At 35.7% G+C, this 72089-nt stretch overlaps 1 protein-coding gene and 3 long non-coding RNA genes across 4 annotated transcripts; 2 read left to right on the forward strand and 2 right to left on the reverse strand.

The window, feature by feature from the left end:
* Nucleotides 1-16173: 16173 nt before the first annotated feature.
* Nucleotides 16174-19013, forward strand: LOC113276525. The gene is made up of 3 exons (XR_003324446.1): nt 16174-18153; nt 18621-18690; nt 18811-19013. It is a non-coding gene; the product is annotated as an uncharacterized LOC113276525 (long non-coding RNA).
* A 5313-nt stretch (nt 19014-24326) lies between these two features.
* Nucleotides 24327-27345, reverse strand: LOC113274247. The gene is made up of 2 exons (XR_003322894.1): nt 27284-27345; nt 24327-25395 (listed from the first exon to the last, which is right to left on the reverse strand). It is a non-coding gene; the product is annotated as an uncharacterized LOC113274247 (long non-coding RNA).
* A 17926-nt stretch (nt 27346-45271) lies between these two features.
* On the reverse strand, nt 45272-46546 carry LOC113273096. Its single transcript, XM_026522865.1, has one exon. The coding sequence runs from the start codon at nt 46544-46546 to the stop codon at nt 45272-45274; it is 1275 nt and encodes a 424-aa protein (XP_026378650.1).
* An 18759-nt stretch (nt 46547-65305) lies between these two features.
* Nucleotides 65306-68111, forward strand: LOC113274248. Its single transcript, XR_003322895.1, has 3 exons — nt 65306-66592; nt 67206-67287; nt 67929-68111. It is a non-coding gene; the product is annotated as an uncharacterized LOC113274248 (long non-coding RNA).
* The last annotated feature ends 3978 nt before the right edge of the window (nt 68112-72089 follow it).

The following is a 72089-nucleotide window of genomic DNA, read 5'->3' on the forward strand; positions in this document are numbered from 1 at the left end:
CTCATGTCTCTCATTGAAGCATGAAAGCTCATGAATACTAAATATTGTCTCTCAGAGTATATGTAGATGTGTATTCTCTCAGTTGAGGCAACGGCACATCTCATGAATACTGAGCAATTTCAGTAATTACTTTTATATAGAATCGAAAGATTGGACGGCTCCTAGACAGCTTGCCTGCTAGTATAGCGCAATAACGTCTTCAGGATGCAACAAGGTTTTCCCTGACCATGTAAAGGAAATATGACGCTTCAACAAGCTCATGTTACTCAACTCTAATATAATTAATTCTCCTAGATAGCATGCCTGCTAGTATAGAGCCATCAATTAATTATCTCTAATCGTTAACTGAATATTCAGCAATATTCTACGATTCTTTGTAATATTTCGTCACTTCAATTCGTGGTTCTTTCGAGCAGAATTCCACGGTTTAGTGATAAATGTTCAACGTACAGGCATCTGAGCTGCTATCGAGTAAGCCCCAACCAAAATGGAGCAAGTGTACTCAGCAATAATGCACAAACGAGCACCTGAATGCACGAACGAGCATTTCAAAACACGAAGGAACGATGAACCTATGCAAAATAGGAAGAAAATAATAAATAATAAAATATTAATTAAGGCGCCAGGGGACTGGGTCCACCGGCCGGTCGTGCCATGGCCATTCCCACGCCCAATTTTATATTTTATCATATTTTTATTATTTTCCTTGGTCTCATGAAAATCTCTTCATTTGAGCAAATATCCTTTGTTTCATGAAAACTCCTTAAATTCATGAAATTTCCTTCAAGCCATGAAAAATAATATAAAATTAGGGAAACTCGTGGGACCGGGCCCTAACCGGCCGGTCATGCCCTAGCTCCCACACACCCCTTATTTTATTATTATTATTTTTTGTGTTTCCCCCATCTCATGGAAACTCCTTGATTTCAACAAATTCCTTGGTTTCAACAAACTCCTTGGTTTCAGGATATTTCCCTAAAATCATGAAAAATATTATAAAATTAGGAAAAGTGCCTTGGGACCGGGCTCCTTGGCCGGACGACCATGCCTTGGCCATAGCCGGTCCCACACTTCATGACTCCCTATTTTATTATTATTATTTCCATAATCTCATATAAATTCCCTAAACTCATGTAATTCCTCAGTTTCATGGTATTTCCATTACATTAGGAAAAATACATAAAATTGGGAAAGGTGCTGCGGGACCGAGGTTGCTAGCTGTCCGGCCATTCCCTAGCCGTAGCCGGTCTCACACCTTGCAATCCCCTATTTTATTAATTATATTTCATCATCTCATGAAGATTCCCTAGTTTCAGCAAAACCCTGAATCCTTCATCTCAAAATGTTGCTCAAACGCGCATCAAAAAATACCAAAAATCTCAGGACTGAGACAAGGAGATTATGGTGACACGGGCATGTCTTCTTGACTGACCAAGGCCGGCCCAAGGGCTTGCAAATATCCGGTCCCACATATTTTAATAATTTTGACCTAATTTGCTCAATTTTTCATATTGGGTCCAAACTCTTCTCAAACAACTGGGAGTTTGCTCAAACGACGGTGAGATGGTCCCACGACCACCAAGATCCGGTCCCATGACCCCTTGGTCGGTCCCTCATCTCTCCATAATCAGGTTTTACTACCTAATGATCACACGAGCATTATTTCAATAAATGATTAAAGCAACATTTAATCATCCTTTCACCAACCGGTCTTCATGAGGCTTTGGTATTTGCTCATTTGAGCATCTGGGCGTTACATGGTCGACTCGTCATCCCATGTAGTCGGTCCCTCCTTCACTCTATGGTTGATTTTCAATAAATCATCGATTGATCAAAAATTAGGGTTTCGAATCCAAAGCTCTGCAAAAAATAATTCTGAGCAGATTCAAATACTAATAATTTTATGATGATCCCGTGATCAAAAAATTTATTATTATGCTCGGCCTAGCTGTCAGTGTCTTAAATTAATATTTTATCTTATCTGGTTCTGACACCAACAATTCATCAGACGAGCAATATGCTCAGACTAAGGAATATTGGTTCAACTATCAATATTCAACAATTCAACAACATTTGCTCACCTTAAGTTATCAACATTTGTTCAACAATATACTTTTGTCTCAACAGGCATGTTCAATTCATGAGTCTCAGAACATTTGTAAATCACGTTCAACTCAGCAATACAAGGACTCATCGTCCCATAAAGTCAGCAACTGACTCCACAATCACGAGATGTCAATCGTGTCACATGGGGGATACTAACTAGGGTTTTGGTCTGGCGGTCTACGGACGTGTGTTCATACACACGACGAGAATGTGAGCAAGTCATGCAACCAGTTGGAGGAGTTAGCAAAGGAGTGGGTGGAAAATTAACCAAGTCTCCGCACGATGAGCAACTGGTTTTGACACGATTTCCCACTTTCCCACTCTTTGACTACAGCAACTGTCACACTTCATGGGATCAAGGTGTTTACAGTTCTGGCAATATAAATAAGTCTCTGAATCATGATTGAAGAAAAAAGGATAATCTCTCGTCAAACAGACAACAAGAGATTAAGAACTCAACATCTGAGCAATTACTCTCAACAGAGCAAATTCAATCAATCATAACTTATCTTATTTCTTCACACAGAATACACAACACACCTACAATCTTCGATCACCATTGATCTCACACATTTCTCAGCTTCCCTCTTACAGATCGACCCATCCTCTCTTGTGACCGAATTGACTCTGGAACGACCATTGTCTTGGTTTAGGCCGGAGTCCTACAGATTGATCTCTCTAACTCAAAGCACTCCCTTCTTGCAGTGCATCTGTTTGAGGTTAAGCATTTCGCTCGATTCAAGGAGTCTCCTCCGCACGGTCGTCTCCTCAATTCCGTAAAAACCAGCAAATCGTTTTTCCCCATCTACAGATTGGCGACCACAGTGGGAGATCATTCTCTCGGTGGCAATCTTAGTTCTAACAAATATGGTCGATCTTAGTTCTGGTTCAGTTACCAACTCGGGTTCAACACCCAACCCTAACATTACAAGCTCTACCTTATGCTCCAGTAATCACCCCTGCGAACGACAGTACTGGCGCCATCAACAATCCTCTCTTCGGCCGGCCCCCTGAAGAAGTCAGAGAAAATCCGCCTACCATGGTGATCTCATGAAGGTGCAAGAAACTCTTTCCTAGAATCAGGTTGACATGGCTGCCACTCATAAGGAATTATGCAATTATATCAAGGCTCTTACAGACAAGATGTCAGAGAAAAACTCAAGAGAAATGGAAAATCCAAAGAAACATCTTCGGTTGCTGATCCTGAAGTCATTCCAATCGATGTTGTAGATGAAGAAGAAATCCGCAGGGCTGCAGATGACTCGCCAGCAACGGAACCTGCAAGTTTCATCACTCGTGAAGACCTGGAGCGCTTTTTGAAGGATCAAGCAAAAGACAAGACGTCATCTGTCCAACGTCACCAACCTCCATATATCCTGCTGCCACACAGAGAACTCCTCTCTCGAAAGGCTACACTTATCCAACGTTCACGCTTTACAACGGAGCAGAAAATGCTCGAGAACATGTCTCTCCAATTTTAGAATCATTAGGCATGAACACAATCATGTCGTCCGTCTGATGGAATTCTTAAAGTCTCAGACAGATCATACATCTGGTACAACAACCTCAGGAAGTATCACCGGTTAGGGAGAAATGATTAATGCTTTCTACAGAAAATATTTCTTCGTTTCAGAGCAAATCACCCTCTCTGATCTTGGAAGGATGTTTCAAAGGATCAAAGAACATCCTAATGATTATATGAAAAGGTTCAGAGTTCAAGCCCTGGACTGTCATGATCTAAGTGTCACAGAGCAGCAACTTGTAGACTTGTGCATCAATGGAATGATCCCGGTCTACGGAGCTTTACTGGAAAATCTCCAGTTTCATACCTTTTCAGAACTTCATGAAGCAGCTAAGAGATCAGCTACTACCGCACTTGCTTTACTGGAGAGAGCTAAAGCTACAAAAGCTTAAGAACCAAGAGAAACTCGAGGTAGCAGATGTTTGATCAACAAACTGTACAACCTCTAACCTTCCACAAACGTTGTTTCAGAAGGGAGAAAACGAAAAGCCGAGCCACAATGCAAGCATACTTCCTCATCTCCTTCAAAATCACAAAGGAAGGATAATCAAACTCGGAATGCACAAGCTCCAACCCAGTACGGAAGCTGATCAAGCAGAAGTTGACTTCCCTTTTCCTATTGAAGATGTGATCAGATTGTTAGGAGTCTGGATCCAGGATGGTGCAATCAAGTTTTCATATGTCAGGAAAGAACCAACTGAAGAAAACTGGAGAATCTAAGTACTGTCACCTTCATAGATTCATCAATCATCCAACAAGTAACTGCAATATTTTGAAGTACATATTCAAAGAGAAGGTTGATCCACAATAGCTTTAATTGGGGACTGAAGGAGTAGAATCCTGTCCAAATCAGAACCTTTACACTCTCCGAAAAACCAGTCAAAGAAGCAGTTCAATCGTTGATCGAGCATATCTGTGAATTGCTTTATATGTCAGAAAGACATGTTCAACATTGAATTACATTGTGTCAGACACCTGTCCATCCTGGAAATACTCCTTGAACCTTCATCCACAGAAAAGGAGATGCACGACTGGGGACTGCTTGCCACGGTCCATCTCAAAGGAAATGAATTCAAAAGAATGTTGATAGATGCTGACGCCACCATCAACATCATTCCACTGAAAACCCTCAGAGCCGCATGCATCACTCGACAAGAAGTTACTCTTGATCCCATCTCTATTAGAGACCTTGAAGGAACGCTCGGAAACACTTATGGCTACATCACTCTCAAAGTGAACATAAGTTCAACCTGGGCGGAAACCAAGTTTCACATAATCAAGAAGATCCAGGATATGACATGTTCTTCAGACGAGCTTGGATCCATGCTAAGAAGATGGCTACTGACAAAGCGCCTTTGGTTGCACATCTCTCCAACGAAGAAAGTTCTGATCTAGAAGATTTGACGGATATTCCATCATCAGAGTACTTGGATGAATTTCAAACTTTTGCGAGGTTGAAGCAAGAACCTGCAAAAGATGCAAAGACATTCATCAAGAAGTTCCTCACTCAGGAAAGTCTCATTCCATGTCTATGTCATTTGTTTCCTCATATGCTATTCTACATGGGGACTCAATTCTGCTAGAAACTCTGCAATACATTATGAATGGTAGCTTCACCGCATTAGTATTTTACCAAGTGGTTGAATTTGACGTTTCTCCGAATCAAGCACTGAAACATTCATTACTGAGATGATGTCCAAACATGGCAAAGAACACTTTCGGCGTTTCTCCTGCAAGTCCATGTGTTCCACAAAATCAGAAAGCTCTGATGTCTGCACAAGTGTCGAATCCAACTACGAGTCAACAGAAGATACTCCAGGACTGAGATGATCAAACCCCTAAGACATTCGATACTTAAGGAATGTACGCTTCAACGCTCAAGCATCTAAAAAGCCTTCAAATTGTACTCCCAATCAAAGAGCACACCTTCGATAATGGCGCATCTGGATTCAGCACAAATATCTCGACGATGACACACTGATTCAACACCAGCGCAATCAAATTGTAACTAAATTACAATCGCTAATTCTTCATTATCCCATGATAAGACTTCTGAAGCAGATACAACATCATTCATCCATGGATGGCACAAACTCCTTCAACATACACTGGGGACTTGATCTTTTTGGAATTTGAAATCTGATGTGATTCCATGAAACTTCATCAACGGAACCTCTCTACATCACAAGCCTTGCACGACCAAGGAATCTTTTCTCCTCACATCCAGAATGGAGACTGCCGTTGTTATCTGCCACAATAACATCGATTCCATGATGAAGCCACTTCACAGTAAAGTCATATTCAGGAGAATTTGGGATGAAACCTAGAACATCTTCATCTTATGAATGCTCAACTCACCAACTAGTTCGTGAAAGGCTCACTGGATGAAGGAGCAAAGGCTATATCGATAATCATGGTTCTATCCTTTTTCGGTCTTTGGAGCAACTCCAACCATAGTATCAGCATCAACAAGGATATGTGGAGGAACTCCTTTCATGGTCTCAGCATCAACAAGAGTTTCTGGATAAATTTCAATCGTGATCTAGCATCAACAACGGTCTCAAGAGCAACATCCTCATGACAAGGATTCATCAATTAACCATTCTCTGAAGTATTGCTCGACGAAGCGGACTTATTCAAGCACTAATGATTCATATCAAGATGTGTATACCTGATAACATGCTCACATGAAAGTCTTCCCAAAGTTTGCACGACTGGTGGGCACAATCCAAAGTCTTCTACAAAATGTTCTCATCACCTCTACAAATGAGATACAACATACTTCAGGCAATGGGTTTAAAAAAACGTACCAATGGGTGAGTAGTGGGACAATGCTTCCTAACGAAATATGTTCGTCTATGTATGTTCTATAACATATCAAAATGGCACCTCAATCGGACATACGATCTGAAAGATGTGGCCTTTACCGTCAGGTTTACGAAACTTGAAAAATTTGTACGCGATTACAAATTATAAATGTGCACGCTTCGTTGGCTGATCTCTATAACTCCAAATTGAGTGATTATTTTCACATGTGATAACTCAGTCTCATAGCTTCAAAGGTTTGGCTCAAGCATCGAATTCCGACATCGTATGAAGTTCCTACAGCTTCCAGAGCATACAACATGCAAGCAGCAATTCTTAGACGGGATTCATAACTTCTGCAGTCGACCAGTGTCCACCAGGTCTTTCCACTAAGTACTTCATCAACGTACCTCCAACTTCGACCACCTAAGTCTTTACATCAATTTTTATACCTGGGTCCTCTATCCAAGTCTTGCCAGAAGAAGAGAAAACGAAAAGGAGAGATTTAACAAAATACTGGGGATTGACGGTTCACTGATCATGACGAGCAGTTTCACAGTCCAAGACCCGTGGCACCAGACTCTCATGTACTAATCATTCATCATAAAAGTAATGCTACTACCGGGACATGAAACCATGGTCATTACACCACCCCCTCTTGAGAGCAACCTCAGTTATGGTCCCGTGACCAGGGTTTCAGAAGTGATGTTTCTACGACGAAATTAGATGGCTGCAAGCACCATGCTCATGTATCAATCAAGTGGTCCTGATCTCAAATGAATCAATGATATTGAAATCCTTCACCAACCATTCAAAACACAAGCGAATGGTGCAAAGACACAACAAGAGTGTTTTACAACAAGCTCGTCTGAGAGGATGTTACACTGTCCCGCACAAAGAAGCGATCTGGGTAAAATTGGTGAAGAATCTAGGGATGGGTCATGTACCATTCTCTTCGTACGGATGTCCTCTACAACATATCCAAAATTCATAGCAATTGGAGAAACAAGCAAAGCGATGTGTCCAAAACATTGGACTACATGCCAGCTGAAAATTTTCTGGAGATCTCCTTGAAGTTTACTGTTTCGCCTATTTCAGACCCTAAACATGCTCAAAACTCGAAAATATTCTTAATTTAAGCTTGGAAATCTCCATAGGATGAAAAAACATGGGTATATAGAGAAGATACAACATCGGACGAAGATTCTACAACGTTTTTACTGAAAGACCGACTTCTGAATTTTCTGATGACGAATTATGACGAAATTCTTCGTTCATCCACATCTGAATCAGGATCTACACCATCAATGAAAAGCCTGACTTCATCTTCAGCTGATAGTCTCATTTTCTGAAGTCGGTGGTGCTTCTACTGATAAGATATGAGCTTTTCATCTTCAGCTCTTTTCTGTGATATTTCATCACGTCCCCCTGCTTTCTTTCCGCATATGCTAATACCTAGAAAGCATATATCTTAGCACGGACAACTCCCATATAATCGAGAGACATACAAAGTACCAGCTTTCCAGCGTCTCTGAAAGGTTTATTCACCTCGGTATGAACATCCGCATAAGTCTTCATCTTTGACTTGATATTTCTGGAGCGTTAGCCGGAAGAGCCAGAAGGGTGATTGTAACCGGAAGTCACCACTATCTGAGGCGAAAGACATGGAGTCATGGATATACCAATAAAAAATGCATAACAAAATGGTAACAATCCAACTCTTACCTATTTAGAATTTCACTAGCTGTAGTGATTATTACATCAGAATTTCGTAAACTTGCTCGTTCTTTCAAACCTGCAAAGACGAGCAAGATTCATTATTCAAAATCATGACTTGATTTTCATAAAACCATGAACAACCCAAGTGAATTTTAACATCCACTGGTTTTTCAAAAATTAGACAGACGTCCATTTTACAATTGTGAAAACTCACATACAAACATTATTTCACCATGTATAATTGTTTACTTTCAACGTTTGTTCAAAATCAAAACATTGATTTTACAAAAAATACATTTTAACGTGAAACTCACGTAAATTTGAAAAACATATAAACATATATATTTTTGCTCCCTCGAGAGTATATTTTCAAAAAATTGTGAAAGCTTACATATCGAAGATAAATATTTCATGAAAGCTCATAGACAAATTTTTTACTACTAGACGCACGTCTATTAAAAAAAAAATTTCTCTCGTACAAGCATCCACCTGTGAAACGAGAGTTTATTAAAATCTCACATATTTAAAAAAAAATCTCTCCTACATTAATTATTATTGCCAGTTTTTTGGTCATGAAATGTCTCTATGGGAATTTCATTATGATCCCACTAGTTTTCGTACCTTTGCCAATTTTATTGACAAATAGAGGTAGAATTAATGTGTAGTTCACACTACAAATACATATGGTTTTCGGATCATTATGTAAGGGGGAGTGGTTTCCATGTGAGATGGAGTATTGACTAAGGGGGAGTGATACATATCACCATAGTATCATTGTCGAAGTTGTGATACAATTGAACTTTGATGTTGTATAATAATACTTTGACACTGTTAACATTGATTGAGAATTCTTGTTATCTCATTCTTATGGATACGAATTTTCAACAACGATGATACTAAATTTACAACCTTTGGAATCATTAGAGTAATTGGAAGTGACAAGATTTCGAGTAATGTTGAAGAACCAAGGAGATCAGACATGTGGAAGAGAATCTACAAAGTTTATTTATTTATTTTGTATTCCATATGTATTGATAGTTTTGTCACTGAAATTGACAAAATGGGAAATTGTTAGAGCACTTCTCGGTCGAAATCGCATGTGTTACTATCTCAAGCATGTTTGTTAATGTTAGTGATCAAAACTATAAGTTTTGAAGTAGTACAACTCCAATGCACAAGTCACTAGCATCACTTTAAACAACAAAAGGCTTAGTAAAGTCTGGCAAGGCCAAGACAGGTGTAGTGCCCATGGCCATTTTAAGTGTCTCAAAGGCAGACTGTAGATGATAATATCATCAAAGAAGACTAATACAAATTTTCTCAAATATGGCTGAAAGATTTAATTCATGAGTGCTTGGAATGTAGGTGGAGCATTTGTGAGGCCAAATGACATGACTTTAAACTCATAATGTCCTTGATGAGTTCTGAATGCTGTTCTGTGGATGTCTTGATCATGCATTCTTATTTGATGATAGCCAGCTCTAAGATCAATCTTGGAAAAGATGACAGACCCTTGTAGTTCATCTAATAATTCATCTACAATGGGTATAGGGAACTTATCTTTGATAGTAATTGTAAGGAACCTCAAGCTTGTCAACGTTATTAGACTAGTCAAGAGACGTCTTAGTCGATAATTACTCGTTAAGTTTAACACGAACGTTAATCAATAGGAATTAATCTAACAACGATATATATATAAAACTAGTATCATTAGATAGATCTCGAAAAGTTACTCAGAATGGATTACTCGAACATGTCAATCAGATACCATGCGAAGAGGTAATCATCAGATTGGTTTGAAGGGCAAAATAATCTTTTCACAAATATACCTTCATTTCTTTCTTCTCTTCTTTCTTCTTCTCGTCTCTTCTTCTTCCCTTCTTCTGTTGCCGACGATTTTGAGTGAGATTTAAGAATTCTGTTGAGAGAATCAATCGACGAGGAAGAACTGATGCAGTAGAAGTTGTTGCTGGTGTTGATAAGATTGAGAGTGGTACAGATGTTTAAGGAAGCAGAATTAGGGTTTTGAGATGAATTTTGGAGCCGTATGGAATTGATAGGCTAAATCGAAGTATAAATGGATGTAGAATGAAGGGTTATTTCTGAATTAAAGTTTAAAGTTGATGTATGGTTTGGGAATCGATAGTTAGAGTTTTGAATTGGAAACCGAGGTTGATGAATTGAAGCTGATAATGAAATTAGGGTTCGTAAGAAAAGGCAAGGAAGATGAAATTGATGGAGTTTGATTCTGAGATGGTTTTTCCTGAATTTGGGTTAGTGACGAATTGATGAGATGAATATATTTCGGAGAAGAATCAAAGACAAGGTAATTTACGGTTTCATAATTGAGTTTTTTGTTTGGTGTGAATTAATCTAAATCGATGATTTGGTGTTGGGTTTATTTCTGATATGAGTAGAAATGGTTGCATGAAGTTCAATTCTGATTCAAGGGGAATTAAGATCTGTTCTTTCTTAATTAGGTTACGATATCGTGGTGTTTGAATATTTTTCATGAGAGAAAAGTTAGATATCATTGGTGGTGGTGTGTGAAGTTTATGTAAATATGGTTGTAGTCCGGATTTGGTTGAATTACAGGGGACATGAATAATGGAGGAGGCCTGAGGTGCATTAGAATGGGTGAATTGATAACTGGTGATGTTTGGTGTTGATGTGGGTTATTGAGTTAGGGTTTAAATGAAAGAGTGATATTATGTTTGGGTCTCTTAATGAAATTGTTGAGAATGGTGTGTACAAATTAGGATTGCGTTGTGAAATTGAGTAAGAGAATGGTTTTGTTGTGTTTTGTTTGTGTTGAACTGAGGTGCAGAATTATTGAGCAATGATGGTGTTTTGGACTATGGGTATTGGTACCATTGTGGATTTCAGGAAGGACGAATGATAAGTTAATGTGAAGTTTAGAGTGAGATTTGAACTGTTGTTGCAAATGAAGTTTGGATCAAGAACTATATATGAAGTTGGAGTTAGGGTCAGTGGTAGTGTTATTGGTGTTTGGTATGTTGTCGAGAATTGGCTGAAGTGACAATGATGCTGCTGCTGGAATTCGAGTTGAGTATGCAGATTTTCTTGTATGGGTGGTATTGTTGTTGTATGAGTTGTGTGGTTTTGGATGAAACTGAGGTTGAGATGGACAGTGTAAATGTGTGTTGCAAGTGTGGTTGTTTTTGAAGATGAATGTTTGTTGCGTGGCGTTGAAGTTAGGTAATAGATTGTAAGTGGTGAAGTTGTAATTCATGGAAACAGTCTGAGATGTGTAGTAAGTGATGATGTTTGTAAGGAATAGCTAATAGCTCCAGTGGTGGCTTAGCACTGCATTTGCAAGTAAAGCTTAAATTCCAGTTGTATATTGAATTTTTGAATTCTGTTCGAGTGAATATTTATGTAATGATCATTTTGGATAGAATCTGAGTTAGTTAAACTGTATGAACTCTTGCTCTTGATATTTAGGCTTGCTAGTGATCCTAGTCTGATGTCTGACTGAGTTAGTTTAGCTGACTCGGTGTTGACTCACCGAGTTAACTTGTCCTAACCTGAGTCGTACCGTTGGCCGATTTAGACTATAGGACTTTGATTATTTGACCATGGACTTTGACCCGACCTAGGACGTTGACTGTTGGTTGACCCTTGACCGTTAGTTCGACCGTTAGTGACTGTTAGTTGACCTCGATGGACTTGGGCGTAGGGCAGTTTTCTTAATTAGCTGTTTTGGACCTCTTGTGGTCCGAACTAGACTTAGGGTTCTTCTACAAAGATGTAGATGTTCATTAGACCTGTCAAGTGGATCATAGAACCAACCTAATTTAATTAGTAAACCTTAGCTATGCTAAAGATAGAGAATGAAAAGGTGTAGAATCATAAATGGGATTAGAACCATTAGTTATACTTGTATGATTCTTGTATGAGCCATTTTGGCTAGATTCTTAGAGTTCTTGTGTGATTAACAGTTAGTCTGTATTAACAACGATCGATTCAAAGGATGAACCAGTGGATCGTGGATATCCAGGTAGGCGTGGCTTGTCATCAAAAGAGGTGGGAATTTACATTTAGCTCTTTTGCGATAATTGTTGTTTTCTTTTACAAAATTTTATGTTTCACAAATTCATGCATAGTCTGATTGTGTATTTCATGCATTGTTTTATTTTAAACTCCGAAAGTACCGTTGATTCTTTTAATCTTTCTATTGTTTGGAAAGGAATTGTAATGCCTTGTTTGTCCTTATGAATTGTTTGGGAAATAAGAATTTCCATTTGACTGTTTGGAAATGAGAATTTCCATCTGTCGTATATAGGGTACTGCTCCTTCATTTACTGGTGCGGGAAGAGTCACCATATTATTATCTAGGTGCGGGACGAGTCACCATATTATTATCTAGGTGCGGGCGAGTCACCATATTACACATTGTTTAGAAGGAGTTATACATGATTGTTTACCTCTGTGATTTGGTTGTGTTTAGTGTTAGAGAAAACATGAATTCTTTTCAAATCATTTCAATGATTACTTAAAAGTTAAATGTTATTCCTACGGGGCACCCCTTTTAGGGATGCTGTGCTCACCCATTCCCACTTTCAGTTTCAAAGACAGATCAGAGTTGAGCAGCGAAAGCTTCAAGCGTTAAGTTCGTTAGATGGTTAACTTCGGATATGTTTATTATGTTGCATATTATGTTTGTAAACCAAATGACTATTGTATATGTATCATTTGAGAGGAGTTCTTGTACATATATTTCTGAGCTGGGCTAGTTTTGGGTTAAGTTTTGTAGCAGATTTCTTAATTGAATGTTTAAGTAAATGATTTAGATTTTTGTGCCTCTTTATTTAGTTAATCTCTTGGATTAGTCAACTGCTAGCTTTGGGGGCGCTACAGTGTTGGTATCAGAGCTCACTATTAGATCTTCCATGGGAAAAGATAGAAATAGCCAGTGCTAGTTAGTGAATTCAATTAGTTTAGAACTGGGTTAGGCTTGTGAGATAAATCTTAATCAATAAAAGCTATCAATAATTAAAAGATTTATTTGATTGATTGATTTGTTTGTTTGGTTGTTTGTATATGTAACGAAGTAAAAATTGTAGGGTACACCAACTTTAATTAATGAGGATTTGAGAATAATTACTCTAAAAAAGGTCAACACGTAGACAATTCAATACTAAAATTAGTCAAATCAATATTATTGATAAATCTTGAAAATCACATAGAAATTTATTGAGTACCTTGACTTATACGGAGGGTCAATAATTTATAATCACATAAATATTAATAATATCGTTGGGACTTAATAATATTCGTAAGAGTAGTTAGAATAATACTTCGATCATAAGTTTTAATAATAAAATATTTTAATAGTAATTATGAATGATAGTAAAAATAATAATAATAGTTTTGATAAAGTAACGTCAGCAATTCTCGATTAGTTACATATTGAACTTAAGTTAACTAAAATTTCAATAAGGATATAACGGATAAAAATAATAATTATGATTAAATAATTATGGAAAATGAATAACGCTTGTGTACGATAAAGTTTTGTAAATTAAACTAATTATAAATTAGAGATATATGTTTTGCGTTTAAACTCGATAATTAATATAATACTTATTAGGAGTTAGACGTAGAAGGTGAGGATATAATGTATAGAATAAAAAGACTCAAAATGTTAGTATTCTTGTACCGAATGATCTTTAGTCTAACAAATGATCTAGTAAATCTTTAAAGTGAAACAAATATACATGACGTAGTGATAATAGCATTCAGATACTTAGTGTAATATTAGGATCAAAAGAAAATGAATTCGTATATTGTTAGGATCCTTCTTACTAAATAGATTCAACCGTATTTTGAAATGGAAAATTGGTATGACGAACTTAAACTGTTAGAATTTAAATTAGTATCATATTGAGCATAACTTAAATTAAATCACATTAACAAATATATAGCGATAAAATAATGATTAGGATTAAATATCTATGTTCTGCGTTTAAACCTGATAGATAATATAAGACTTATTCGGTAGAATTAAGAACATGAGATCATATAATGCATAAAATAGAGACTAAACTTGTTAACGACCTTATACCCGGATTTCTTTAGTCCAATAAATGATTTATTAAATCATTAAATTATACACATGAAGTGGTATTTATAGTACTTGGATGCTTAGTGCAAAATTAGATTTAAGGGAATAAATTTGTCTATGAATAAGATACTTACTATGTACAAATTATTAAGACATATTGTATTTTTACGCAAACTCAAATTTAAATCATATTAAAATTAATATTTAACAAGACATAGTATACGGATTCAATATGAATTATCAATCTTTACGTGAATCCAAAGTTATATTTAGAAGATTAAAGCTTAGTATACCAACTGGACTATTAACTTAAGAATAATGAAAATGATATAATTAAGATAATAAATTTTGATAAGATAAGCAATAATAATACTATATGATACTAATTACTGTAAAGTTTAGAGTTAGTGTAAATATTATTTGGACAATAATTATAGGATGGTAATAGCAAAATGTAACTTATATCAATAGTACAACTTAAGGATTACTTAGCAATAATATAAAATTGAAGGAAGTAAAGTTAGATTAAATCAAATCTAGATATAATAAAATTGAAGTTGGGGTTATGATTAACTATAATTAAATTTTCGGCCTAAGAAATAAGAAATAAATGTAATAACAATAATGAAATACTAATACCAAACGACTACGAAAAATTGTTAGAGGTTATTTACTTATATCAAGTCACATAATGAAACAGACGGATGGATACATTGAACTTGATAAGTAAAAATAAACCAAAATAATAATAGTAACACTGGATAATGGTAATAACATTAAGTTGTTCTTAAATAATACATGAATCTAAGAATTATATATGGTAGTATTACAACAAGGTTAAAAGTATCAGATATTATAAATTGACGTTAAAATCGGAATTGGATTATTTATATCTGATAAAATAAATAAATAAATAAATAAAAATAATGATAAATAAAAATAAAATAAAATAAGTTTTGATGACTAGATTGCTTAAAATGATGTGAACTATATTTAGATATTTTACAAAGTAAATTTATCAGAATTAAACCAGTTACAATAGAATTTAGAGATTAATTAGTCATAATAAGTTGACACTTAAATAATCCAACACCGGGGAATAGTGAGGTTGGTAATTCTGATGTGTTCGGGCGATACTTATTACGTAGGTAGGAATTGTCAGGCGTCGCGAACCTAGACAGGAAAACTGCATTCTTGTATCACTAGATATAGAAGGAAAACTTGCTTCTGATAGTGAACTAATAAGATCCCGAATTTTATTTAGAAGCTTATAGAGTATCTTCTCTCATAACTAGAAACCAGTAACTATTGAAATAGAAATTAGTGTAGAGAAGAAAAAAAATCTAAAATTCATAGTTTCCGTTATAGGAATTCTTGTAAGAAACTTAGACTTTCTTATTGGATAGATGTTAAAATTAGCATAGTTGAACCTAGAGGCACAAATTTCAGTTGTAGAAAGTCATATAGGTTTGTGGTTTATTTTCTTGTTGTTTGCGCTTAGACAAGAGATAAGTTTATTTTATAAGGTGGAGAGTTTTTGAAGACCAGAAGGATGGTTTGATTTTCGAGGAAGAAAATATATAGGGTGGGGAGAATGTAAGGATCCTCAAGCTCGTCAACGTTATTAGACTAGTCAAGAGACGTCTTAATCGATAATTACTCGTTAAGTTTAACACGAACGTTAATTAATAGGAAGTAATCTAACAACGATATAGATACAAAACTAGTATCGTTAGATAGATCTCGAAAAGTTACTTGGAATGGATTACTCGAACGTGTCAATCAGATACCAGACGAAGAAGTAATCATCAGATTGGTTTGAAGAGCAAAATAATCTTTTCATAAATAGACCGACCTGGAGTTCCCTTAGCGAAGAGAGTGGTTGCAATAGTATTATCCTAGATCTTATCTCAAGACCAGATCGAGAATATACCTTCATTTCTTTCTTCTCTTCTTTCTTCTTCTCGTCTCTTCTTCTTCCCTTCTTCTGTTGCCGACGATTGTGAGTGAGATTTAAGAATTCTGTTGAGAGAATCAATCGACGAGGAAGAACTGATGCAGTAGAAGTTGTTGCTGGTGTTGATAAGATTGAGAGTGGTACAGATGTTTAAGGAAGCAGAATTAGGGTTTTGAGATGAATTTTGGAGCCGTATGAAATTGATAGGCTAAATCGAAGTATAAATGGATGTAGAATGAAGGGTTATTGCTGAATTAAAGTTTAAAGTTGATGAATAATTTGGGAATCGATAGTTAGAGTTTTGAATTGGAAACCGAGGTTGATGAATTGAAGCTGATAATGAAGAAAAGGCAAGGAAGATGAAATTGATGGAGTTTGATTCTGATATGGTTTTTCCTGAATTTGGGTTAGTGACGAATTGATGAGATGAATATGTTTCGGAGAAGAATCAAAGACAAGGTAATTTACGGTTTCATAATTGAGTTTTTTGTTTGGTGTGAATTAATCTAAATCGATGATTCGGTGGTGGGTTTATTTCTGATTTGAGTAGAAATGGTTGCATGAAGTTCAATTCTGATTCAAGGGGAATTAAGGCCTATTATTTCTTAATTAGGTTACGACATCCTAGTGTTTGAATATTTTTCATGAGATAGAAGAAAATTTAGATATCATTGGTGGTGTTGTGTGAAGTTTATGTAAATGTGGTTGTAGCCCGGATTTGGTTGAATTACAGGGGAGATGACTAACAGAGGAGGCCTGATGTGTACTAGAATGGGTGAATTGATAACTGGTGATGTTTGGTGTTGATGTGGGTTATTGAGTTGGGGTTTAAATGAAAGAATGATATTATGTTTGGGTCTCTTAATGAAATTGTTGAGAATGGTGTGTACAGATTAGGCTTGTGTTGTGAAATTGAGTAAGAGAATGGTTTTGTTGTGTTGTGTTTGTGTTGAACTGAGGTGCAGAGTTATTGGGCAATGATGGTGTTTTGTCTATGGGTATTGGTACCGTTGTGGATTTCAGGAAAGAGGAATGATAAGTTAATGTGAAGTTTAGAGTGAGATTTGAACTGTTGTTACAAATGAAGTTTGGATCAAGAACTATATATGAAGTTGGAGTTAGAGTCAGTGGTAGTGTTATTGGTGTTTGGTATGGTGTCGAGAATTGGCTGAAGTGACAATGATGTTGCTGCTGGAATTCGAGTTGAGTGTGCAGATTTTCTTGTGTGGGTAGTATTGTTGTTGTATGAGTTGTGTGGTTTTGGATGAAACTGAGTTTGTTTTCTTTAAAATTCCAATGGGGTAGAACTTTAATTCGATGGTCGTAAACTCATCATGTGTTTGTTTGTTGAACTTCTTTTGTATCTGACATGCTAGTTGGTTTGAAAACTTCATCTCTCAATTCACAGGGAAATTCCCTACTATTGATTCTGTAGGAGTTGAGAAAATTCTGTGTCATAGCTTTAAACTATCCAGAACTGAGAAAAAAATTCTTTATTGGTTCTTAATCATTCCGTGTCATAAATTTAAGCTTTCCAGATTTTAGAAGAAAATTCTCTATTGGTTTTTAATTATAGTTGAAGCCTTTATCGTTTAAACTTCATGGCAGCTGAGCCAAGGGTAGTAAGTACCAAAATGATATATACAGAACCTGTAATGCTCCCACAACTTTCCACCAACGTATTTTTCTTATGTTTAGCATCATATATCTGAATATTGTATGTATGCTTTAGAAACGATCTAATTTGATTTTCTATTTTGCACATTCTTATAATTTAAATGCTTAACATTATTAATCTAATCATATCCCTCAACTCTCGCTTTTCCGGGGGCGTTGATGCTGTTTTTGATGCCACAGATTGGAACCGGAAAATTAGTGTGCTTGTAACGGCAATAAGGCAGATACTCATACAACGATATTTCTTACAGACTTCTTTCATGAAGGTTTTTTCTACAGGTTTGTGTCATTCAACCGATTAGTTTCTTTCTTTGAATATATTGTTTATTTATACCTTTTCCCAAAATCCAAATTGCTGGGGAAGGTATAAAAAATAATGGACAATTGGATCCAAAGCTAAAACGTAATGCCTAGTCCTTGAAGGTCTTGGAGGTGATATCTATTCTGTATTCAATGCACCCTTTAGGACTGATGTCTGATATCATGTATAACTTTTATATGCATATTTAAATGTCATTGTACTGGTTGCTTACTTTTTTTTTTTTTTTTATGAATGACTAGTAATACAACTTTGAAACAAAGTTCTTGGTGCAATATCATGCAAGTAGTATTTCATGTTTTTCATTTATTCATCTCATCGAGTTTAGATATATTGCTTTGCAATCTATACTGAGCGTGGTTGATGTAAAATGGCGTCACTTGAAAGACTTCCGATTTCTGATGTATTTGTTGTGGACGTATTTCAGCTCAGTTACTGCATTCAGGATGGAAAATAGTTATGGAGCATTGAGGGATGCTTTGATTTCTTTCTCAAAGGTATTTTGCATTAACACTTGGTATGCAACTCCATACTCCTGATAATGACTCGATTTTATGTTTGTGCTTCAATTCAATGGACAATATAGCATGTATTTTGATAACTTGGGCATTGTGCAGGTCTTGTGCTTGGAGAAGGAAGAAAGTGAAGTGTGTGTTCGAGTTATTTGTGCGTGGGTATATTGTTTCTAAATTGTATAACTCTTCAATAACATGGATTCTATTCTAAGTTCATTTGATTGTGTAAATTTTTAAACTTGTAATGGATTCTCAGTTTGTATGATTGCAAAAGTGGTTTATATGTCATGTCTGATAGTTTCTCATGTTGTTTGTATGGTTTGTATGGGATTCTCAGTTTCACAGAATGAAGTCATGGCTTAGTAATGAAGTTGCGACTTAGAATTAAGCGGTGGCTTAAAATCTAAGTTTTGGCTTGGTTCTAAGCCTCTTTTTTTTCTGTTTCTAAAAAAAATCGCAACTGCAAATACAAATAAAAATTTATTCACAGCAAGCGTTATTGCTGACTAAGATTCGCAATAGAGTTTATGTCGTTGCTAAAATTTAAGACAGGGGGTTTAGCAGCGGCAAAAGCCTATTGCGACCCTGTTCAGCAACAACTGTGGTCGGTTACTAATATCTAAAAATGGTGTAGTGTTTGTAATATCCTTCTTTACGAGAAATTTTTCCCGGACTCTTCCCTTTGTTTTCACCTTAACATTAAAATCAATCAATCTTTTTGAAGAAGGGGTTAACTTTGTGTACCTAGGGATTGGACTTCTAAACAAGTTTAAGCACATCTTCCAAACGATTAGCCCTCCGTTTCCGTTTGTTGACATACCTTAGCTTGTGTTTTTACTTGAAACATTTTGTAAGTCCGTGACCCTCAATGGTACAATAAGGACATGTCGGTTTGAAGATTGATTCAGGAATGACATTAGCAGCTAAACAAAGAGTACCTGAAACACTAACAGAGTTTTCATTAGTATACGAAAAGTTCATTACATCCTCCAATGATTTTGATGAAGAATCATCAACTAAATTATCAAGATTGATATGAGTATGCCACAATCATCAAAATTAATAATTTCTGCCAAGAGTGTTACACTTGACCCTTCATCCTCTTCGGAATCATAATGATCAGATGTTTCATCATGTGTTGCGGCCAAACTCTTGTTGCCTATGTATTTCTGTCGATTTGGACACTCATTGGCAAAGTAACATATCCTCATCGTCAGTATCGTTAGAATATTTGTTTTTGACAGAAATACGATTATGTGGCCTAGCTGACGTAGGATGTTTTTCTCCAGTGAACCGTTTATTTCTCTTCCTAATATTTCTCTTCCTTAGAAGTTCTATAAACGGTCTTGTGATCAATGAAACTGAGTTATCAAGATCTACATCTAAAAATCGGGATCAACAAGATTGTTCACAGAGTTGTCAACACTTTCACTTTTAAGAGTTTCAGTGTTTTTCAGTGCCTTGAACGCAAATATCCTTTCTAGCTTTGGATTGCAGTTCATAATCAAAGATCTTTAACTTTCCAACTAACGTGTTTATGGAAAGTGTAGCAAGGTTATTTCCTTCCATGATGCCATGTTTCTTAGACTCGTATCTTGCTGGAGATCAGAGAATTTTTATCACAATGTCCTTTTGGGGGAATAGTCTTCCCTAACGCATAAGATGCATTAACAATTCCAGACACCTTTTGATTAAACTCATCAAATGAATCTTCATCAGTCATACAAATATTTTCCCAATTAGAATTTAGGATTTGAAGCCTAGCTTATTTTTCTGAGGTATCTCCTTCGAATATGGTTTCTAAGATATCCCAAGCATCTTTATACGCAGTGCACGAAGTCACATGTTGCTGAAGATATTGGGCTTATGGCGTGGATAATAGCATTTAATCCGTCATAATTATGCTTTGCAGCATTTATCTCGATTTTGCTATGTTCTCCTAATGGCTTCGCAACAGTGGTTTGGTCTCTAACAACTTTTGGAGGAACATATCATATAACCACAAGTTTCCATGTCTGAAAATCACGGGCTTGTAGAAAGGAACGCATACCAATTTTTCACCGTAAGTAATTTGTTCCATCAAAGGCTGGCGGTACGTTTATTGAGATTGCAATCATGTCCATATAGTCAGATTGCTTCAAACATAGACTTATTATATCTTAAACATGTTTTCCTGCTCTGATAACAATTGAAAACGTGGGGTACCAAAATACACCACCAACTTTTTCTTAGAAAACATGTATGGACAAACTTAAATATAACTATGAGATTTCAACTTAATGAATCTCAATCAAGTAATATTTAGAGTTATATCTCTTTCTCTCACAATCAGAAACTTTAAAGAGACAAGTCTGTGAACCTGATTTACGTGTGAGAGTTTTTGGACGATTCCAAAGATCAATATCCAAGAATCAATTAAGTCGTATCCAACAAACAAGGATGGATGTATCTACTTTGATTGATTTACGTACAACCTACGATATTTCAATTATAAAGATAAACAATATAATGCGGAAAAAAAATAACACAGACACCAAAAAAATTGCTAATGAGGAAGCCGCAAATGCAGAAAAACTCCGAGACCTAGTCCATATTTGAACACCAAACTATATTAAGCCGCTACAGATACTAGCCTACTACCAACTAACTTCAGACTAGAATATAGTTGAGACCGAATTAAACCCTTACAACAATTCAGTTACAGTCGCGTTCCTTACGTCTCTTGAATCCCTGCAGGACTCTGTGCAATTGATTGCTTAAATGACATCCTTTATATCCTAAGAGTTGTTTCAACACAATTGAAGACTTTAAACCAATCTGCCTCCCACAGATATGCCTATATGTGTGATTTCCTTTTTGATCGTAGATCAAGGTGAGACTGGAAATCAATAGCAATAGACAAAGTCTATCTAACCTCAAAATTCGGGTTATGCTTTCTGAAGAGCATCCTAGATTATTATTCACCTCACAAGTATTAAACCTGTGGAATCACAAAGTCTAATACGAAGAAAACTTTCGATTTGGACCTGGATTCATGAATCCCTGTGTAGTCCTTTTAGTCGCTAAACCCTAAAAGGGTTTGAAGGAGAGGACGACTCTAATTTACAACTAGGACACACAAGAACAGTGTCGGAATTCAAAAATCCCAGTTGCTTGAGGTTCCCCTTATATAAACTTTCAAAGTATAGGTTTCTTTAGGTTTAAGCTAACATAGCTTTGGAACCAAGCAAACAATATCCATCGTTAGATAACTATTTGAAATGTGATTGACATATCAATATTTACACTCTGGTTAGGATGAACCGCAATCGAATCGTGTAAAATGACATTGTTCATAAACAGTTATCCGAAACTAGACGATTGAACTATTAGCTTAATCATTTTCATATAACACTTAAGACTTTAAGTTTGAGTCACAAACATAGGTTGTAATGTGATCAATCATGTCTATATAGTGTTCTTAGAGATTTATTCAAATGCTAATTATCTCACAGAAAAAATTTCCGTGCATCTGAAAATATTCGACAGAGCAAGTACGTATACCAGGTACGTGTACTCTTCCTTGTTCGTGACTATATTTATCATGGTACATGTATCGGGTATGTGTACCCTTAAAACAAATATAAGTTATAGAACTTGCAAAACTTTTCCGATTTACGTATCGGGTGTGGATACCACACCGGTTTAAAAAACCAACAGTTTTTTCGGTATACACTAGGTATGCGTACTATTCCAGGTTCACGAGTTCACAGAATTTTTATGGTGTGGATACCGGGTATGCGTACCACTAAGTCACTGTCGACATATAGCTATGCCGGTACGTGTACTGGGTACATGTACTGTGGCTACAGACCTATAACAATTTTCCCAGTTTGTGAAACTGGTATGCATACTGTTCTGTATCCAAATTTACAGTAATTCTATATTTCTCTCTAGATCAATTCGAAACATTTCCAAATAACATGAATGACACATATCATTGTTCCAGGCTTTTTTTCGAATGATATTCTTGAATCACAATTTAGATTATGAGCACTAGATTGTTCTCAACTGAAATTCATCAAGTATGAACAAATGTTCATTAAGCTTAGTCATATAAATTTCGAGAACTAATTACCAAGATAAACTTGACTCGAAATTCTTGATATGCTTATGATAGTCTAATTAGTCATGCGACAACGTCTCATATATAAAAGGATGAATATAATTTGAGAAATAGGTGCAGTCTTCACTTACCTTTTGTTGAAGAAGTTCTTCAAAATATTTGGTTGATCTTCGACTTCAAACGGTAGAACAGTGATGTATGATTCTCAACTACATATATACTTCTATCCTAATCCGAGATTTAACTAATTGTCGACTAGAAATCAATATATAGTTTTGAAAACTAAATTTGATTGCAAGCTTGAGATAGCAACACTTGTGAGTTCAACCGAGCAATGCTCTAACACCACAAGTATGCAAATGCCGCAAGGAAACAATAAAATTTATTACTGACAGTTAACAAACTAGAAGTTTTGATAACTAAATTCGATAGCAAGCTTGAGATAGCAACACTTCTGAGTTCAACCGAGCAATGGTATAACACCATAAGTATGTAAATACCGCAAGGAAACCATTAAAGTTATTACTGACAGTTAACAAACTAGAGTAGCAAGACAAAGACTGTGAACCACAGTGATGTATTAACTATAAAACTAAACTACCACTAATTGAATAATATGGACAGGACATAATGGAGTTAACACACGTTTTAATTATAAACATGAATGAGATGTGAGGACAAAGATGTAAATAACCTAACTAACATAGAGTTAAAAAAATGAAGCAATGTAACTAAAAACTGAAAAACGGAGATTCAAAGGCTATAGCTAATATTACAGAACTAAGATGCAGATTATATAAAAGATGGATTGAGCAACTAAGTTATACTAAAACAGAAGAAAGAAGAAAATCTAAACACATATATAAAAAACTAACTAAAATCAATAAAAGGGAGATGAAAACTTCAACTGTACCGCTACCAAGTCCCCGGCAGCGACGCCAAAAACTTGGTAGGACTAAAAAAAACTACAATTATATTAACCGCAAGTATACGACACCCACAAAGTAGAACATTGTAAGCACGGATCGTTCCCAAAAGGGACTTGGTTGATATGGAGATGAAATCTTAAGTCTCTACTAATTTAAGTCGAATGACTGTCTAAACGACGAAATTGTTTTTCATGTGAAAGATTTAAATGTAAAATGCAACAACAAAATAAAAGTCTTTGTGACAGTTGATAGGATGGTATTAGGGCAGTTGATTTCATCACTCAAACTATACTAGACACTCAGCAATGAAGTTGTTCTTTTCACATATAATGAATTAGCGATGCAGATACGATTCTTTCACTTCATCAAAGGGATCTCAATACAGAAGATTCAATATCAACTAAGGTATTAATCCCTAATATCAGTTATCTTGTTACAAAACAACTAATCACATATTAATGAAATCAATTTAACATGAGTTGATGCAATATTATACGATTGTTCTAACGACCTAGGATGCGAGACATACAAGGTGAAAGTTATATAATGTAGCACTAAGATTGAACCTATCCTTATTCAATAAAAAAACAATAAAAACAACATCTTAGATATAATTGACTATACATGGTTTAAGGGTTTCATCTCAACCCTTGTTAAGTAAATAACACATATTGAAAACAGTTGATAAATGAGAATCAAATATAAATAAACCTATTATAGCAATTTAACCCAACTGATTTTATCACCGTTCTTAAGAAAAAACGAAAGTTAATTAGAGTATTTTCAAACCACACTCACTGCCTCCCTTAATACATCATGACAACCCCTATTTATACATAGATTTCTCCCCCCAAAATCGCAATCCACACAACCAACAAATAAACGAAAAGAAATATTTGGGATTTAATTTTCTTGGGACTCACCACTGATGTATCCTTCCTCATCATGCACATCCAAAAAACTGTCTTCACAAATAATCACATGTTGTTGTTGGTAATGCAAGGAAGTCAGATTCATATCTAATTTGACAATGCGTGTTGCTTGTGTTCACCACGGGCACCCTATTGCCGTCAATTCCCTGCTGCCACTGTTAGTATTTTCCAGGAGCATCATATTTCTACTAATCAATTTTGTCGCTCTTGAAAACCAATAAGCCGACCTATTCTTATGCAGTTGATAGTTTAGGGATAGTTTGAAATGAATATAAAGATTAAAAAAAAACAGAAACATAAGATCTAATCTGACCGGGAAAGATGGTGATAGTGGTATGGGTTTGACATATTGAAAGAGAAGGTGGCAGAGAGTAGTTGATGTTGAATACTGAAACTGACAGGGACGTGGAGCTGGTTGTTGATGAGATTGGTAGAGTTAGGTTTTCGGAAAGATAGATGGAGATGGATAAGGGAAAATGAAACAAGGGGTACTTGGATGTTGTACACGAACACCTAGCCTAGGTGTTTGCTTTTGGTTATCTATGTTTTTGAACTGAAACAACATGTTGAACTATGACCTCACCATCATAATTTGACTTTTTTCTTGCATTTTTTGCGCAATCAGGTCCTCCATGGTCACTTCCTTTGCGCAATCAGGTCCTCCATGGTCACTTCCTTTGAATCACACTGCTGCTCTCTTATTCACCTTTTACTCAACCACCTATAACATAGTGGAAAATGAGATTATTCCGACAAAATTATCCTTTAACAGACATATGCACAACATACAAGATTTGTCATAAGATAAAACATTTAAGCACTTGGGATACAATAAATGCCTCTAAAATGATCTACCAATATGCTTTATTAGACACTTGTCAACTTCCTTTAAATATATGTAATTAAATATTGTTTCCTAGGATGAAATCACACTTATATCCAATACACAATCAAGTAACGAGTCACATATATTATGTCGATGTGGCATTTACGAAATTCAAAAGATAAACGTTATACTTCGTAATCAAATATTCTTCAGTGACACTTTGATCTAAATAAAAATAAAGTATTAAATATAAACTCGCATGTTATGTTTTCAATCTTAAACGACATGAAAGCAATGATATGAATAGAAACAAGTCAACTTAGTAGCACTAACCTCAAGTGGAAGGATGATGTCTTCATTGTAGTCTATACGTCTTCACGTTATTCAGGTCTTCAGAGTAATACTCGTATGTCTCAACATTCCTAGACTTTCTAGTCTAATCGAAACAAAGTTGACTCTAGTACATTTAATCAAGCGACTCTAATTGTGTTTTGATACTAAAATATGACAACCAAACTTTACATACCAACGCTTGGTGGGTTCAACCGAGCAATGCTCTAACATTCCTATTTAAGCGTAAGTGTATAATTAAATAAAATATTATAATCAAACATAATATCTTGAGAAAGTGGGAAAATCCAGCTAGATAGGTGTCTTGAACCCTCAAACATTAGTCCCACCAACAAAGATGACTCATGTTAAGTTTCTTTTAGAATCCTATTAGGTCAGTAGTAGTAATTCTTATAACCCCTTATCCAAATATTTTCAATAATGGTAAAAATGCCCCCAATTTAATTAGTGTTAGTTATGGTGATTAACTAAACTAATAATGATTAGTGTATAAATTAAGATTAATTATTTGACTAATTTTTTTCATCAAAATTTTTCTTATTCTTTTTTTTTTTTGATTCAGTAAGATGATTTTGAAAATACTCGGGAGAATCTTATACTTGATTGCCATTAACAATTTTGTTGATTCAATACAGATAAAAATCGGGAAAAATCGGGGTTATTTTGTAGTTACGGTTGGGAAACATTGTCGACCCAGCCGTGAATAATAATTTACGGCTCGAAATTGAAGATTTCCCAGCCATAAATTACTTTCACGGTTAGGAAATCAAGAACTCCCAGTCGATTTTTTTTTTTTTGTAAGTATCAGAAACAGTTACGGGTAGGATTCCCATGCCTAAAGTTCAAGTTACTTCTAGGAAAATCTAGTTGTAGAAACTCTTTTACGGTTGGGAGTGCTGTTGTAATAATTCGATTGCGGTAAATACGGATTCGATGCTCGGACTTGAAAAGATTTTTAAAACAAAAATATATACACAATATGTCACAAGATCAAGAGGAACCAGGACTCAGGATTCCAATGTGTTTCATATTCAAGTGGCTCAGAAAATAATTCTAGGCGATTATAGCTCAAAATAAAACAAGTATTAACTCTATCTTTGCCAAATTAGATTCCATAAAATATTACTTGTATATGATAAGCATGGAACATCAAGAATCCCTAGGACTAAGCATGTTCCATCAAACAAAATCACAAGTAATTAATTGAAATCATAAATCAATTAAAATCGGTGCAAAAAGTGAATTAAGAATTATTTAAATAACCACATGGCTGAAAAACAACTTCCTCCATCATCCCAGTATTGGGGTTTAGATACTCATGATAATCATGTTCTCAAAATACATACTTGATGCTCAAAATATGATTAAAAGAGTGAAAAATATAATACAGTGAAACTACGACCCTCTTTAAGCGTCCATAAAAGAACGATACCTTAGTGCTGCTGTTGATAAGCGACGCTGGTATTCTGCTGTTGAAGAACGACGCAGGTGTACTGCTGCTAGCACTGTTGAAGAACGACGGTCCTGGAGGGTCCGTTCTTCGTCTTCTTCTTCCTTCTCGAGCAGCAGCAGGAAGCTTTCCTGTTCTTCGTCTTCCAGCCTCTCTGCTGCGTCTCTGTGGTCTCTAAACTTCCCCAAACTTCTTGATAAAACTTTCTCTCACTTCCCACCAGCCTTTATATACCAATAGGGTCCAAATAACTCGATTAAATCCGAGTTTATCTCCCTTTTTTCTTCACGTGCAGTTGAGAGAGAAATCTCTTTTCTGTTGCTTTGTACGCGTCTTCTGGCAATTTCTTACGCTCCAAAATTCTCCTAATCCTTAAACAAGACTAAATACACTTTACTTCAACGTAAAACTCTCCCAGAATCTCTAAATATATTTGAAAACTTCACAGAGAACACATATTCTGTTTGGACTTTGATCGCTTCTCACGGCCATTCCAGCCCAATTCGATCAGCCCAATCACTTGCATAGGGTCTGTTTAGGTCTAACAGGATTATCCCAACTGATTTCCGGTGTTTAATCGCATTAAAACTCCTCCAATAATCGAACCAAAATCTGCCAGACGATGCATGCATTTTCCCGCCAAAATTTGCTTTTAAATTTGAGAAGTTGACCTCCCCTTATCTGTGGCTGGTCTCCCTTTAGCAGCTGCCTGGAAATGGGTCACCCCTTAGTAATTAGGTTACCCCTTATCCAAAATCAAGGATCCGTATAGCAAGTGTCCTCTGGGGCATTTTCCGCACTTTTTCCGGGGTTCCTCCGGGGTATTTCTGGGGTACTTCCGGTACACTTCTGGGGCGCTTCCGGTACTCTATCAACGGAGGTCCAAACGCCGCATTTTCAGCCAATTTCGCTGCAAATCCTTATTCTTCTAAAACACCTACAAATAATAAAATAACCAAATAAGTACAAAATTGAGCACTAACAATATATACAAATGAGCTATATTAGACACATAAATGCGTCTATCAAATACCCCCAAACTTATTATTTGCTAGTCCCGAGCAAATCAAAACTACAAAAAATCCTAACTCACTGTCGCAGGCATCGTCGATTGCATTTAGCGTATGCAATAAGCCTTTAAACCCCTAGGTGGCCCTAGTGGCCGAGTTATAGTCTCGGGAGGGCTTACCAGAGATATACCCACAAAACCTGTACTCCAGACCTTAGCTATCTACGCAGAACCTTGGAAGGCACTAAAGAATCTCCTTGGTTGGCATACTTATTGACTACAGGAAGAAGTACCCTGATGCGAAATTCCAATTGATGTACACGAGTTTGCACTCAAGCATACTAAAATTCATATAAAGTGACAGAGCTCTACTCAGATAGTTGCACTATGGACATCATATTCGGAGTCAAAACTAATCACATGGATAGATCAAGAAGATGGATATAGAAAACATAGATGGTTTTGATGTTTACTAAGTGAACGACGTTTCCCATATCTGTCTGAAGGCCTCCGCCAAAATGAACCTATCCTAATGGATTGAGATACTAGTCTGACTAATATCAACACACTGGCATATACAAGGGTACCAGTGGTCGATAACCTAACTCTGGTCAACACAACTGGCATATACAAGGGTACCAGTGGTCGACTTTATTGAATTTATTCCTTTTGGTCAAATGGTCTGGTCTCAATTTTTTCTTCTTTCATTTTTTTTTTTTTTTTTTTTTTTTTTTTTTCTTTTTGGTAACTACCATTTTTTTCATCTTTCTTTTTCTTTTTCAACTTTCTTTTTTTTCAATTTTTTTTTTTTTTTTTTTTTTTTTTTTTTTGGCTGAAGGTATCTCAATCACTCTAATTCACCCTAGCATTGGTAACAACTTGAATCGTGGGCCCCACCTATTACTTAGAGAAACATAGTTTAAAAACAAAATAAAATAAAAATAGAAGTGAAAAGGACTCAACGAGATATGGTGAAACTATCATGTTATTTCTAACACCTGAGCTCTGTGCTTTTATGAATAGACTCTTTAGATGTTTCCATCTAATCAGATTGGTTCCTCAAACTCCTACAATCAAAATGCTTCCATCCACTTAGATTAGTTAGTGCAATCCTCAATAGGCATAAATTTCTAGGCTCTGGAGTTTATTTATTGCAACTAAAAAGTTTCTCCCATACCCCCAAACTTAAACCTAACATTGTCCTCAATGTTCTAAAGATAAAATTAAAAACATGAACAAGGAGAAACTATTACCATTCGAAGAAAAAGAGTTAAGGAAAGATATTACCTGGTTGCATGAGTTTGGGTTACCTCCCAAGAAGTGCTAAGTTTAAAGTCTTCAGCCAGACATAGAAAAGGTTTAGTCAACTCGAACCGTATAACAATAGCCGGAATAACTGTGGGTCTTTAAAACCAAAAAGAGCTGACAAAAGGAAACTGCAGTGAACCAAGAAAATGTACAAGACTAGCATGCCCTTACCTAGTTTCTGGATAACTATCGCTAATTGCGGTTCAGGTTCAGGTTCTATGAAGGGGTCTAAATAGACTATTTTCCTCGGATGCATTTCCTCATAGGTAGGATTCAAATTATTAGGTCCTAGAGTCTGGAAAAACTCAGATAAGAACCTGGAATCACAAAATAACCTAAATAATTTAGGATCCTCTAAGTCAATTAGGTATGACTTACATAGTTGACCACAGTCAGAGTAGTGGTCATTCTGAAAAAATGTGTCGATTCTAATTTCCTAAAGTACTTAGGCTTAGTCTCAGAACTTAATAAGTAACACATTTGAAATCTATACGTTCCCACAATTGGAAGAAAACTATTTGGTGGGAAAACAAAGTCAATCTGGGTATCATAGCCTGGGCAAACCACATCAACCAGAGGATGGGTTTCTAACGACTGAACTTTTTTCATGACATCATTAGGTTCGGGAAACCTAGTATGAAGATAATCTTGTAAGATGGTTGAGGCATGGATATCACGTCCTATGTGAGGGGACTTTCTGAGAGTTAAAGGTAAAGCACTAGGAAAGTGATAATCACCCCCAAACTTAGAGTTTTCAGTGTCTCTAGTTAGACTAGCCACAATCTCCCTAATTTCTAGGTCATCAGATTCCTGAAAATGGGCAATTGATTCTTCTAAGTTGTAATATTGCAGTGTATCCTCATTAATCTCTACGAGTTCATCTAAGACTATTGTTTCTAAATCGTACGACTCTGAAACAGTATTCTCAGGGTAAAACCGTTCCTCGAAACCATCATCGATTACAGTTTCTAAATCGTTCGACTCGAAAACAGTAGTCTCAAGATAAACCGGTTCCTCTAAACCTTTATCGGATTCGTAAACAGGACATACTACATCGTCTAAAACGGTGGAATCCCTAATCAAATCCTCGTCCTTTTGAATAGGTGAATAATCATAATAATTATTTGGATTTGAACTAGAAATAATATAATCATTATAAAGCTCAATTGGATTACTAGATTCCTGATTACTATGCCTACATATTTCAGATTCTTCATCACTACTATCCTCATCATCATAATAGTACGAAGATGATTGAACCTTATCTAAATAAGTAGTGTTACCAATTATAACCTCGTTATCTTGATTATGTGAAAAAGTATCTTCATTCTCAAGGGTATTATTGGATACACTATATTGGCAATTCAAGTTATTTCGAGCAATACTTTCGTTCGTCTCTAACTCAAGTCTACGTGTCGACTCAGCTATCCTCTCAAGGGTCTCTTCCAAAGAAAGTTCCCTTAGTGTAGGATCTAAGTTTTGAGTTAATCTATTGAGGATATCTTCTACAGATTCAGTTGTTGTTGCAGTTCTTTCGTCCATATCTACGTTATTCACCTCATCTAATTTATACGTCGATTCAGCTAACTGACGTGATGACTCAGCTAAATTCCTAAGAGTCTCTTCTAGAGAAGGAATAGGAACTGAAGGATCATAATAAGGACTACTTTTCAATAGTTTGATTGTATCCTCTAGAGACGAAGAACTAGTACTATAATCTTCTTGCTCGTATGACTGATGCGCGTGCGGATAGTAATTGGGATCACCATGGTATGAACCATAACCTTGAAAAGGTTGGCGTCCCCAACCACTATTCTCACTATGGTCATAATACTGATGATGTCCATATTCAAATTCAGGTCGATATTCATTGTATTGGCTTCTATCATACCAGTTCGACATTCTTAATTGCAGGGAATCTACACAATCACAAACAAGGCCGACTCGACTCCACCAAAACAAACCTAAATATTTCTAGCAAACAAAAAGCATGATGGCTCCACTTAGATTGTTTTCTAGACCAGCTTCTATTCCTTCGAAAAGGAATTCGTTACAATTTGAGCACACCCCTCTGGAATCAATCCGAGCTAATGTAAGTTGAATCGAGGCGAGGGAAGCTCAGTGGAGCTTTGATACCCAAGGCCTCACCGCTATCACAAGGCGGCGCAGTCACGCATTCAACTCACAGAAACCATCATGAACTTTGAAATGTGCTTAAAGAGCAACCAATATTTTTCGAACGAGTTTCCTATTAAGCTCGTTACCCTATTGGTCTCGTTCTATTCAAAATTTTAGGCTTAGGTTCGCGTTTGGTTTCGTTTTCCTAAGGCGGGCAAGAAGGAAACGGTGATGAAATCCGAGTCCTTATCTTGATTTGGCCAGGCCTTGCCCTTTACTAGGAAATTAAAAACAGTCCGGTTCGTCCTCAAACAATTATCACCTTAAGGCAGACAGTAACCCGCTTGCAGGAGATTCGCGGGTGTTTCGGTTGGACTTACCTCCCGTACCAGACGGGCGATGAACCGTTGTTGTCGACTCGGGCCACGACTCCTATGCCGTGTGCGAACCCGAGGGGCCGAGACGATATAGTAATCGTCGTCCTTCCCTGCAAACAGTTTGTATTTAATTTTTTTTAATTTATAACCCTTCCGTAGGGTTTTTAAAAATAATGTCCAAAGTCCAGAATAAAGTCCAAATAAAAAGTCCAAAAATTACAAAAATTATGAAAAATAAAGCCTATTTACAAATTCTAAAAAAATATATAAAAGCTATATACAAAAAAAATAAAAAATAATAATAAAAATAAATTAAATCCTAAAAAAAATTATGTCTTTTTTCTCTTCTCTTTTAGCTTTTAGCTTTTAGCTTTAAGCTTTTTGTTCCCAAGTCCTTAGTATTCCACTTCGAACCTGTAAATCAAAGACACAAAAAGAAACGTAAAAAGGAACAAATAATAATAAATAAATAAAAAATTAAACCTAAAAACAAATCTATATACAAGTCCGCGTCGGCGGCGCCATTTTGTTGTAATAATTCGATTGCGGTAAATACGGATTCGATGCTCGGACTTGAAAAGATTTTTAAAACAAAAATATATACACAATATGTCACAAGATCAAGAGGAACCAGGACTCAGGATTCCAATGTGTTTCATATTCAAGTGGCTCAGAAAATAATTCTAGGCGATTATAGCTCAAAATAAAACAAGTATTAACTCTATCTTTGCCAAATTAGATTCCATAAAATATTACTTGTATATGATAAGCATGGAACATCAAGAATCCCTAGGACTAAGCATGTTCCATCAAACAAAATCACAAGTAATTAATTGAAATCATAAATCAATTAAAATCGGTGCAAAAAGTGAATTAAGAATTATTTAAATAACCACATGGCTGAAAAACAACTTCCTCCATCATCCCAGTATTGGGGTTTAGATACTCATGATAATCATGTTCTCAAAATACATACTTGATGCTCAAAATATGATTAAAAGAGTGAAAAATATAATACAGTGAAACTACGACCCTCTTTAAGCGTCCATAAAAGAACGATACCTTAGTGCTGCTGTTGATAAGCGACGCTGGTATTCTGCTGTTGAAGAACGACGCAGGTGTACTGCTGCTAGCACTGTTGAAGAACGACGGTCCTGGAGGGTCCGTTCTTCGTCTTCTTCTTCCTTCTCGAGCAGCAGCAGGAAGCTTTCCTGTTCTTCGTCTTCCAGCCTCTCTGCTGCGTCTCTGTGGTCTCTAAACTTCCCCAAACTTCTTGATAAAACTTTCTCTCACTTCCCACCAGCCTTTATATACCAATAGGGTCCAAATAACTCGATTAAATCCGAGTTTATCTCCCTTTTTTCTTCACGTGCAGTTGAGAGAGAAATCTCTTTTCTGTTGCTTTGTACGCGTCTTCTGGCAATTTCTTACGCTCCAAAATTCTCCTAATCCTTAAACAAGACTAAATACACTTTACTTCAACGTAAAACTCTCCCAGAATCTCTAAATATATTTGAAAACTTCACAGAGAACACATATTCTGTTTGGACTTTGATCGCTTCTCACGGCCATTCCAGCCCAATTCGATCAGCCCAATCACTTGCATAGGGTCTGTTTAGGTCTAACAGGATTATCCCAACTGATTTCCGGTGTTTAATCGCATTAAAACTCCTCCAATAATCGAACCAAAATCTGCCAGACGATGCATGCATTTTCCCGCCAAAATTTGCTTTTAAATTTGAGAAGTTGACCTCCCCTTATCTGTGGCTGGTCTCCCTTTAGCAGCTGCCTGGAAATGGGTCACCCCTTAGTAATTAGGTTACCCCTTATCCAAAATCAAGGATCCGTATAGCAAGTGTCCTCTGGGGCATTTTCCGCACTTTTTCCGGGGTTCCTCCGGGGTATTTCTGGGGTACTTCCGGTACACTTCTGGGGCGCTTCCGGTACTCTATCAACGGAGGTCCAAACGCCGCATTTTCAGCCAATTTCGCTGCAAATCCTTATTCTTCTAAAAACACCTACAAATAAATAAAATAACCAAATAAGTACAAAATTGAGCACTAACAATATATACAAATGAGCTATATTAGACACATAAATGCGTCTATCAAGTGCTTACTTTTCCAACCATATAGGTAGGTTCAGGGTTGACGGTTGGGAAACATGTATTTTCCCAACCATAATACGTGATTCACGGTTGGGAAAATATGAATTCCCAGCCGCTATACAACTTCGGAAACTGTTTTTTTTAACTCGATTTAATTCAATCGAATTTTTAAGACAATCAAAAGAAAAAATAAATGGTGGGTTTCCTTAGTTTTTTTTTTTTACCATCTCTACGCGATGGAGAAGATGAAGAAGAAGAGAGGAAAAAAAATAGATTTGGTTTTTTTATGGTCATCATCTTCATCACGATGCGATGGAGAATCTAGATGTGATGGAGAAGAAGAAGAAGACAAAAGAATAATAGATTTAAGTTTTTCAAGTGATCTTGATGAAAATGAAGGAGAAGGGAAGAAGAAGGAGATTATTTTTTTAAAATAAATAGTTAAATTAAAATTTATTTATAGGGTAGGGGTAAATTTGACTTCACATATGAATTAGGCACCCTCATATCCACATTTAGGATGGTAGTATACCATGAATCCTCAATAATAGGATTCCTTTTTTAAACCCTGATTTTGGGCATACCTAAATCTTTCTAGGCATACAAAACAATAGTCCCATCTTGGGTGACCTTATAAGGGATACCCTATGGGTAGTTAAATTACCTATATACCCTTAATACAAAAATTTAAAATCAGTTTTCTAAAAAATAAAAATCAGTTTCCCTTAACATCTCTTCTTCTTCCTCCTCCTCTAGCCGAACTCTTCCCCCTCTTGCAAAAAAAAAATCATCATCATGATTAATTGTCGATTCGTAAAAATTTGATCTTCGATTAAACTCAACCACATAATGACTCGTACAAAGAAAAGCAGGGACTAGGAAAACCAAATCGTCTTCTAATCCATCAATTGAAGAAGAAGAACCAATTGAAGATGAAGGTGTAGAAACTGAAAATCAACCACCAATTGAACCAGAAATTGAACCAACTGCATCTCCAACTCCGGAAATGAGGATAAGAAAGTAAGTTTTATAAACCCAATCTCCTATTTGTTGCTTTTCATCGATTAAATGACCGTTACAGTGTTGGGTTCGGCTCAAAATTGAGTTGCGTTTTTAGCCGAACTGTTCTTCACAAAAGCTTCCTGTAAGTGTATATGAACAGTTCGGCATGAAATTTCATGAAATTTCAAGCCGAACCTAGTCACAGATAGAGATGCATAGGGGTTCAGCGTATTCGATAATCATAATATGTGTCGAACCTAGCACATTTACGAGGTTCAGCTATTACGATATTCTCAATATGTGCCGAACCAATAACAATATTTTAACCCAAAATATAACAAATTGATGTTCGGCTCATACGATTTTCGAAATATAAGCCGAACCAGTAATTTTTTTTCCGGGCTATTCGGGATGTTGTTCGGTTTACTATGAAACTTTCATATAAGCCGAACTAGTGTCTAGCAAAAGGGTTGGAATTGAAAATTATAGGTTCGGCGCATGTAGTAAACAAATTCAGTGAGTCGAACCGTTCATCAATTGGTAGATTCGGCTCATAGATGTGAGCCGAACCTCAACTTGTTTCGCCGAACCATGATCCAAAAAATCATCTAAACAACCTTTATAATTCTGAAAATTATCTTAATCACTAAAGAAAATATTTAGTCACTAATCAATATTACTAACACTAATACGTAAAGGGAAGATTTTCCATTAAAAAATTTTGGATTAAGGAGTAATCTGATTTTGCTATTTCACAATCTTTTTTGTCTTTATATAATATGCCTAGTAAGATTTCAGTAGGCCCAAAATCAGGGTTCTTCTTTTAAGTATTTAAATAAAGGAATTCTTCCAAATGAAATTAGGTGGTGAATGTGAACGAAATACAGAACAAGAAAAGAAAATGAGAATCGTGAGTGAAAGTGAGACATTAAACATTAAAGAGTAATAAATAGTGATGAAATTGATGTAGATGATGATTAGATGTCGTGGTCTTGATTGTAAGAATCATTTTGTGCTAGAGAAGCGAATAAATCCCTACATGTTTATCTGTATAGCTTCTAGAGGTAGAGAAGTGAAGGAATCTCTACATGTTTATCTGTATAGGTTCTAGAGTTAGTAACCTCTCAACCTTGCCTCTATTTTAATCGTATTAATTGAGAGTGTTTTCATCTAGTTTCTATTTTGATTCTTCTTATATAGTATTTTTTTTAAATGATCAATGTATATGTGGATATGATTTTTGAACCAAGTGCAATTTTAGTTACTCTCTCCGTCTCTAATTAGTTAAGCTATTTGGTTTTAAATTTTGTCCCACAAATAGATGAGTCATTTCACTAATCAAGAGGGTGTTTTTAAAACTATCCTTTTAATTGATTAGTACTATAAGAAATATGTATAATTGGATAGTCATATTTATATTCGTTACGTAGGTGTTTTAAAATGTTTTTCAACGGTATAAAGTTTACAAAAAAACGTGGTATAGTCTAAGAGATAAATCATTTCGAAATTTTACATGTTATTATCTATAAGGGCATACTTGTAAAAAATACTTAAACATATTCCCCTTCTTTCCTTGTCTTAATAATTGTGCAAACTACAAATGACTCGATTAATTAGGGACGGGTATTAGATAAGTAAGGCCATGGATCCATTTGTAGTTTGCGTTTTTATGCTCGTATATAAATTTGCATGGTGTATTTAATTAATTCAAAGTTAACTATAGATGGTTCGATATTGAAATTCGTTGATCTCTTAATAATTAGTTAACTAGTGTCTTCCCTGTGCGTTGCACGGGGCTAAGTTAATTGAGTTGCTATTTGTGCTGAAAATGTAAAGATGTGTGTGTCCTATTGTAAGAAAATATAATTCACAACTGTTACTAAGATAGTTCTCAAACATTTACTTGAAATGAACTAAGAAAGAATCACTAAGAATGAAACTAAAAATGAAATTACTAAGAAAGAATAACTAAAAATGAAACTAATAGTAAAGTTATCCTACCCAAATCACTAACAGAGAATCATATGCACTCTACTCATCCTCATCACCTTCATCTCCGTTTTCATCACCTGTACCTTCTTTTTCATCCTCGTCATCTTGTTTTTCATTTATATTCTCATCATCTTCTAAAAGCATCCGTCTTAGGCTCTTTATTTTTTGCTCAGTGGTGGTCTTACTTTTTTTCACCATAGAATTTTCATCATTTTCATCTTCATCATTTTCTTCTTCATCTAAATCCCCTTCCATTTCATCATCTTTTTGAGCATCCTCATCATCTTCCTTTTCAACTACGATACGCCTTAGCCTCTTTGTTTTTTGCTCAGTGGTGGTCTTACTTTTTTCCACCATAGCATTTTCATCTTCATCATCTTCTTCTTCATCCAAATCCTCTTCCATTTCATCATCTTTTTGAGCATCCTCATCATTTTCCTTTTCAATTACCATACGCCTTAGCCTCTTTCTTTTTTGCTGCTTTTCTATTTGGCGTGTTTTATCCTCCAAAAGCCTGACCTTCTGTTGCTTGTCTTTTTGTGGTGTTTTCCGACACAATTGCTCATTGGAGATGTTCTTTTTTTCACCATAGTATGAATTTTCAAAATTGTGTAACTGTCCGACTATTTTTTGATGTTGTCTTCAGTCATCTTTAGCTTAAATCCAAACTTTTCTCCAATTAGTCTATCAAACACTTGTGTAGCTTTTTCTGGTTCACCCATCTACAAATCATGTAACATTTCAGTTTTGTATTTTTCTTTTTTTTTTGGAAATAAAACGTATTAATCAGAAGAGTAGATAAGTGTCTTACCTTCTCGCAACGCTCAGCGTATGCAACATGTTCAGCCGCAGTATATTTCAGCATCTTCTCCACATTAAATCCAAAAATTGTTAAATCTGCATATTCTGCGTTATCCTTGATCCTTACGGTGATCCGATACCTGTTTCAATGAATAGTAATTAGATTAGGTTTCATTCTTTATCACATCACATAATTGGCATGTTTTATATTATTCCCTTACCATGGCAGTACTTCTCCATCAAATTTCTGTTTGCATCTTGGGCAAGTAGTCTGTCCATCCTTGTTTTGGACTTGTTTTTTGCATTTTTTGCAAGCTATGTAATACCAACCCTTTCCCTCCTTTCCCTGGTTGACTCGAACAATAGATGCTTCACAGAAAAACTCCTTGTCCTATGTCAAATCGGAATCACATTTACGTATATTCTTAAATATTTCAAATTAATATAGGTTAATGTATAACTGCAACATAAATTTGTATTTACCGTATTTTCATAGTCCATCAGCATCTGACTGGCTTCATAGAGGGAAATTTTGTCTTCAAAAGGATCTTTCTCCTGTTCAAGGTGTATCTCTTCTATTTCTCCAATTTCTTCTCCAAGCCTGTGTAAACAGTAGTATGGTTTAATTTTATTGTGATTATCTATAAACTGCATTTATATTATATGTTTTGCTTACCTCATTCTAAATTGCTGAACTTGTTCACAATCCAAATTCACAAATACTCATGATGCTTGTGTAGTGGAAAGCTTGACTATCCTTATAATAATAACCAATTAAATTAGGTAAGTGGGTTTAAGTTTTTGTTTATGTATACATTATATGCATTTTTTACCCATGCGCTCTTTGACAAATGTTCCAGTGACTATGATGATCACTGCGGCATTTTCATTACTATCAAGTATTCCATCATCTATTGTAGTCGCTAAGTCACCCCATAGAGTTATCTTCATCGTCTCTCCCCTAATACAGGTAATAGTAAGTGTTAGTTCCTTGATCTTATAATCTGTATTAAATTAGTTTGAAATGAAAAAAGTAGTACCCATCATCGTTAGTGATGTAAATCTCTCGCATGTTGACATCTTTTGTTCCATCATGTTCCTCAACTTTCTTGATGACGATGTTAGATATGGAGTGCAATCTTCCAATTACATCTGAAAGATAAGCAACAACAAATCAACAGTTGAAGATGTTAGTTAAAGAGGATAAATTTTTGGATTGGTAATAAAACTTGGTTTATGCTTTTACTTGTATAGAACTGGTTATCGTTTTTCCTTCCAGGTACCAACTCCAGAGGCAAGAAAGTGAATATTTTTGTTGGAAAAGTGGATGCATCCACTTCTAGCCGTTGAATTTTGGTGTATTTATTCAGCCACATAAAATAATGGTAAGCTACAGTTCTATATCCTCCAGTGGGAACCTGTAGGGTTACACGCTGAATGGCGTATACACATCCATCCTCAATTTTCCCTAGGAACATATCAATGTTATCTTTGTTCACCTTAAGTTGCATCTGTGTACCCTGTAATTTCAAGTGAAAACATACAATGTGTTTATTTTATTGTTTCAAAGTTTTTTTTTTTAAAGTATGAGATGTCTAATACTTACTTCCTCATCTATTACATGCGCTTCCAGGCTCCACATTTCACCAGTTTTCTTGGATTCAGATATCCAGACTTTGAGTACTTTCACCTTGATCGTCTTGTTTTGAGTTTGTTTGAATCTCAGGTCTTTTAATGGTGTGTACACTACCTTCGCAGTATATTTTTCTACATTGTCACAGAAAACATGTAAATTAAATCATAGCAGATTTATTATAGTTTAATTCATGTTTTAAAAATTAAGTAAAAAATATGACTTATAATGGAACACATACCTTGGCTATTCTTGGAAGAAACCTTCTTTGTATAAACCTTATTCTTGTTGTTCATCTTGTTGTTGGTATGGTATAATGGTTTGAAGAACACTTAGTTTTTTGTTGTGATGATCGTTGTATCGATGTGAGTTTATGCGTGCAGCCTTATATGCTTTATATACACGCATATATGGTAGTTTCCTTCGTGATCAAGTATATTTATCATTCATAGATTTGTACGAATAAAATCTAGATAGATATAAATCTAAAATCTAGATAGATATAAATCTGGAAAAGGGATCAAGTATGTTTATCATTCATAGATATAAATCTGGAAATGGGAATATCCTTTGGATATGTAAGAATAGAATTTAGATAGATAAAAATCTGAAAATGAGAATATCATTTTGATGCGTCTTCACGTAGATAGATACAATTCTGAAAAGAATTTTGTAGAATATTTCAAAAGGAATTTGGTTGAAGATTATTTTTAATTATGGCAGTCAATACCCTTTAAATCTTTTTTTATTTTGATCAGACCTTTTAAATCTTCTTCCAGATTCGGAATGTCATTTAGATTGGTGTGATATTGGGTTTAAGAATTTTTTTAATTAAGGCACATCCAACAGAGGAAAATCAACAGGAAAGGCATGTAGTTATGAGCCTCTATTTACATCGGTGACTGGTAGGTTTATTTCAGGGGTTCAATAGTTGCTTCTATTTTTAACTTCCAGCTTAAAGGGATGGAAATTCAGCTAAGGTAGTATCTTGCTTTACATCGGTGACTAGCAGGATTTGTTGTATAGTGATTTGATGTACAGGGTTGCTTAGTAAGGTGACATTTTGGTGGTTGAACCCATTGTTTCCTCAACAACGTTACCTAGTAAGGTGACATTTTAGTGGTTGACATTTTGGCGGTTGAATCAATTTTATGGGGAAGAGTTTGGCCGGTGTTAAAACATAAGTTTCAATGGAAATGTTGTATTAATTCTGGTAACGTTGTTCCAAAAAATAATAAAACAGAAGTTTTGAATCTATTATACTCATGAAACTTAATAAGTTCTGAGAAATAAAAATTAAAAAATAAACCAAACAGGTTATGCGGCTAAGTTGGCTTTTGTCATTTATCTTCTAATCCGTCTCCATGTCAGTGTTTTGTGTTTTTTCTTCTAATGTTTCCATTTCATTGTTCTGGGTTTCTTCCTGTAGATTAGCATGAAATAGGAATTGTTAGTGAATAGTATGCGTGAATTAATTTATGCTGAATAGTGATTGTAAGCATATATTCAATGATTACCTCTCTAATGGATAAAATTTTCACAGATTGCAAAGGAGTCGGTGGATTCTGAAAATGCATAGCCTTCTTATCAAATTTTGATGGTGGCCGTGGTCGGTAGTTCTGTTGCATTTTTCGATTCCGTACCTGTTTTTCAACTTCTTGCAGTATTTCATATTTATATTCTAATTCATGATTGACATGGTATATCTTCTGCACATAAACAGTCCTGTCGACAGAATGTTTTCCCCCAACAATCCGGATTTCGAATATATATGTGCGCCCGGATAATAATATTATGTCAATTACTTCTTCTGCCAATATTTTCTACACAAAAAAACAAAAAAAAAATTAGTTTGGTGTTGTTATATATATGTTGGCAAAATATGTTATGTATTGTCATTGATTGGTAAATACTTTTCCCATTAGTGCATTAATTCGCATAAACGCTGAGACCCTTTCATTGTCGTCGAATAGAGCGTTAGCAACAGATCCTATAATAGCAAATGTTCCAGTTCCAGACTCATCCTGTATACGCAATTCCATCTTATACCTGCGCAAGTATTAAGACGGTTAATTTTTTGTTAGTTTAATGTTATTTAGGTTTAAGACATGATGAGTGCAGCAATATTGTTACCTTGGTACATGTCTTTTAATTTTGCAATTGCATGGGGCGCCCCATTATCTTCCACTTAAGTTTGTTTTTTCCATTGAAATGCAATCTGGGCATTCTAAGTAATACCAAGTTGAGTTTGGTACAACTCCAACTATTTTTCCCTTGCTAGTAAAGGTCATTTCCTATTTTATATAAAATATTAACAAATGCTGAGATGATCAGTACCAACCTGTAAGTATTTATGGATCTTACCAAATTTTCCTCATTGTGAATTAGCCGCATCCTTCTCCCAAAGGCATTCTGTTATGAAAAAGCATTTCTTCGATTGGTTTTGGTTGTTTCCTCTGGAAATCAATAAGCATTACCCCCAAGTAGGGTCCATATCTATTTATTGAACAACAATGTTATTAGTGTATTTGTATTTGAAAATAATCAGATGTTACAGGGTTCATAGGCATAATCAAATAGTTACCTATCTCGTATGTTTTTAACTTCGGGTATTGGTAAATCCACATAAAGTTTTGTTGCCATTGTGCTTGAAAGACAATAATCATCTGAAAAGTTGGATTAATTGGTGACCGATTGATCCAATGAAAAGTATACGTGCTGTTATGTGGAATAAATTATCATGACTTACTATTAAATTTCTCCACCAATGTTGAGGTGATTGTAAGAACAACATATTTGTCGGTATCTTCTAAGTACTCTTCTCCGATCTTCCTAGCAACATCTCCCCAGAGCGTAACTCTAAATGAGGAGATTTTAGTATGTAGTAAAATCTCCATTTTAATCTGAGAGTGCTTGGATGGTTGGCCTGTATATTCTAGTTTTGATATACCCACCAGTATTCCCATCACGTCTATATAAAGGAATAGTATCATAGTTAGATTAATAAATTATAGCTGACATAAGAGATTACATTGATAAATCACCTGTAAAATGAGTTACGTTGCCCTTTCTTTGATTAAGTTCATTCAGATCAGTTAAAGCGAATTTTTGTAGCGGTATTTCTCTATTGTCCACGGTGTCCACGGTCACATGAGTGTTATCGCTGAAGCATAATATTGAATTTCCAGGAATAGGTCTCCATTTTCCTTTGACCTATGAAACTGCAAAGTGGTTAATAGTTACCACATTCTCCTCCTTTAGTTTTTGGATGTGTTTCTTGTAATGATCTTTGGACAACACAGCATGTATTTGTTCTCCCTGTTTATTGTTTCATTAGTTTCTTCCTAAGAGTAAATCATAAATAACATTCACAGAATATAATAACTTACATATTCATCCAACAAAATCATATGAAAGCTGAAAAATTCATCGGTGTCTGATTGTTTGGTATCCCATGTCCTTAGAATTCTAAATTATCCTTGTCATTTGTCTGAAGTCAGACGTGACAGGAGAAGTAACAAATCAAATATGTTAGTGTAAATTCGGGATTCATTTTAGTTGGAATGTATAAATATGTGCTTATCTAATTAGGAATTTTTTTTTTCTAAATTTGTATTTAACTACTCCAACAAATATAGATTTTGATAGGGAAGAATTATAGATTTCTGAAAGGTCTGCATAGTAACTATACTTAATTGGGTGACAGTTTGGAGTTCTATTTGGACGAAAGGTCTGCATAGTTTTTGCTGGCCAACTGTACCATTCCATGTTGCTTAATTTTCTCTTTTAGTTAAGGAGCTAAATCAATGAAGCACGAAGGAAGTAAAAACAACAGTTTATTTACTATATAGATAAGAAAAATCATTTAAGTAGCAAAATATCATGATTTATTCATGAAGAAAAGTTTCTTCCACATTTGTATTTTAGATTTCTACAATTACTGGAAATTGCTTTCTATGAATAATTCTTATTACACCCATTCCATAGAAGTAAACCTTGAATAAAATTCTAGGTATATAAACAACATTTTCAGCTTCTTCTCCACTAACTATTTCAGCTTTAATTAGCTTATTAGACAATCCTTTTACCAAAACTGGGGTTCTATTTGGAACATTGCAAACCATCCTTCTAGCAACTACAATTGTCATGCCTACTTCGAGCCTAATAACATGTTGTGGTACATTCTCCCACTCCAAACTGTTCAAGAATTCTTCAGTGTAATCGAAGAAACCATCACCCACAGTATCAATGCTAGAGTACTCGTGTGCCGCAATAGGCTCTTCAAAATTATTAGCCATAACTTTTTTTCTTGTTCATGCATCAAGAATTTAGGTGTTATAGATGGATGAAGTCATGTTTAAAAGAAGAATTATAGAGAGAAGCAACTTTTACCTCAGAATGATAGGTTTATGTTACGATTGCATTGAGTATATTTTTTAAGGTAGAGATTACGTTTCAATTAGGGTTTTTTGTTTAAGATAACTTTAAAATCTATGCGTATCTTTTTTTTTAATTTTTTTTTTTAACTTTGATCGTCGGTGTCAGTGGTTCACTGCGTACTTTATGTCCAGAATAAGGATACTTGACCAAATCCAATCGAAGTTGGATAATTACTAATGGGCAGGAGTTAGTGAAGGACAAAAAACATTTGGATGCTTAGTATTGCTTCTAACCTGTATATAGTCTGATTATCTTAATTACACAGTATTCGAGTTTGGTACCAATTTCCAAAGAAACACAATTCCATGAAGACTATGATTGTCTTAAAATAGTGATCATACTTGCAAACAATCAAGTCCCTTCTCCCCTATATTTCATGATCATTATAAACAACCATGAAAAGAGTTGTTTTAGATCAACCCAAAACGTAATTAATATAAGTCCTAAAAATCCATATAATTGTAAAATTCTGTAAGAAATAAGCAGTCTCCAAGTAGTATGGTCTCCAAACAATGTCTTTTGATCTTTATTCATCGTCGTCAGTACTATCCTCAACCAACAACGACATTTCATCGTCACTATCTTCAACCAATAGTGACATTTCAGTATCACTATCTTCAACCAACATTGGCATTTCGTCATCAGTCGTCTGACTCTCGTCATTGCTTTCGTTTATCTCCTCGTCATTTATATGATTTTCTCCAAACTGATTTCCACCAGGTGTGTTTCCTTGCATCATAAATATTTTTTGTTTCTGGAGTGGAAACATTAAGAGCACAACTTGTTATAGAAATGGTATTATCGCTTAAAGTATAAATATAAATGTAGTAGAATGAGCCAGAGAGATCACTTACTTGTTGCAAATTTTTGAATACTTCTATGTACACCACATTCTGAGTATATCCTTCTAGCACGATATCCTTTGTTTTATCAATAAAAATCTTCAACCCACTTCGGCTTGTTGTCCTCAAGACTGCTACGTAGAGCTGTCCATGACAGAAAATTGGGTTTGGAAGATAGATTCCGACGTTGTCGATACTCTGACCTTGTTTTTTGTTTATCGTCATTGCAAAAAATACCTTAATAGGGAACTGCACTGTTCTCAGGATAAAAGGCAGGTGAGTTTCTGTTGGTTGTATCACTATTCTTGGAATGCAAGCACTCCTACCAGCACCACTTCCCGTTATAATCCGAGCTTGAATAGTTCTTGCGCATATTTTGGTAACAATGAGTCTCGTACCGTTGCAAAGCCAGCACTTGGATTTATATTTCTTGTAAGCATTATTGGCACATCAAGCTTCAATCGAAGCACATGATTAGGTACTCCGGATAGTTTTTGAGCATTTAGATATTCTTGATTGTATGACAGCTCTGCATTCTCAAAATCATATGACTGGGGACTTATTGAATCCGAACTCAGAAAAACGTGTTCTTCACCTGGAAGCATAGACACCACGTAATCATTTATATGGTCTACAATTTCATTCTTTTGTGCTAAGATGCATCTCTCCCTTAGGTAATTCTTATCCTTAAATCTAGCAATCAAATCAGGATAAACGGCATCAACAATAGCTTCGATGGGATTTTCGTCAGCCTTAATCAACAGGTCATCGGGTATCTTAATCCAAGTTGGTTCTTCGTCTTTACCCTCTATTGCTTTTTCTGGTAGTTTCCCATCCCCAAGATCCAAAATCCACTTGCCGAATTCGGATATCATTTGTTTCTCCGCAGAACTACAATTTCCGTTCAATAATCTCGTGTTCTCTGAAAACTCAAATACATGGAAGTGCTTCCATAATTTTGACATACTAATAGAAGCATCAGCAATATTTTCCCGGCTTCCACCTCTAATAACTGGTAATATCTGTCTAAAGTCACCTCCAAACAATTTTTCTTTCGTCTTGTCCTTGCTCGGATACATGAGATCTCTGACAGTTCGCTTTAGAGCTTCAAAAGCATGCCTATGAATCATCGGTGCTTCATTCCAAATTATTATTTCAGCTTTACATATCAACCCTGCCAACTGAGTTCCATGACTAACATCGCACGTGGAATTATCTTCCAAAGTTATTGGTATTTTGAACCGAGAATGTGCAGTCCTTCCTCCGGGAAGCAACAATGATGCTATACCAGAGGATGCAACTGTCAAAACAACCTTGGATTTTGCACGTAGACTGGTTATTATAGTGTTCCAAAGATAAGTTTTCCCAGTGCCACCGCTCCGATAAACAAAGAATAAACCACCGTTACCTTGTTCAATAGACTGGCTAACAACATCAAATATTTCCCTTTGTATCGAGTTAAGACCATTCTTCAGGATAATATGATGATTCCTTAGTTTCTCCTTATCGTAATCGAGCTCTTCGTCTATTAATTTATTTTTATAAGCATACTCTTTTTCTTTTTCTGGGATAGGCATGGACGGGAACTCAGCAAGAGTTCTACCATTTCTCTTCATTAATTCTTCGATGTCAATCAAGGTGAGGTTTTTTAACTAGGATTCAGTAAGTTCCAAATGTAAGTTCCGCCTTCTTTTTCTCTCCCGGTGCTGAATTCCTTCGGCTAACAAACTCCAATTTTTTCCCATAATTTTTTTGGATCGGTTACTTCACAAAAAATCAACATTATGACAAACATCTGGCGCAATAAGTCATCTTTGATGTATGTTGATGCTTCCTGCAGACCATCGTGCCATTCGTTGTCGTCCGATAGCAATCCAAGAGCTGCACATGTGTCTCTAAAAGTTGTATAAGTGGTTCCCTTAACGGTTTTCAACTCAGAATAACTTCGTGCCCCCTTGCACACATTCAATAGGATTCGGAGAAAATATATTTCTCCTGAACTCGGGTGAGCATTGTATAGTCTACCGACTATATTCCCTCTTTGCCTTGGTCGCCACTCTTTCAATTGTTTGTCCCATACAAATTCAGATGGAAAATATGTGTAAGTCAACTCCCTTGCTTCTGGATACTTCTTGTTTGCTTCGAACTATTCTAGAAATTCCGTGACATTGGAGCTTGGATTATCCAATACATCTTCTACATCGTCCGTATCACGATATATTACCTGGTGTTTATAGGAGAAAACATGATCAAATAATCACAAATCCAAAATTCTAAATGTCATTGTCGTTCATGAGTGCGACAGTGATCTGTTCATTGTTAAAATAAGATTAGTTTATTAAAAAAAACAAATTATATGCGGAAACTATCAAGTCTGGATTTATACGTAATGTAAGGAAAGAGACAAATATTACCTGGTGTTCACCCTCCAAATGGTATGGTATCCCCTCCACTGATGGATCACGGAACTGAATATCGAAATCGAAAATCCTCCAACACGCTTCTGCCCCAGATATATACCGACAATCCAAGTAATTATTTATTTCATCAATTAATACTTCCTCTTCCCCTGTATCTTCATTCAAATTTGGATCTTTTTCGAGAATAGCAGTAACTCGATCTTTACCCTTGTTGATGTATTTGAATAAGTATTTAACCAATGCCCCTCTTGAATTGCATACCTTAACACTGATGTGCGCATCAAACATAACTATCAATTCCCTGTTATGAGGAACAACCCACGTATTATCTAGATCAATACCATTTTTGTTGGCAATTCTGCCGTTATCGCGTCTCCTGTAAACTGGATAACCATATTTGTCAACATTGGTTTCGCGGCTGAAATCTTTTGGATATTGTTTTGAGCACACCCCGTTTTTCATGCACGGTGAACCATCTTTTAAAAGTCCACAGGGTCCATGCAGCATGTAGTTGACAACAACATTGTATCCATTAGGATCATTCTCCTTGTCAGGTATCTCTGCTGTGACAATTCTATTAATATCGGATGGTGTCTCTGGTTTATCCTTCTTATCCAGAAACAATAAAATGTGGGCATGTGGTAATCCCCTCTTTTGAAATTCTATAGTGTAGATTGCTGTAGATACAAAAATATACAAATTAGTACGAAGTTAAACAACACAGAATATAGTATGCAACCAAATAAATTTAAAATTACCTCCTTTGACTTTCCCAAAATGTTTTCCCTTTGGGAGAACTTCCATCAAATGCTTTAATTTTATCTTGAATACCCTAGCAACGATATCGAGTCTATCTTCTGGTCGCTGACCTTGTATGTGAGCTAGAGCTTCTGTAATTTCCTTCCATTTGGGATTCCATGTGAAAGTTATAAAGAGATCCGGAACACCAATTTTCCAACATCTTGATAGTGTTGCATCATATATCTTGGGCCTCCGGTGTAAGATGAGGGTAACACATTTCTTTTGCCCTTTTTTCTCGTTGTATCTCCCTTCAATAGTGCATCTCTTAACCCACTATGTAACTCGGCCCTTATATGCTCTTGGTTATTTCTTACCCACTTAAGTCGACATTCTTCAATACATGCATAAGCATCCACACAATATTGCTGAAACAAACGTCCACCGCGAATTAAAGTTTGTCCCTCACCAAGACGTTGTTATAGCCTAAATGCATAATACACCCTCATGGTGATCTGTTGCCGCTTCCTCAATACACCATCTTTAATTACTCTCACGTTCATGTATGCAGTTTCCATGTTATAACCATCTTCTCCATAGGGGAATAAAATAGGGAATTTCATTGGCATATAGCATGGATGTATTTTATTGATTCTAGTATAACCATTTTTCTTATGCTCAACAATGATGTCCCTGTACACATCATCATCAGTAGGATTCTGGACTATCAAAGCTGCAACTTCTGAACACGTTGGTAGGTTATACTGCCTAGCATCTCTTTCTCGTTGGCTAATGATTTGCAAGCGTAACTCACCTGCAGGTTGTCGTTGCATTCTTTCCCTGGCCATCCTGAATATCAAGTATATAGTTAATGATTTATATAGTTAATGATAACCATCCTGAATATCAAGTATATAGTTAATGATTTATCTATATTTGATGCAAGTATATAGTGAAAATTAATACATTCGGATCTTACTTATTGCAGTGAGTAACAACGAGTATATAGTTTCATGACTTATATATACCTGAATGTCTTTGCATATGCATTATTTGCATCCAATATAGATATTAAATTAGTGATCACTTCCAAATCCAGTTCATCCTCTTTTTTCTTCTGTATATAATTTTTCTTTCCGACTACACCATTCTTTTGGGCTTCATTTTTATGCTCCTTTCTAAAAAAATATGTTCTTCCGACGGTTAGCTTCTTGTGCCAATTCTGTATCACATATGTATAGTTGGTTGTATCCTGGTTCTTTGTTTTCTGGAGGCACCAGAGAACCTATTTTGTGATAGCTATGACCCTGAAGTATATATGTCCATAGACCCTTACCTTTCTTGTTGATGTTGCCACTAAATCCGGCTCCGTTTGAGGTAAAAGCGAGCATATTGTTGTATGCCCTTATGTTTTTTCTGAACTTGGCGGGACGCGGCCCACCATTAAAGTCCAACAATCCTTAAAGATAATCTGGACATTCCTTAAGAAGTGGGAGCGCAACATTACCACTGGAACAACATATGCTAAACTCGCAATCAGTTATTTTGGATTTTTGTGTTTTCTCCTGGAACCACATTATTGCACCACAATGCTTGCATGTATGAGCTGGTGCGCCGAAATCCGATTTCTTGATAGATAATCCTGTGAAAATGTCCCAAATTTACAAAGTATTAGAGGCATATTGAGCAACATTTGCTATTCCCAAATACACAGTTGATGATTTATATCTGATGTAAGTTAGTGAAACCTGATATAATTTGGTCTTACTTATAGAATGCTCAACATCTCGACTCTGGGATATTTGGTATATGTCATCTTCATCTGAGTCGTCGTAATCAGAACTACTATCATCATCTGAGCTGGATTCTAGTGGTATTTCTTCGTCCAGAAACCTATATCGTTGCGCTGGTCTCTTAGTACCGAGAAGTTGTTTGCGAAGCCTCCTATTCTCCCTGACACGAATTTGTTTATAGTTGAATATCCTACGTAGTATACGTTGTTTGATTTGCTCGTCCATACCTATTATGTAAGAATGTACAATATCAGATCATAGTTATCGTTAATGTTGGCTTTATAATATGATTAAATACCTAACATACAATCACGTAATATACAACAAGATCACACCATTTAGTATATGGAATTATAATATGATCACGTAATATAAAATAAGATCATGTAATATAAAATAAGATCATGTAGTTGATAGCTTAACCCCGTGCATCGGATCGAATTGCATGTAAAAAAAAAACCTAATATACGATCAAGTTAATATATTAAAAAGAATTTGATCAAGTTAAAATAAGATCTTGTAGTTGATAGCTTAACCCCGTGCACCGGATCAGATTGCATGTTAAAAAATACGATCAAGTTAATATATGAAAAAGAATCTGATCATGGAAAAAAATAATACGTGAGTGAGAAGGAACGAAAGTGTGGATTTACCAACCTTGACTGATGGATAATAGATGATTCGGGAGCTGGTGTTTTCTTATGATTATGTTGGCTCGCAAATAACGATTATGACAGGCTTCATATGGTGTTAAAGAAGGTGTTGGAGCAGGTTGTGTATCTCGTCGCTTTTTCACCATTTTTTTTCTTTAGGTTTTTTAGTAGGGTTTCCTAGAGTTGTTTCATGATTAGGAGGGAAGAGTGGAGGAAAGGTTGTCTATCTTGTCCCTAATTTGGTGAGTAATCCTTGATTTCTATTGGCCGGGGGCCAGGAGCTCTAGAATTGAAGCTTTTGGCCTAACTTTCATTCTGGAGCCAGTATTTCGTACTCAAATTATATATACAATAGGCTTTAACTAGACATAATTGGTATTCAAGTATTTAAGTAACAGATGTTGATTTTATATACCGTTTAAACTAGATGAATTGGTTCTCGGATCATGGGTCGGTTAATGTGGTAAGTAAATGGGTCTGATCATGGGTTAACCTAAGTAAGAAAATGGGCTAGGACATGGGTAGTGGCCAGTCTGTTGGGTCGGGTTTATCAGGCCCACTGGTTTTCAGTTGGGTTTAGGCATAGTTATCTAAACTATGTTTTTAGACCACTTAGACTCCAAAATCTAAATTGGTTTTCGATTCCTCCTGCAAAGTTGTAGAGTTTTTACGAGATTTTTCCAATGACATCAAATTTATCTGATTTTGACAAGTAGATAATTTTTATGATAAATATAAGGAATACCAGGATATAAAACAAATGTTAGAATTAAAAATATTAGTTATTTCACTTAGTTATTAACTGTGAACTTGTTTCGTATTATGCTATGAATATTGTGTGTGCGCATATTGGCTAGATTTTTAGAGTGCTTGTGTGATTAACAGTCAGTTTATTTTAAAAATAATCAATTCAAATGACGATCTGGTGGATCGCAGATCTCGTGGTAGGCGTGGTTTGTCATCAAATGAGGTGAGAATCGATAAAGAACTCTCTTGTATTCATTATTATGATTCTTCCTTGGTCATTTGCTTGTATGTCGGTGGTTACTCAATGTTACGGGTATGCACGGCCCGATATATAGGCCTATTATGGTATCGGGTTCTCCATGTTTTCCGATATGGAATAGTGCAGAGGCCCGGGTTTTCCTGGTAATATTATTACTTTTATTATGTAGAGGAACTTTTAACATATGAGTGAATGCGTTTTCTGAGTTTATATCCGACATGCATTGTTTTGATGAATGTTTGAAAGTTTGCTATATATATATTCTGAGCACTCCTTAAGGGATGATGTGTTCACTCATTTCCCTCTCTAGTTTCATATAACAGGTATAGTAACGCTTGAGAAGATGATCAACATTGGATGTTTCTGTTATATTTTCTTTTATGTATGTATTTTTTAGATCATTGTTCGGTCGAACTCACAAGTGTTTCTACATCAATCTTGTTGTCAAATTTAGTTTTCAAAACTATATCCTGATTTCTAGTCAACAATTAGTTAAGTCTCATACTAGGATATAAATATAGTTGAGAAACAGTGGATCACGGCAGTCATCATTGCGTTCTACCGTTTGAAGGCGAAGATCAACCGAAGATTTTGGAGAACTTCATCAAAAAAATGTAAGTGAAAACTGAACCACCTATTTCTCAAGTTATATTCACTTTTATATCATTGAGACGATGTCACATAACAAATTAGACTATTACGCATAGACAAGAATTTCGAGTCAAGTTTATCTTGATAATTAGTTCTCGAAATATAATGACTAAGCTTAATGAACATTTGTTCATACTTGATGAATTTCCATTAAGGACAATTTATTGTTCGGAATCAAAATAATGGTTCAGGTTTTATCATTCGGAAATAGCCTGGAACAGTGATAGGTGTCATTGATGTTATTCGGGAGTGTTTCGAATCGATTTAGAGAGAAATATAGAACTATTATAGATTCGGATACAAGACAGTGTTATCAGTCTTACAAACTGGGAAAACTGTTATAAGTTTGAACCCGTATTACATGTACTCGTACATATAGCGGAGTAGCTATATATTGACTTGCAGATTTGTGGTACGCATATTCTTATGTATATCATGTGAAAAATATGTTCAACTCGTGAACCGGGTCGGTACGCATACTTATATGCAAACCATTTAGGAACTGTGGTCACGGAACTAGGTTAGTATCCAAAGCGGTACACGTATCAAAATATTTATTTGTTCCCAAAATCGGTTTAGTATCCATAACGGCGCGTAAACCAAAATAGTTCTATGGACTCCGGAACCGGTCATAGTCTTAAGGTTTCCAAACCGGTACGCATACCTAAATAGTTTTGTTAACTCTGGAACGTGGTTTGGTTAAATGTTTACAAACCGGTACACGTATTATGACTGGCTTGAGTCACGAACGGCTATGGTATTTGTACTTTGTGCATTTACTAACCATGTCGATTATCTTCAAGTGCGATTAAATTATTTCTATAAGATAATTAGCATTTGATTAATTCTCTAAAACACTAGACTTATTTGATCATATGATTGTGACTCAAAATTAATATCTTAAGTGTTCATGAAGATGAACATTAAGATTTTAAGTTCAAATTGACTAGTTTTGGCTAACCACCTTGAACATAGTCTTTGTACACGGTTCGGTTACGGTTTCACCCAACTAGAGTGTATATCTTGTTTATATAAATCAAATTCAAAGATTCATCTAACGATGGATATTGATTGCTTGGTTCCAAAGCTATCTTAGCTTAAACCTAAACAACCTATGTTTTGAATGTCTATAAAAGGGGAACTTCAAGTAACTTGGATCTTTGAATCCCGACACTATTTTTTGGTGTATCCTAGTTGTAACTAGAGTTATCCTCTTCCTAACCCTTTTAAGGTTTAGAGACTACATAGACTTCATAGGGATTCATGAAGTCATTTCCAATTATCTTTCCTTGATAACTTGAGTATCCTGATCTTGATCGATAGTTGAGATGCTCACTCGATCAAGATAGATAGAAATCATCAAAGTTCTCTTCGCCTCAAACTTTGTTTATTTCACAAGTTTTATACTTGTGAGGTGAATAATAATCTAGGCTGCACTTTGGGTTGCATAAGTCTGGATTTTGAGGTTAGCTAGACTTTGTCTATTGCTATCGATTTTCATCACCTTTGATCAAACTTTTTTATTGTAAAAGGAAATCAAATATAGGCTTAATCAGTGGGAGGCATATTTGGTTTAATGTCTTAAATTGAGTTGAAGAAACTCTTATTTGGCATGACGTCATCTAAGGGAATCAATTGCACGGAGTCCTTCTGGGATTTAAGAGGCGTAAGGAGCGCGATTGTACCTTAATCGGTGGGTTACCTTTTAGGGCTTGAAAAAACGAAGGTACACAATTACACTACAATATTTTTATTTCAACATATAAGTCCTTTACCGAATATGATCGTATATGGAGATAGTCGAGATAATATGACAATTAAGTTCGCACTTCGTGTGATCGTCTATGGATACGAGATCGAGACAATACAACAACAAGATCGCTTGTGTGATTGACTATGGATACAAGATCAAGGCGATACGATAACAAAGTGTGTGAAAAAGCAGTGGTCTAACAACCTCACCCAATATTTCGATTAGCAATCTGTATGGACTAACTCCAATATACTTTTAAGAGAATCAATGATGAGCACGAAAGTGCGAAGCATTTTCACCCATAAATACATTAGCTGGGACTCATTTTATCACTAATAAACTTGTTTGTAGGTGTTTTTGTGAAATAATCTCTTATGGAGAAAGTTGCTCGAAAAGTGGTTTTTGTACCCTGGAGGACACATGTTAAACGAAACCCTAATTTGGATAAGGGGCACTCAATTACTAAGGGGCACCTAATTTACTATTTTCACCCCAGGCGCCAACTGCTAACCGCACCCTATCACTGGATAAGGGGCAATCATCACCATCTTCATTACTGTTTAAAGAATACATTTTGGCGGGAAAATAATCTCAGATTCCGTAACTTCCTGTGTTGATTTCTGGGCTGATTTGTTGGGATCTTTTCGCTGGAATTGATTTGGGAATATCCTGTTGCATTAAAACAGGAATGGTATGCAAGTTAAAATCGATAAAATAAGAAGATTTCACGTGATAAATGCTTGATATTCTGGATTTGATCATGGGAGATACGTGAACTGTGAGAGAAGATTTTACTCTCTGGATTATATTCTATTTATTGAAAGAGATTTCTTTGCCAACTCAGAGACGTGTGGAAGTGTAGAACATAAAAGAAGATATATTTGGAATTCTTGTTGGCTTTGGAAGTTTAAAGGGAAGAAGATAAACCGGAGATATTCTGTTTCAATGGGAAGGTGTTGTTTTGGGAAGTTAGCGTATATCTGACTGCGTGTTAGCGTCACCTGAGACGAGTAATCAACGTTCTTGGAAGAATTCAACGCAAACAGATGCGTGAGAATAAATAAAAAGAAAGTAAATCCCCGACTTGAAGAAAAAAATAAAGAAAATATTCTCGAATAATATTGAGTTATTGTGGAGATTGGATGGGTCTGTTGAGTATAAAAGAGATTGTGGAAGCAAGAGGAAGGCTATGGAGTGATTGGGGGCGAGAACAGAGTGAAGAACAAGAAGTTGCAGAGCTTTCTGTACCTGCAGGAAGAGAAGAAGACGAAGAACAATAAGTTGTCAAAGCCTGTCGTTAATAAACCGTGGTTTATTCACGGTTTTGCAACAGTCTTTGCAGCGACATATAAACAGTGACAACAACACTATTCTTTTATCGTATTGTAACTGTTTCCTTGCAACAATTGTTCAGAAGTGTAATTGTAACAGTAGTTTCTGTAACGCCAACAAAGCGTTGCGAACTTCTGTTTTCATTAGTTTTCCATCTATAAAAGCATCATTTGAGCTATGAGTTATATTTTTGAGTGTGTTTTCACCATGCGGAGGTAGAACCCATCACTGGGACAACGAAGGAAGTTGTTTTTCACCGATGTGGTAATTAAATTAATTATATTATAACTATTTGCATAGAATTTAATTATTTTATGATTTCTATTAATTATTTGTTATTTTGTCTGATGTCACATGCTTAGTTTTAATTACTTTTGATGCGTCATGCTCACAACTTACAACTAATGTATGAAATCTACTTTGGCAAAGAATAGAGTTAATATTACTTTTATTTTGAGGTATAACTACCTAGGATTAATTTCTGAACCACTTGAATATGAAAAACAATGAAATCCTGAGTCCCAGTAAATTTTTCATCCTGTGACCTCATTTTATATATTTTCTTATTTTTAGTATTTTCATATTTAAGCCTAGAATCAATCTCAACAAAGTCTGACTGAACGACAACCTTATTTACCACTATAAAAATTCGAACAATCAACTAGACAGTCAGACTCAATCTTAATAAAAAGTATATCAAAGTGTTATATCTCAGTTTCTCGATTCAATACTTACTCAAGTAAATAAAATCTGCGAGTCTAATTGAATACAAGAGAAATTAACTTGAACGGTACCAAAGACCAATGTTTCACAATCAATCAATTTCAATCAACAACCAAAGGTTGGATTTCCCAATTGATTGATTCAACGCACAACCTGTGATATTTCTATTATATAAAAAAATATAATGCGGAAAAGAAATAACACAGATACCATAAGTTTTGTTAACGAGGAAACCGCAAATGCAGAAAAGCCCCGGGACCTAGTCCAGATTGAACACACACTGTATTAAGCCACTGCAGTTGAAACCCAATCAATCTCACACTGATACAAGGTACAGTTGCACTCCTTACGTCTCTGATCCAAGCAGGATACTACGCACTTGATTCCCTTAGATGATCTCACCCATAACTAAGAGTTGCTACGACCCAAAGTTGAAGACTTTAATAAACAAATCTGTATCACACAGAAAAGTCTATGGTAATAGATAAATCCGTTTCCCACATAAATACCTCCGAGTTTTGTTCCTTCTTTTGATAAATCAAGGTGAACAGGAACCAATCGATAAGTCGAACTTATATTCTCGAAGAACAACCTGGAATTATCGATCACCTCGCAATAATCTTAATCGACTAGCGAAACAAGATATTGTGGAATCACAAACGATGAGACGAAGATGTTTGTGACTTATTTTATATCTTTCCTATCGGATATATCAATCTCAAGCCAATCTTAAGATTGTACTCGTATGATAGATACAACAAGATCAGATCACACAACTGCAAGAAAATTAGTCCGGTCTGGCTTCACAATCCCAATGAAGTCTTTCAGTCGTTAACCTACAGGGTCTCGAGAAGAAACCTAAGGTTAAAGGAGAATCGACTCTATTTAACACAACTAGTATCACACAGGAGGTGTGGGTATTAGGTTTCCCAGTTGCTAGAGTTCTCCTTTATATAGTTTTCAAATCAAGGTTTGCAATCAATGTTAGCTTAGTAACAAAGCATTCAATATCCATCGTTAGATGGAAACCTGATTACATTCAAGCTAATATCTTTCAACCGTTAGATCGAATCTTAGCTTGTTATACACAAATGAAATGTATTTCATACAGGTTTGAGTAACCATACCTAAACGTGTACACTTAGTTGGTTCACAACAGTTAACCAAATGGTCAGCCATATGAGCACTTTCATATCAACCATATTATTCTTTACCACAACTAGTTCAAATGACTCAAATGAACTAGTTAAAGAGTTGTTCAATTGCTTATATCTTTTGAAGACACAATTGAAATAAAATCGGTTTGATTCACTTGAATCGATTCATGAACATTATAGCCACGGTTTGCAAAGATTGCATTCCTTATAATTTAAATGTTTAAGTTCATGAACTGACCTATTTGATAAAGTAACCAGCTTAAGTATGCGTAAGGATATGCGTACCTAAGCAACCGGATTTGAGTTGGTTTTGGTTTCCAACCTCAGCAGAAATTCTCGGGTAGAAAACTTTCTTCATTATGCGTACGGGTACGCATACTTAAGGTGAGTGGTTAAGAGTTTGTCAATTCCCAAACTCAACATATATTCACGGACGTGAACTTCCGCAAGTATGCGTATGGGTATGCATATTTAACCTGTCTCCTTCACCAATTTCGTACACGCACATATGCATACACTTGGTTCTCGGTTCATGGATTTATGCACTAATGTGCGAACAAACTATATATACTTATATCCAAAGATGGTTACATGATCTCAACTCTACACTTCAATCATTGAAACATTCTTAGAGGATGTTACATAGTTGTTATTGACAAACTATTTTTCATCAAAGCGATTTTCAAGATATTGAAATGTCAACATGACTTTCGTCACTAGTAAAGATGAACTTGGCTAAAGCAAAAGCTTACCAACACATATTCGAGAAATAGATAGGCGAGTTGAACTTGGATCGAAATAGAAAATGTGTATAATTGAAATCTATATACTTATAAGAATTTTGTCTCAAGAGTAGGAGATAGAGTAGATAGACTTTTGAGTGATAGATAAGTCTAAGTCTCCATATACCTTTTATTCGATGAAGTTCCACTGGATCATTGAGTAGTTCTTCGTCTTCATATGATGATCGGGGTGGAGTCTGGAGCTCAACTACACTTAACTATCCTAGTCCGAGAATTTATCTATAAGTAGACTAGAAATCAAGACATATAGTTTTGACAACTAAATTTGACAAAAAAGCTTGAGATAACAACGCTTGCGAGTTCGACCGAGCAATTCTCTAACAATCTCCCCCTTTGTCAATTTTAGTGAAAAAACTATCGATACATATGGATTACAAAATAAATAAACTCTGCAGCTTCTCTTCCACATGCATGATCTCCTTGGTTCTTCAACATTACTCGAAATCTTCGTCACTTCCAAGTAATCCAATGATTCCAAAGGTTGTAAGTTCAGCATCATCGTTGTTGAAATTCCGTAGCCATAACAATGAGAAAACACAAGCTCTCAATCATTGTTACACAGTGTCATAGTATTATTACACAACATCAAAGTTCAATTGTATCACAACTTCGACAACAATACTATGGTGATATGTATCACTCCCGCTTAGTCAATACTTTCATCTCAACATGAAAACCACTCCCCCTTACATAATGATCCGAAAACCATATGTATTTGTAGTGTGAACTACACATTAATTCTCCCCTTTTTTGTCAATAAAATTGGCAAAGGTACGAAAACTAGTGGGATCCTAACGAAATTTCCATGGAGATGCTTCAAGACCAAAGAAAAGCACATATCAACTTGTTTAGATGCAATCATAAAGCCGAAGCTAAATGCATTCATCAAGGAGTTTATAAAGATACAAGATAACCCCTATGATATTCCACACCCGCACTCCCCACAAAGATATGGAAATTAAGCGCAAGTTCAAAAAGAACTCTCCCCCATATAATGTCATTCCCGAAAGAGCAACAAGAGCGACCTTACTTTTTACGAGAAAAGAAGGATTTTTTTTTTAAAAAAAAGAAAAACTTAGACAAGGAATACATCTACTAGATACAAATGTGGAATCAAAGCAACACTACTCAAGGAATTACAAACTTAATTGCCCAATATATCGACATAAACACAGGGGTAAGAGTTATGGAGAGCTAATGAACCAGAACAACACCAATAGACTAATGTTGAAACGTAGTAGTGTCCAATGGTTTAGTGATAATATCAGCCAATTGTTGTTCGGAAGGAACAAATTCCATGATGATGATGATACCATTCTCATAAAGATCTCGAATAAAATGATACCTTATGTCAATGTGCTTAGTCCTGGAGTGCTCAACTGGATTCTCCGTTATACGAATAACACTAGTGTTATCCCATAAAATTTTCATTATTCCAGTGTTGATTCCGTAATCAGCAAGCATTTGTTTCATCCATAGAAGTTGAGTACAACATGAACCTGCAGCAATATATTCTGCTTCACATGTTGAGAAGGATTGTAAATTTTGTTTCTTTCTATGCCAAGCTACAAGATTTAATCCTACATAGTAGAACCCCCCTGAAGTACTCTTTCTGTCTTCCATTCATCCTACCCAATCTGCATCTGAATAAGCAGTAAGATCAGTATTAGTATCAAAAGTATAAGAGATACCACACCTGGCAGTGTGATTAACATAGCGTATGATCCTTTTTGCAGCTGCAAGATGAGATTCCTTTGGATTTTCCTGAAACCTAGCACAACAACCAACGCTAAAGCAATATCAGGTCTAGTGGATGTGAGATATAAGAGGCTTCCAATGATAGATCGATAAAGTTTTTGATCCACATTCACACCTTTATCATCTCGATGTAGTTTACCAGTGGTAGACATAGGAGTCAGTTTAGGAGTTGACTTATCAAGGCTGAATCTAGAAACAAGATCCTTTGCATATTTCTCTTGAGATAGGTAAATTCCATCCTTATGTTGTTGAATTTGTAACCCCAAAAAGAATTTTAATTCACCAACATTTCTCATTTCAAACTCCTTACCAAGAGAAACCTGAAAATCTTTTGCAAGTTTCTTTGATGTTGATCCATAGATGATATCATCTACATACACTTGAGCAATCACAACATCTTTTCCACTCTATTTGGTAAACAATGTTTTATCAGCTTCACCTCTCGAAAAACCTTTCCCAAGAAGAGATGAGGTCAGTTTTTCGAACCAAGCACGAGGTGCTTGTTTCAACCCATATAATGCCTTATTGAGTTTAAGCACGTGATTAGGGAAATTAGGGTTTTCAAATCCCTTAGTTTGAGCTACATAGACTTCTTCCTTTAAGTTTCCGTTTAGGAAAGAAGATTTTATGTCCATTTGAAATAGCTTAACCTTAAGAAAACAAACATGATCTAAAAATAATCTAATGGACTCAAGGCGTGCCACAGGAGCAAAGGTTTCGTCAAAGTCGATTCCTTCAATTTGTGAATATCCTTGAGCGACAAGTCTATCTTTGTTCCTGACAATGGTCCCGAACTCATCAGACTTATTATTAAATATCCATTTGGTACCAACAATATTGACATTAAGAGGACAAGGTACAAGCTTCTATATATCTTGTCTTTGAAATTGATTTAACTCTTCATGCATTGCATTCACCCATACGGGATCGCTAAGAGCTTCGTAAATATTTCTTGCTTCTACTTGTGAAAGATAATAACCAAAATTGCACATATTTTGAAGTTGTCCTCTTGTCTTTGCAGTAGAATCTCTTCCTCCAATGATACTGTTGGGATCATGATTCCTTTGAACTCAGAGGTGTCGTGGAGGGACACGTTCTTGTTCAACAGGAGTAGCCTGATCAGTGCTCTTCTCCTCGTCACTAAAAAAATCAGGATCAGTAACAGTAGGAATAACTTCAACTGACTCTGGAATTTCTTTGAATTTCTCAGTTGTCTCGGTAGGAGGCAGTTCAGCAGGATAAATATCATGGTGAAAATTACTAATATCATCAATGATAATATTAGCAGATTCCATCATAACTTGGATTATGAGATTGAACACTTCGAAACCACGACTGTCAAAAGTATAACCAAGAAAGATACCTTCATCACTTTTAGTATCAAATTTCCCTTTTTGTTCTCGATCTTTTAGGATATAACACTTACTTCCGAACACCTTGAGGTAGTGTAAGTTGGGTTTCCTACCATACCACAACCTATAAGGAGTGTTTAGAGTCTTACACCATAGATAGACACGGTTGATCGAGTAACATGTTGTGAAAACAACTTCTCCCCAAAACCTTAAGGGTAGGTTTTTGTTGTGGAGCATTACTCTGGCCATTTACTGGATGTTCCTATTCTTTATTTCTACAACTCCATTAGCCTGAGGAGTAATGGGTGAGTATTGTTGAATAATCCCCAGTTTGTCACAGAATTCAAATACTTTGGTGTCTTTGAATTCAGTGTCACGGTCACTTCTAAATTTTTTTAATTTGCGACCTTGTTCGTTCTGGATCCTATTAACAATAATCTTAAATTCATCAAGGGTTTAATTCTTATGAGTTAGGAATGCTACATGTAAGGACCCTCAAGCTCGTCAATGCTATTAGACTAGTCAAGTGACGAATTGTCCGATAATAACTCGACTAATTTAACACGAATGTTAATTAATATAAATTAATCTAACAACGATTTAGATACAAAACTAATACTGTTGAATAGATCCCGAAAAGTTATGCGAAATGAATTACTTGAACGCGTCAATCGGACTCCGGACGAGGAAGATACGAGACTCGGAAGGTGGAGCAAAGATTTAGTCAAACTATAGTTGACTCGACCGTTGATCGTCAAACCGTCACCGTTGATATGACCTATGTGATCATACCTCTCGTTTAATTGACCCTCTCTTTATCATTGTCCATCCCTTAACATAATACAAGGTTAGCATTAGTGAAGCTTTAATTTTAATCAAAAACTATATACTTGATTTTTAATTGAGAGTTGTCTTTTGAAAACTTAAGTAGCTGCCGCTGTCAGTGAAACAAGGTGCTGTCATTGTTAGCACAGAGTAGAGGTGAGTCAAAGATTGAAAGAAACCTAAGGTTAGAAATATAAGAAAATATATCGAAAGAAAGAGAGCGTTGGAAAATAGTTGAGAACTTGAGGGAAAGTATTGGTGGATAGAAATATTTATGGAGTGATTGAGAGATCAGAGATTTTAAGAAGAGAGAATAGAGGGACGTGATCCTAAAGTAAAGAGAGATGATGATAAACTTGTGGTTGAAGCTTAATTAAGATGATTGATGATAGTTATGGTGATTGTTAACATAAGGATGACGGTGGTTAGCAAGATGATGATCATGATGGAGAAGATGGAAACTAGTCTAAACGATCAAGGTAACCATTTTAATTTGTTCTAGTGGGGTTTATTATGATTTGGGTATGTGTTAGAATCAAGAATAGATCAAAACCAATGAAGTTCTTATTACTTTGATAATTATGATTTTATGCATGGTTTTTATGTATCTGGTCGATCTTTATAGGCGTATTTAGGTATCTTAAAGTGAGAACTAGACATATCTCTATAAATGTGATTTGTATTACGAAGGGTGTGCTTTCTGTTGATATCAAGTTCGTTCAATTCCGTTGAGTAAAGAATGAGATATGGTTGACCGAAAACTAGTCGTTGAAGCTGAAACCAGGGTATTCAGCCATAAGTATCAATAAGTTGGAGACTTTTTAGATAGGTTAGAGTTGCATATGGAAAATATTCAGTACGCAAAACATGTAAAGGACTTCCCTAAAATTTGAATGAGACATGTATTGTTTAATTTGGAGTTATAGTATGTAATATAGAGACCCTTGAAGTTGACCTCATGCACTGTTTTTAGTATTTCAACACTTGGTTTATTTCCTGAAAATTGTGAAGAAGATGACCTAGTCAGCTAGCTCACTCAGCCAAGTCAGTGAGTCAGCCGAGCCAGTCGGTCGGGTCAGGATTAAAGAAAACGGGTTAGTGACTTGGGTTGTGGGTTAACCCGATGGATCAGTCAAATGGGTAGCGGGCCGGACTAGTGGGTCGTGCCGGATCACGTCCATAGGTTTGGTCTTAGGGCCAGAAATTGTATTTTGGGTTTATAGATCACTTACGGTCCGAATTAACTTATGGTCCCTTGTACAAAGTTGTATAAATTTTGAAGGGCTTTCCGATGACACCGAATTTGACCACATTTGGATAAGTATAAATTGATTTATGCCTAGGACATTAAATACCATGTTATAGAACCACTAATAAAATTAGAACCATTAGTTATTTGACTTAGCCCATAACTGGAGAATTGTATGAGATTATTTTAAGAGCCTTGTGTGAGACTTTTGGCTAAATTCTTAGAGTTCTTGTGTAATTAACAGTTGACTCTATTAAAAACGATCGATTCAAAGGATGAACCAGTGGATCTCGAGGTAGGCTTGGCTTGTCATCAAAAGAGGTGGGAATACTTTTAACTCTTTTGAGACCATTGTTGTTTCTTTTACAAAAGTTTATATTTAACAAACTCATGCATTGTCATTTTGTGCATTTCATGCAGTGTTTAGTTTGTATTATGATTGTTCTGTTGATTCTTTGAATCTTTCCATGAATTGGAAAGGACCTGTAATGTTTTGTTGTCAATATGAATTGTTATGGGAAATGAGAATTTCCACGTGTGGTATATATAGGATACGCTCCTTCATTTATATCTACATGAATTCAGCTTTTATGCTTATTAGGTGTGGAACAACCCGGCATCAGTATAGCTATGTAGGTGTGGAAAAACCCGGCATGACTAATATATATTGTTTGAAAAAGGAATTTGTCCATATACATTGATTGTGAATTTCCAGTGACTTGGTCACTTTGATGTTTGGGAACACATGTATTGTTTTCCAAATCTTGCTCATGATTTTTTTACAGTTAAATGTTATTCCTGCTGGGCACTCCTTCTAGGGGTGATGTGCTCACCCATTCCCACTTTCAGTTTCAGAGACAGATCAGAGTTGCGCAGCAAAAGCTTCGAGGAGTTGAGTCCGTTTGTTAGATTACTTCGGCTATGCTTATTATGTTGCATATTATATTTGAAAACCAAATGACTATTGTATATGTATCATTTAAGAGAAGTTCTTGTATATATATTTCTGAGCGGGGCTAATTTTGGGTTAAGTTTTGTAGCATATTTCTTAATTGAATGTTTAAGTAAATGATTTAGATTGTTAGTTCCTCTTTATTTAGTTAATCACTTGGATTAGTCAGCTGCTAGCTTTGGGGGCGCTACACTACCCATGTGAATCTGGTGTAATCATCTACCATAACTGAAGCATACTTCTTTCCCGCAACAGTAGGTTGTTGAATAGTTCCGAATAGATCCATATGAATTAAATCAAGTGGAGCTTTAGTGAGAATATCTCGAGATGATTTATGGTGAACTTTCGTTTGCTTACCCTTTTGATAGGCACCACATACACCATCAATATTTTCATTGATTTTGGGAACGCCTCTAACAAGTTCTTTGTTAATGATCATAGTTAGAAGACAATAATTGATGTGACCAAAACGCTCATGCCAAAGATGTGTAGATTCCACCTTAGTCAAATTGCAACAGTTGTTAAACTGAATATCAAGAAGATAACAGTTATTTTTGCCACAAGTACCCAGAAAAATTACTTTCCCAGTTTTGTCTACAATGTCACATCCATTTGCATTGAAGACAGCTTTATGGCCTTTGTCGTATATTTGATTAATAGGAAGAAGATTTGCAGTCATACTTTTAACGTACACTACATCATGAATTTCAGGAACTCCAGGAAGCTTGATCGTACCCTTTTTGATTATGTAGCAACAACTCCCATCTCCGAAAGTTACCGGTCCTTCTTCAAAGTCGTTTGAAGATACAAACCACGAAAGATCACCAGTCATATGTCTGCTGCATCTGTAAAGACCCTCAAGCTCGTCAACGCTATTAGACTAGTCAAGAGACGTTTTAGCCGATAATAACTCGATTAGTTTAACACGAACGTTAATTAATAGAAATTAATCTAACAATGATCTAGATACGAAACTAGTACCGTTAGATAGAACTCGAAAATTTATGCGAATTAGACTACTCGAGCGTGTCATTCGGATACCAGACAAAGAAAAGATCTTTGGATTAGTGCGAAGGGTAAAAACGTCATTTAGGATAAACCTTTTCATTGCAACCCTGACACGTTGCGGCTGATCTGATCGAAGCAAGTGAGTGTCTTAGTAACATGTTTGGTCTTATCACCTACACCAGATCGAGAAGCGAATTTCATTTTCTCTTATTCTTTATCTTTCCTATTATTTCTTCTTCTGCTCTTTCCTGCTCATCATCTGCCGATGAATTTGAGAATCAAATTCATGATTCTGAGATTGAAATAAGAGTGTTAAAGGTTAGTGAAGGGGCTATTGGTAGAGAAGGTTATTGTATGGTCGATTCAGGCTCAAGAGAAGAGGTGAATTAGAGAAAGAAGAAAATAGGTTTTCTGAGAAATGAATCGATTGAGGATTTATGGAGTATTGATGTTGAAGTTAAATAATTATATATGGGTATTGTGTTAGTTTAGCAGTTGAGGTGATGAGTTGATAAATTAATGAAATTAGGGTTTACCCAGATGAAGTGAGGATTCAATTAGTGATGGAGAAGAAGAAGATAAAGGATTTGTTTCGTTAACTTGAAGACTTAGCAACTTATTTCTCAATTACAGTGAGGAGTTGAATGAAATTAGGGTTTTATAAGAAGAATTCAGAGAATTAGGGTTCATGTGTTCTTCCCCAAATTGGAATTAGGGTTTCAGTATAAATAAATTGGGGGAAAAGCAATTCAGTTGATGTCGGTACTTGGGTAAGCTTTTAATTGTTTTAATTTTGGTATTTGAAGGATAAATTATTGAATTTTTGAAGTTATAAGAATGATAATGTATTTACTGTGGTTGTGGAATGTTTTGGTAGTGATGTTGTTAATCCGGTAGGAAGGTTGTTAAATGAAAATGGAGGTTATGGGAATTGGATATTATTTTAACAAGATTCAGATGTTGAATTAGGAAATGGTAATAATGTTGTTGGTAGTCTGAACTGTGTTGGTTGTAATGAACTGGACAAGGAAATGGTAATGGTGATAGCTTTAGTGTTGAATGTTGATTATGAGAAGGAAGGTATAGAATGTTGTTGTTCTGTGGAGGTGCAGGTGAATGGTGATGGATGTAATTGTAAGTTTTTGGTGGCTGAAGTAAATGGGATTGGGTCGGTCTATGTGGGATTGCAGTTGAGTGTGTTCGACTGATAGTTGTGATCTGCAGATGGTTTTGTGGAATGTAGCTGCAGTTCAAGTTGCAAGTGGTGGTGCATGTCATATAAGGTGGAATGGATTGTAATGAAAGTGAAGTTATTTACATGGTGGTGGGTGTAAGTGATAATTAGGTCTAATAGTTCACCTCAGTGAAGTGTTATTGCATAAATGGATTTGGAGCGTGACAGAGACTTTGGAATGAAACATGTGGTGTTGTTTGAATGTTGATTGTTCAATTTGGTGCTTCTAGTTCATGCTTGCAACTACAGAATAAGGTAAATACATTTTGTAATTATAATTGAATTACATAGTTATTTGAGTTGATTGAGTTGCTTCTTTGGTTGGTGGCATGAGCTTATGGCTCAGGCCTTGTGTTTTAGACCTACTAGTCATCCCAGTCAGTTTAGCTGACTTAGTCAATCTGACTGAGTCAATCCTGTGCCGACTCAGTGATTCCGATATGTTACATGAGTTGACTCAATGGACCTTGGCCGATTTGATTACCCTGGACTTGACCTTGACTGGACGTGGACTGTTAGTTGACCACTTTGACCGTCAGTGACCGTTAAATTGACCCAGTTGGGTCAGACCTTGTGTTGTTGGGCTGTTTAGTGAACTTGGGCTTAGAGATAGCCTTTTTATTTAATGTACTGGAACTTTATAATCTGAATTAGCATTTGTTTCCTTCTACAAAGTTGTAGATGTTCATAAGACTTAGACAATGGACTATAGAACCAACCTAATTGAATTAGTAATCCTTAGCTATGCTAAAGATAGAGAATGAAAAGGTGTAAATTCATAAATGGGCTTAGAACAATTAGATAGACTTGTATGATACTTATGTGAGCCATTTTGGCTGGATTCTTAGAGTGCTTGTGTGATTAACAGTTGGTTATTAACAACGATCGATTCAAAGGACGAACCAGTGGATCGTGGATCTCGAGGTAGGAGTGGCTTGTCATCAAAAAAGGTGGGAATACTTTAACTCTCTTGTGATCATTGTTGTTTTCTTTCACAAAAGTTTATGTATAACAAATTCATGCATTGCCTGATTGTGTATTCCATGCATTGTTTTATTTTAAATTCCGAAAGTATTGTTGATTCTTTTAATCTTTCCGTTGCTTGGGAAGGAATTGTAATGCTTTATTTGTCTTTATGAATTGTTTGGGAAATAAGAATTTCCATTTGTATGCCTAATAGGTGCGTAAGGAAGTGGTCGACACCTATTAGGAAAATGATAGGTGTGTAAGGAATTGGTCGACACCTATTTGGAAATGAGAATTTCCACATGTGGTATATAGGATACGCTCCTTCATTTATATCTACATGAATTCAGCTTTTATGCGTATCGGGTGTGTAAGGAATTGGTAGACACCAGTATAAACTAATAGGGTGTGTAAGGAATTGGTTGACACTCAATATAGTACATTGTTTGAAGAAGGAGTTAGTTTCATATACATGATTGTTTATTTCTGTGAATTGATTGTGTTTTAGTGTTTTGGGAAAACATGAATTGTTTTCAAATCATTCCAATGATTACATGAAATTTAAATGTTATTTCCATTGGGCACACCTTTTAGGGACGATGTGCTCACTCATTCCCACTTTTAGTTTCAGAGACTGATCAGAGTTGCCCAGCGAAAGCTTCATCGGTTGAGTTCGTTAGTTGGTTAACTTCTGATATGTTTATTATGTTGCATATTATTTTTGTAAACCAAATGACTATTGTATATGTATCATTTGAGAGGAGATCTTGTATATATATATATTTCTGAGCGGGTCTAGCTTTGGGTTAAGTTTTTATAGCAGATTTCTTAGTTGAATGCTTAAGTATTTGATTTAAATTCGTAGTGCCTCTTTATTTAGTTAATCTCTTGGATTAGTCAGCTGCTATCTTAGGGGGCGCTACAACATCCACTGTCAAGAAACCATTGAAAGGGCGATGTTGATTTCAAAGCAAAGGCACCCATACTAACACGACTTTCCCGTTTAGGATTTCTTGTTAGAGAAGTAAACAATTGTTTAATTTTCTTATGAAGATTACTTGCAACCTTTAAACTGTTCCGGAAGAGTGTACACGTATGTTGAAACATACACGGGCCAGCATCAATAATCTTGTTTGAGAAATTCTTACTCTCACCAAGTTTCACAAAGTCTAAACCTTGTTTAACACTTGACTGTCTAGAATTCTTCAGGAAGAGTAGACGGAGTTATTCAGATCCATAGAAGGAATTTTGACAGACTTCAAATCCTTATACAATGCAATTTATGCAATAAGATCAGAGTTGATCTGGATTTGTTCATCCAACCTTTTTTGGAGAATAACAAGTTTTTCAAAACATTCTCTAAGATTAGATTTTATTCCTGGTGAAGCCTTTAGAGATACTTTTATGTCCATATAGTCAGATCGCTACAAACACAGACTTTTGAGGTCTTAAACGTGTTTGCCTGCTCTGGTACCAATTGAAAAAACGGGGGTCTAACAACCTCACCCAATATTTCGATTAGGAATCTGTATGGACTAAATCCAATATACTTTTAAGAGAATCAACTAGACAGTCAGACTCAATCTTAATAAAATGTATATCAAAGAGTTATATCTCAGTTTCTCAATTCAATACTTACTCAAGCAAATATAAATTTGCGAGTCTAATTGAATACAAGAGACATTAACTTGAACGGTACCAAAGACCAATGTTCAAGGATCAATCAATTTCAATCAACAACCAAAGGTCGGATTTCCCAATTGATTGATTCAACGTACAACCTGTGATATTTCTATTATATAACAAAATATAATGTGGAAAAGGAATAACACAGACACCAGATTTTTTGTTAACGAGGAAACCGCAAATGCAGAAAAACCCCGGGACCTAGTCCAGATTGAACACACACTGTATTAAGCCACTACAGACACTAGCCTACTACAAAAAAACTTCGGTTTGGACTGTAGTTGAACCCCAATCAATCTCACACTAATCGACGCTCCTTACGTCTTTGATCCCAGCAGGATACTACGCACTTGATTGCCTTAGCTGATCTCACCCGCAACTAAGAGTTACTACGACCCAAAGTCGAAGACTTTAATAAAAAATTTGTATCACACAGAAAAATCTACGGTAATAGATAAATCTGTTTCCCACAGAAATACCTACGAGTTTTGTTCCGTCTTTTGATAAATCAAGGTGAACAGGAACCAATCAATAACCCGGACTTATATTCCCGAAGAACAACCTAGAATTATCGATCACCTCACAATAATCTTAATCGACTAGCGAAACAAGATATTGAGTTATCACAAACGATGAGACGAAGATGTTTGCGACTTCTTTTATATCTTGCCTATCTGAGATATAAATCTCAATCCAATCTTACGATTGTACTCGTACGATAGATACAAGAAGATCAGATCACACAACTGCAAGAAAATTAGTCTGGTCTGGCTTCACAATCCCAATGAAGTCTTTCAGTCGTTAACCTATAGGGTATCGAGAAGAAACCTAAGATTAAAGGAGAATCGACTCTAGCTAACACAACTAGTATCACACAGGAGGTGTGGTGATTAGGTTTCCCAGTTGTTAGAGTTCTCCTTTATATAGTTTTCAAATCAAGGCTTGCAATCAATGTTAGCTTAGTAACAAAGCATTCAATATCCACCATTAGATGAAAACATGATTAGATTCAAGCTAATATCTTTCAACCGTTAGATCGAATCTTATCTTGTTATACACAAATGAAATGTATTTCATTTAGGTTTGAGTAATCGTACCTAAACGTGTGCACTTAGTTGGTTCACAACAGTTAACCAAATGGTTAGCCATATGAGCACTTTCATATCAACCATATTCTTCTTTACCACAACTAGTTCAAATGACTCAAATGAACTAGTTAAAGAGTTGTTCAATTGCTTATATCTTTTGAAGACACAATTGAAATAAATCGGTTTGATTCACTTGAATCGATTCATGAACATTATAGCCTTTGCAAAGATTACATTCCTTATAATTTAAATGTTTAAGTTCATGAACTGACCGATTTGATAAAGTAACCAGCTTAAGTATGCGTACGGGTATGCGTACCTAAGCAACCGGATTCGAGTTGGTTTTGGGTTCCAACCTCAACAGAAATTCTCAAGTAGAAAACTTCCGTCAGTATGTGTACGGGTACGCATACTTAAGGTGACTGGTTAAGAGTTTGTCAATTCCCAAACTCAGAAGATATTCACGGACGTGAACTTCCGCCAGTATGCGTACGGGTATGCATACTTAACCTGTCTCCTTTACCAATTTCGTACACACACATATGCAATCACTTCGTTCCCGGTTCATGGATTTGTACACTAATGTGCGAACAGACTATATATGCTTATATCCAAAGATAGTTACATAATCTCAACTCTACACTTGAATCATTGAAACATTCTTAGAGGATGTTATATAGTTGTTATTGACAAACTATTTTTCAAAACGATTTTCAAGATATTGAAATGTCAACATGACTTTCGTCACTAGTAAAGATGAACTTGGCTAAAGAAAAATCTTACCAACACATAATTCGAGAAATAGATAGGCGAGATGAACTTGGCTCGAAATAGCAAATGTGTATAATTGAAATCTATATACTTATAATACTTTTGTCTCAAGAGTAGAAGATAGAGTAGATAGACTTTTGAGTGATAGATGAGTCCAAGTATCCACATACCTTTTAGTCGATGAAGTTCCACTAGATCCTTGAGTAGTTCTTCATCTTCATATGATGATCGCGGTGGAGTCTGGAGCTCAACTACACTTAACTATCCTAGTACGAGACTTTAGCTATAAGTAGACTAGAAATCAAGACATATAGTTTTGACAACTAAATTTGACAAATAAGCTTGAGATAGCAACGCTTGCGAGTTCGACCGAGCAATTCTCTAACAGTGTGTACTTGATAATAGGTTCTGAAAACCGAAACTTGAAAAAGCAGGGGTCTAACAAACACACCCAATATTTCGTTTAGGCAATCTGTATGGACTAAATCCAATATATTTCCAAGAGAATCAACTAGACAGTCATACTCGATCAGGGAAAATATATCAAAGAGTTATATCTCAATTTCTCAAATCAATATGCAATCGAACAGATAGAAATCTGTGAGACGGATTAATAAGAGAAATAACTTGGATGGTACCAAAGACCAATATCCAAGCGTCAATCAATTTCAATCAACAACCAAAGGTTGGATTCACAAATTGATTGAACTACGCACAACCTGTGATATTTCAATTATATAGAAAATATATTTCGGAAAAGAAATAACACAGACACCAGAAGTTTTGTTAATGAGGAAACCGCAAATGCAGAAAACCCCGGGGACCTAGTCCATATTTGAACACCATATTGTATTAAGACGCTACAGACTCTAGCATACTACAAGTTAACTTCGGGATGGAATGTAGTTGAGCGCTAACCAATCTCACACTGATTAAGGTACAGTCGCGTTTCTTACGCCTCTGAATCCCAGCAGGACTCTACGCACTTGGTTCCCTTAGCTGATCTCATCCACAACTAAGATTTGTTATGACCCAAAGTCGAAGACTTGATAAACAAATCTGTCTCACACTGAAAAGTCTATTGATTTGATAAATTTGTCTCCCACAGAAATACCTACGAGTTTTTGTTCCGTTTTTTGATAAATCAAGGTGAACAGTAACCAATTGATACACCAGACTTATATTCCCGAAGAACATCCTAGTAATATCAATCAACTCACAATGATCTTAACCGTATGGTA

Source organism: Papaver somniferum, chromosome 4, assembly GCF_003573695.1.
Source record: "Papaver somniferum cultivar HN1 chromosome 4, ASM357369v1, whole genome shotgun sequence".
Classification (NCBI taxonomy): domain Eukaryota; kingdom Viridiplantae; phylum Streptophyta; class Magnoliopsida; order Ranunculales; family Papaveraceae; genus Papaver; species Papaver somniferum.

Coding starts and splice junctions, on each gene's coding strand:
- LOC113273096 (XM_026522865.1), bottom strand. CDS start 46,546: ATGAAGAGAAATGGTAGAACTCTTGCTGAGTTCCCGTCCATGCCTATC.